The sequence below is a fragment of the Pan paniscus genome, chromosome 6 (assembly GCF_029289425.2).
Source record: "Pan paniscus chromosome 6, NHGRI_mPanPan1-v2.0_pri, whole genome shotgun sequence".
Lineage (NCBI taxonomy): Eukaryota > Metazoa > Chordata > Mammalia > Primates > Hominidae > Pan > Pan paniscus.
The window spans coordinates 180,591,350-180,663,438 of NC_073255.2; the positions used below are offsets into that span (position 1 = coordinate 180,591,350).

General features: G+C 37.7%; 3 protein-coding genes across 3 annotated transcripts; all 3 read left to right on the top strand.

Annotated features, from left to right (window-relative positions):
* Positions 1-2,025: 2,025 nt before the first annotated feature.
* On the top strand, positions 2,026-7,793 carry LOC100978817 (olfactory receptor 2F2). Its single transcript, XM_008973975.4, is given in 2 exon segments — positions 2,026-7,069; positions 7,072-7,793. Coding segments are annotated over 2 exon segments (951 nt in total). The 5' UTR covers positions 2,026-6,840.
* An 18,669-nt stretch (positions 7,794-26,462) lies between these two features.
* LOC100978493 (olfactory receptor 2F1) lies at positions 26,463-53,097 on the top strand. The gene is made up of 3 exons (XM_057302777.2): positions 26,463-26,722; positions 30,569-30,721; positions 31,561-53,097. Exon 3 carries the CDS (start codon positions 31,584-31,586, stop codon positions 32,535-32,537), a length of 954 nt encoding a protein of 317 aa, XP_057158760.1. The 5' UTR covers positions 26,463-26,722; positions 30,569-30,721; positions 31,561-31,583; the 3' UTR covers positions 32,538-53,097.
* Positions 53,098-53,798: 701 nt separating this feature from the next.
* LOC100974907 (olfactory receptor 2F1-like) lies at positions 53,799-58,681 on the top strand. The gene has a single exon (XM_063606405.1). The coding sequence runs from the start codon at positions 57,666-57,668 to the stop codon at positions 58,617-58,619; it is 954 nt and encodes a 317-aa protein (XP_063462475.1). The 5' UTR covers positions 53,799-57,665; the 3' UTR covers positions 58,620-58,681.
* The last annotated feature ends 13,408 nt before the right edge of the window (positions 58,682-72,089 follow it).

Sequence of the window (72,089 nt, forward strand, 5' to 3'; positions counted from 1 at the left end):
TAATTTAGGTATGAATATATTTTAGGATAATCAGTTTGGTTTACAGTGTAAGGTGGTTTGGAGTGGGCCCAGGGCAAATCAGTGAGATTCATAAACAGGTGGTTGTATTTCATCAGATGGGAAGTGATGAGGCATGTGGGCATGTGTTAAGGCATTAGCAGTGTGAATGAAAACTAAGGATAGATGGGAGGTATGTAACACAAGAATACAAGAAGCTGATATATTCCAAGGAGGGGCAAGAAAGAGAAAAATTAAACATGATACATTGGGAGAGTGGAAGAATTTTAGTTCCATTGATAGAAATAAGGGAGTCAGGTGCTTGTAGAGATGTGAGTTGAGTCTATGGTGAAATATTTAGAATACATTCATTAAGCTGTTGAAGGAGGCAACTGAACCTTTGGAGAGAAGTATAGGAGGTAAATATAGAATTGAGATTGGGCCATATAGAGTTGATAAGAATTATTATAGTTAAGATAAGTCCTTCAAAGAAAAGCTATAGAAAGGAGAGAGCAAGTTCTGAGCACAGAAACTTAGAAAATACTTACAGCGATGAAATAAGAAAAATTTGAAATAATTATCCAGGAATACAGAAAAAAAATAAGTTTGGAATAAAATCAGGACAGAAGAGTTTCACAGAGTTGAGAGTTTTAAGAAACAAGTAGTTAAATGTGTTAAAAGACAAACAATGAAGGTAGAATAAAAGTCTCTGGATATGATTTTTAGAAAGCTACAAGTGACCTCTAAGAGTGCAATTTCTATAGATTAGTGAAGGTGGAAATTAGATTTTCATGGCCTAAAGAATGAATGTTATGAGGAAATAAACCCAACAAGTGGATACCAATCCTTTGGGAATGCTGGATGTGAAAGAAAAGAGAGAATTAAAATGATAATTATGTAGCAAAAGGTCTTCTCCCCAAAAGAACTGTATAGTTTTTATAATGAGCAAGTGGGAGCTGATCAAGAGCAAGATAAACCAGAGGATGCTAGGAGGGGGAATAATGAAAGAATATGCTATGGAAGTTATCAAGGGCATGAAATGAAAGGTCAACCAATTATCATCAGTAAATGATGAGCACTAAAGTGATTCAGTCATTAGTGTAGCAACTTTAGATCTTCAGTGCATTAGATTTCACCAACATATCTTTCAATTAACCAATATTTATCCATATTTTACAGATGAAGAAATATGAAGTGCGTAAAGGCTAAGTAGCTTGTTCCAGGTCTCAAGAAGCAGAAAGGGATGTGGATTGTTTGGCTCTGAGGCTCATGCTTTTTCTAGGATGTGATGCTGTCAATCAGTCATAGTGAGACAAAGGCTGTAGTAGAGAGATGTGCAGAGTGGGTGAGAAGAGCATATGAGTCATGGGCTTGCATGTTCTCCAGGCAGCTGTCATAGTGCAGCAGAGGAACAAATTTTGTGATAACAATTTGTTCTGTGTCTTTTACTCCACTTGCCAGGTCAGCTCTTTGAGGACAGGGAAATGTCATATTCACCTTGAAATCTCAGCATCTAGTAAAAATGGCACTTCATAGTTGTTTGCCAAATTAATTGAAAATGAAATACCTGCTTTGGAGGCAGATCTGCTATATAGTCAACAAAGGTTTCCAGATGTGTTTTTTCTTTTATGCTAGAAAGCTTAAGCAGCCATTTTCCTACCATCTTTTTTCTGAGACCATATGCAAAGGCTTTCTTAGAAAAATAAAAAGAGTGAGTAGGAATAAACAGAACAATAGAAAAATAAAAATAACAAGATATATTTACCACTCCCCTTCCTCTTTTGCCAAAGATTGAAAGAGCCTAAATCCTCAGTAAGACCCAAAGTTCCCAGGAACTTCAAATAGTATAAGTTAACTCCAAGACTTTAAATATATTAACAGTTTTGCTTCCTTTTTCAAAAAGTCTGAACTTGAGGGGATGTAAGGGGAAAACTTGTTTGTTACTTTGTCTCCCCCAGAGTAGAGGTCATATTACCGCTAATACCTGTACTGCTAGAGTACTACTACCTAACATACCTTTCACCAACGTACCTTTCAATTAACCAAGATTCATCCATATTTTACAGATAAAGAAATATGAAGTGCATAAAGGCTAAGTAGCTTGTTCCAGGTCTCAAGAAGCAGAAAGGGTTGTGGATTGTTTGGCTCTGAGGCTCAGTTTATGAAGAGGTTTCTCCATGAGTTATCTATATTTGAGCTTATATATCCTAGTGAGTTATGTAATATTATCCCATTTTGAATATAAAAAATTAAGTTTATAACCCAAATCACACACCTGGTAAGTCATAAGAAACAAGATTCACATCCAGATTCTCTAATACTCTATCTTTCCGTTGTTACTATACATCTGTCTCTTCAGAATCTTTTTTGGTAATTTATTTATACATTTCATCATGTTTTATGTAGTAGATATATGCAGGGTAGATATATATGCAAGGTAGATATTTGAACCATGTTTATATTCATTGTTTATTATTTTACCTACCATCCTTCCTCACCTGGATACTGTACAGAAGGATGTTCAGTGCGCATTTGAAAAGAAGCTGTATTCTGCTGCTGTTGGATGGAATGCTCTGTATATGTTTGTTAGGTCTATTTGGTCTAAAGTGTTTTTCATGTCTAATGTTTCCTCATTAATTTTCTGTCTAAATGATTCTTCCATTGTTGAACATAGTGTATTGAAGTCCCCTACTGTTATTGTGTTGCCATCTATCTCTCACTTCAGATCCTTTAATATTTGTTTTATTTATTTAAGTGCTCCAATGTTGGGTGCATATATATTTATAATATTTATATCTTCTTGATGAATTGATCCTTTTATCATTATATAATGCTTTTCTTTGTCTTTTTTTTTTTTTTTTTTTTTTTTTGAGATGGAGTCTCGCGCTCTCACCAAGGCTGGAGTGCAATGGCGCAATCTGGGCTCACTGCAATCTCCGCCTCCCAGGCTCAAGTGATTTTCCTGCTTCAGCCTCCTGAGTAGCTGGGATTACAGGCACATGCCACTGTGCCCAGCTAATGTTTGTATTTTTAGTAGAGATGGGGTTTCACCATGTTGCCCAGGCTCGTCTTGAGCTCCTGATCTCAGGTGATCCACCCGCCTCGGCCTCCCAGAGTGCTGGGATTACAGGCGTGAGCCACCGCACCTGGCCTTCTTTTTTTTTATAGTTTTGACTTAAAATCTATTCTTCTGATATATGTATAGCTACCCTTGCTGTATTTTGTTTTCTATTTGTGTGGATTATCTTTTCTCATCTCTTCCCTTTCAGTCCATGTGTATCCTTAAAAGTGAGCAGAGTCTCTTGTAGGCAGCGTATAGTCGAGTCTTCTTTTTTTTTTAAATCCATTTAGCTACTCTATGTCTTTTTTATTGGAGAATTTAGTCCATTTTCATTTGAAGTAATTATTGATAGGTATGACTTACTACTACCATTTGTTAATTGTTTTCTGGTTTTTGTTTTTTTCTGATTCTACTTTTTTTTTTTTCTTCCTCTCTCTCTTGCTGTCTTCCTTTGTGGTTTGATGATTTTCTGCAGTGGTATGTTTTGAATCAATTCTATTTTTGTTTTGTGCTTTGACTAAATATTTTTGCTTTGTGGTTACCAAGATGCTTACATAAAATATCTTACAGTTAAAACAGCCTATTTCAAGCTGATAACAACTTAACTTTGATTGCATCCAAAAACTACACTTTTAGTCCCCCAGCCACATTTTATGTTTTTGATATTGAAATTTACCATTACTTTTTTTTTTTTTTTGATACCATGTTTTGCTCTTGTCATCCAGGCTGGAGTACAATGGTATGATCTCAGCTCACTGCAACCTCTGCCTCCTGGGTTCAAGCAATTCTCCTCCTGTGCCAGCCTTCCAAGTAGCTGGGTTTACAGGTGCCTGCCACCACGCCCAGCTAATTTTTGTATTTTTAGTAGAGACAGGGTTTCCCCATGTTGGCCAGGCTGGTCTCAAACTCCTGACCCTCAAATGATCCACATGCCTCGGCCTCCCAAAGTGTTGGGATTACAGACGTCAGCCACTATGCCCGGCCCAGAATTTACCATTGCTTTTAATGTGTATCTTTCAATAACTTATTTTAGCTGTAGTTGTTATTAGTAATTTTGTCTTTTAATACTTGTACTAGGGATATAATTGCTTTATACACCATCATTACAGTCCTAGAGTATTCTGAGTATGGCTCTGTTTTACTTATATTACTGAATTTTCTATTTTTGTAAGTTATATGTTATTAATTAGTAATATTTTGCTTCAGATTGAATAACTTTCTTTAATAATTCTTATAAGGCAGGCCTAGTGGTGATGAGCTCCCTTAGCCTTTGTTTGTCTGGGAAAGTTTTTATTTCTTTTTCATTTCTGAAATGCAGGTATTTCTGGGTAAAGTATTTTTGATTGGCAAGTTTTTTACTTTCAGCATTTTGACTATATCATCCCAATCTTTCCTGGCCTGCAGGATTTCTGCTGAGAAATCTGCTAAGAGTTGTATTGAAACTCCTTTGTATGTGATGTGTTTCTTATCTCTTGATCCTCTTAGAATCCTTTTTTTTTGTCTTTGAGTTTCGATAGTTTGATTATTATGTGTTTTGCTGAACTCCTTTTTGGGTTGAATTTGATTGGCGATCTTTGAACTTCTTGTGCCTGGATGTTGGTTTCTGTCTACAGATTAGGGAATTTTTCAGCCATTATTTCTTTAAATATGGTTTTTGCCCCTTTTTCTCCTTCTTCTCCTTCTGCAACTCCTATTATATAAAGGATTGGTCTCCCATAATTCCTCTGGGTTTTTTTCATTCTTTTTCATTCTTTTGTCTGTTTGCCCCTCTGACTGGATAATTTCAAATGTTCTTTCAGCTCACTGATATTTCTTCTGCTTGAGTCTGCCATTGAAACTTTTAATTGAATTTTTCAATCCAGTCTTTTTATTCTTCATCTCTAGGATTTCTATTTGGTTCTTTTTTATTGTTTCTATTTATTTGTAAAACTCCTCATCTTGTTTGTGTATTTTTTTTCCAAAATTTTTAAAATTTCTATTGGTACTTTTTTTTTAACTTAAGAGGATTATTCTGAATTTTTTGTCACCCCATAAATCTCCATTTCTTTAGGGTCCATTATTAGCACTTTATTAGTTTCTTTTGGAGGTGTCATAACTCCCCAGTGCTTTGTAATCCTTGTGTCTTTGCATTGTTATCTTTTCATTTGAAGAGATACCCCCTCCTTCTGGCCTTTACAGGTGTTCTTTGGCAGGGCTAGACCTATACTATTTAGTGTAGCCTGTAATTCTTCAAGGGCCAGCTAGTAATGGCCCTGGGCAAGCAAAGCTAACTGTGGATTTTCTACCTGCCTGGGATGCTGTCTTTGCTCTGATATTGGCTGGGGCTATTGACTGGGCCCTGCTGTCTGGCAAGACCACTGGCTGAGCTCTGTTATCACACAGAGCTACTGACTGGGTACTGCAATGGCTTCTGGTCAGACTAGTCACAGAATTTATTCCCTGGCTGGAAAATTATGCTTTCTGGGATTTGCGGTTGGGCAGGGCTGTAGGCTGAACTCCAAAGTTAGGAGAAGTTGCTGCTTAGAATGATTGAGGCCAGAGGCTACACTCAGAAAAACACAATTGATGGTTGCTTCCCTGTTAAGGTGGAGCTTCCTTGTAGGGTTTCTTCCCTTTAAGATGGGCTTTTGGCTGAATTGAGTTTGACTTCCCAAGTCAAACAGTTCTAGACCTCATGCTTCTCTGAAAGGCATGTAGATGTCCTTGATGGGGCCTTTTAGCTGAGTAGAGCCATGGATTGACTTCCTGGGTTAAGCAGGTCTACCTCATGTGTGTTTCTGAAATGGGTGGAGGTGTGTATCTCCTTGTCTTGGCAGAGGTCACTGGTGTGGGCTCTAAGACTGGACATGGGGACTAGCTATCTAAGGCCTCAAGCTAGGTTGTACTCCCCACCATGCTTCTGAAGATGACCAGCTTAGCTTTGTAAATGAACTATGAAGTTGACTAGTGTCTCAGATTGGGCACCACAGCTAGCAAGAACACAGAGGTAACGCCATGATCTGTGTGCTGGTCACTAAGACCTCTGCCTCCTTTCTTTGTTTCTACTTGACACCAGGTAGTCTAGCTATGCTGTTACCCCCAGTGTTCTCCATGAGATAAGCCCAGAGTGGGATTTCTGAGAAGCATCTTGGAAAACTAGAGATGCTGAATAACTGCCTCTAGTTTTCTTTTCCTCCTGTAAAAACCATGGGCCCAGGAAAATCCTCTTTGTCTGGTGTTGTGTTGACTTTGGCAGGAGGCAAGGTGGCAGGGTTGAAGTGAAACTATGCTTCTTAGCCTTCTAATTCAATTTTCATTCCACGTACCTTGTGGTTGTCTCACGTTAGTGTCCAAGTAGTGGAGTTTTAAAAGAGATATTCTGGTCTGGGGATAGTTGCTAGTTGAATGTTCTGTGGAGAAGAGTAGAGCCTGGGACTTTCTATTCTTCCTTTTTGCTGACATCATCAGAAAACAAACTCCCTGCCCTGGATACTGAGGTAAGCTAGTAAAGAGGTAAAGCTTCCAAAAGTTGCACTGCATTATCTACAGGCTTTAACTGGCTTATTTGAGTCCACATCATGTCCTTATGAAAGCACTACTGTCTCTCTAATGCAAAGTAAATATAGTGTATGTTGGAAACAAACCTGTCATCTTGGCCTTGTGAATTATCTAAAATATTTGGCCAAGGCTGGAATGTCGTATACAGTATGCATTCCTAAGAAGTTATTCTTATGATTCTTTGATTCAACAGCTTCTGTTTTTTTCTGACTCTTTCTGCAGATTAATATTCCTCACATTTTTAAATGGAAATAGATAACCAGACGTGGGTGAGAGAATTTATTCTCCTTGGCTTATCCAGTGACTGGTGCACTCAGATATCCCTGTTTTCCCTGTTCTTGGTCACATACCTCATGACAGTGCTGGGGAACTGTCTCATTGTCCTTCTGATCAGACTGGACAGCCGACTCCACACTCCCATGTATTTCTTTCTCACCAACCTCTCCCTTGTTGATGTCTCCTATGCCACAAGCATAGTCCCCAGCTGCTGGCACATTTTCTTGCAGAACATAAAGCCATCCCATTCCAGAGCTGTGCAGCCCAGTTATTTTTCTCCCTGGCCTTGGGTGGGATTGAGTTTGTTCTCCTGGCAGTGATGGCCTATGACCGCCATGTGGCTGTGTCTGACCACCTGCGATACTTGGCCATCATGCATGGAGGGCTGTGTGCTAGGTTGGCCATCACATCCTGGGTCAGTGGCTCCATCAACTCTCTTGTGCAGACTGCTATCACCTTTCAGCTGCCCATGTGCACTAACAAGTTTATTGATCACATATCCTGTGAACTCCTAGCTGTGGTCAGGCTGGCTTGTGTGGACACCTCCTCCAGTGAGGCTGCCATCATGGTGTCTAGCATTGTTCTTCTGATGACACCTTTCTGCCTGGTTCTTTTGTCCTACATCTGGATCATCTCCACCATCCTAAAGATCCAGTCCAGAGAAGGAAGAAAGAAAGCCTTCCACACGTGTGCCTCTCACCTCACGGTGGTTGCCCTGTGCTATGGCACAACGATTTTCACTTACATCCAGCCCCACTCTGGTCCCTCAGTCCTTCAAGAGAAGCTGATCTCTGTCTTCTATGCCATTGTTATGCCTCTGCTGAACCCTGTGATTTATAGTCTAAGGAATAAAGAGGTGAAGGGGGCCTGGCATAAACTATTAGAGTAATTCTCTGGGTTAACATCCAAGCTGGGAACTTGACTCATGAACATTACTTTGCGAAGAAGCTTTGCCTCATTTTTCTCCACCCAGCTCAGATATGGCAGGGATAAACTATGTTGCTCTGGCAACCGGGAAGGAGATGATGTAACATGTACTGGGGATGTTATGTAGGAGGCTGAGTGGTTGAGTTGGATGGGGTGTGGGATGTGGGGATAATTTTATATCCCAGCAGTATGATTAGTGGAGTTAGCTACTGCTGTAACAGAACCTTCCACAATTTCTCAATCTCCACTCTTATGTTCTGATAAAAACTGAAAAAAAGTACTACTTACTGTTTTGGTTTGTCACATTATTTATAACCGTAGACCTATTCATACATCTTACCTTGGACCAGTGGTTCTTATTTATTGACATTTTGTAAAGGTTGTAGTGTTTGCATTGAAAACAAAATGCATTTTCACATTTGAAGACTCACTGAAAATAATTGGTTGTTTATGTAGCCACATACAGTAATTATGAGTCAACATTCCGAGAAGGATGTTGTTTGTCAAGGCTTATTAAAATGATTTTGTGCAGGACCTTCTAAATGTGAACAAAATGTCTTTCTCTGAGTGCTGGAGGTAATTCAGTGAAGAAATATCAACGAAAGTTCTTATTTTGCCCTGATAGGGTTAAAAAATGGTTGTTTGTAATGAAGACTATTATTAGCCAAGGAAAATTTAAGTTTCAGGCACTACTTCACAGCACTCAGTTTGAGAGAAATTTTACTGTATAAGAGGTATCATTTAACATATTAAAATTGTCCAATCTCAGGAAAATTCACAAACTCCATTTTTTAATGTTTAGAAACAAAATAAGCAATAAATTATGAGATAATTTATAAAACATCAAAGACATAGTTAATCTAAGAAATGACACTCTTCAGCCAATACCAATGAAAGAGAAGACAATTTTAACATGAATTTTGAGGAGTCAGGATAGATGCCTCACCTGTGCAAATGTTACCTTCAAGCTTCCATATTAAGGACTTTTCTTATTTCTTCTCACACATACAGTAGGGCACTAGTCAACTTTCTAAACCTAGTCATCTGAGCTCGAGAGTGGGCCTCACTGCTGCTAAAATTTATAAATAATACAAAAGAAGAACAAACAAATATATAAGGTAAAGAAGGGGAAAGAGGAGAAAAATTATGATAGTAGCTGATCATCTCACTTGCTTGAAGTAACCTAAGTCGTTTCTCTTGTTTCAGTAAGTTAATTTTCTGTTCTTCCATTGGTGACCACGTTGTCACAGATCCTCAGGTGTTTATGAAGGTTCATATAATCCAAAGCCCTTTTGAAATATCAGTTTTACCTTAATTACTATTCTATCTTAAATTTTGCAAGGTAGGCAAGCATCCCCAAAAATGTCAATGGCAGCAAACTAAAATTTCTATTGGTGTTAACTTAAGCATTATCAATGGAGTGTCTAGTACGTGTCAGTGACAATGAATGGTTCTGGAGACTCTGTAGTGAATATGATACAATTCTGGGTTGCATAGCAGGGATGATGGATAATGAAGCAATTATAAAGTAATGTTGTAAATATTACAGATAGAGTAAGCCTATCAGGGGTGTCACAGAAGTCTTCCTGTTAAAAGAAAACAACATAAAATGTCTAGATTGAGACCAGGAAAGTGAGAGCAAGTTATCCAGATGAAAAGGAACTGGAGGAAATGAAAAACCTGAGCCAAAGTGCAGAGGGCGAGACTTGAGTATCCAGAAATATCTGGAAGCTGCACTTGTAGGGCAGAGAAGAGTGAGGAAGTAGTGAGAAGTAGTGAGGATGAAGTGGATGGGTAGGTATGCATTGGTTCATGGCGGGCACTGAATGCCACATTATCTTTCAACTATATCCTAATAGCAATGGGAAGTCAGTAATGATTTTTTTTTTTTGACAGACTTTTGCTGTGTCTCCCAGGCTAGAGTGTAGTGGCGCGATCTCGGCTCACTGGAACCTCCGCCTCCTAGGTTCACGCCATTCTCCTGCCTCAGCCTCCCTAGTAGCTGGGACTGCAGTTGCCTGCCACCACGCCAAGCTAATTTTTTGTATTTTTAGTAGAGATGGGATTTCACAGTGTTAGCCAGGATGGTCTCGATCTCCTGACCTCGTGATCCACCTGCCTAGGCCTCCCAAAGTGCTGGGATTACAGGCGTGAGCCACTGCGCCCGGCCAGAAGTCAGTAATGATTTTTAAGCAGAAGAATGGCTTGATAAATTTTACATTTCTGAAATATCACTGGCAAATGAGATAGAGGAATAAAAAATTGGAAGCAAGAAGTCAATCTAGTGGGCTGCTCCATTAATGCCATTTAGACACTAGAGGAATCTGAACTAAGGGTGTGACAGTGGTCTTAGGCCTGCAGGGCTGAGCTCAGCAGGCTGGGTGAGCATAGACAGGTCAGCTCATGGTAAATATCAAATGGAAAAATGTGGAGATCACTGAGTTTTGAAGCATAGGTGCAGATAAAAGGGGAAATTGCATCATTATCATTATAGTAAAAATTTCAAGGCTGGTTACCCAGACATTAGGCCTTGATGACCTAGTTCACTAATTAGAAAAGTTATTGCTGTATACAGTGTAATGTTGAAGATACTGACATGAATGACTCACTCTGTGTGGGCTTCAAGGATCATTGACTTATGATGAGCTTTAATGAAATACAACGTGTCCCCTGCCTATATTTCAACCTATTCTTTGCACTACTTGTTTCTTGGATCAAGAGCAAACCAAGTTAGAAGGAAACTGGATCTCCAATCTGGATCAGATTCTGTGGTCTGGTCTGTTGAGGCTTAAGACCATGTGCTCCTGCTGAGTCCTCATAAGATGACTCCTGTAGACAGGGAGTTAAGAAGTGTGAAGTGTATGGTGTCAAGATGGAACAGACACTACCCAGGCCTTATCCCTCCCTGTGCAGGGAAGTAGGTTGGGTTCCACAGACTTTCCTGAGAGATGGACTGGTCTGGGGCCTCCATGGCTGGGCTGGAAGGCTGGGTGGGTCACCATAGTGTCTGCCTCTCGGTCCTTTTCTTCTGAGTTATGAAATGAATAAAGATATAGCCAAAAAACCTTCAAGAAGGGAATGGATCCCTTCTGCTCTAGTGATCAAGAAAGCATAGATGTGTCTAGAAGAACTGGTTAGATAATTTTATATAAGGAGATACAGGAGGGAAGAATTTTATAAGTGGCAGAATGAGTATCAGTCAAATCTTAATAGTGAGAAATCATAGGTGTATGTAAGGGTGTAAATTTTCTAAAACTAAGGTTATGCAGAGAATTGAATTATCAGGCTAAATGTTTCCAAATGCGTATTCATTAGCCTGAATCCTAGACTTCTTACTATTCTGGGCTTTCCTCTAAGGGGCTTGAAAATTCTAAATACGCCTCTTAAATTGTAGAGGTCTGAAATAAACACATGACTTCAAGTGTGACCTGATCTGATCAGTGTCTAATTCTGTGGCAGGGACTGGCTAGTTGCTAATTGGACTCATTGTTTTCTTCTCCTTGGTACAGAATTAGACTAAATATGAGCCTATTTCCGAAGGCAGCTATGGCCACGGGACAAAGTTTTTTTTTTTTTTTTTGAGACGGAGTCTCACTCTGTCGCCCAGACTGGAGTGCAGTGGCGCGATCTCGGCTCACTGCAAGCTCCGCCTCCCGGGTTCACGCCATTCTCCTGCCTCAGCCTCCTGAGTAGCTGGGACTACAGGCGCCCGCCACGCGCCTGGCTAATTTTTTTTTTTTTTTTTTTGTATTTTTAGTAGAGACGGGGTTTCACCGTGGTCTCGATCTCCTGACCTCGTGATCCACCCACCTCGGCCTCCCAAAGTGCTGGGATTACAGGCGCGAACCACCGCGCCCGGCCCACGGGACCAAGTTCTAACCACTGGAGCATGCATACACAGAAAATATGCCACCTCCAGGCCTGGCCGGTTGAAACCTCCTGAGCGCCAGCCTCTGGTGCTTATTGTCTTGCTCTGAAATCATCTCAATCTCGGGAATCTAGAACAGGGTGGGCCTGGGCAGTAGAAGAGTCACTGGTGGAGAAGGTGTGGGTCCCGAGTCACTGACAGGACGAGAGTTTCCCAAAAGAACCACTTCACCAGAGTCACCTACATAAAAATGTTGTGTAAATGAGAAAGAAAGTTTTATTGTGCTAATTGATGGTTATTTTGGAATTGCTTATTTCAGCAATTAGCCTACTGAAGAACACACAAAGATTTTTCTTAATATAATCATTTCAGAAATATCCTTAGGATATCTATTTAGCACTGTACTTCTTATAAATTACAAATGCTTTTTGTCTTAGAGTAACTCACAATGTTATCTATTTCTTATAACCTGGACTTTGTAAGTACTATAAATGTGTTTAGATGGCTTTAGATTTTCAACTTTTAAAGTGAATAACCAGTACCAAGAATGCTCAATCAAAAAGCTTCAAGTCTTTATGGTATAAACTGATGTTGAACCAACACTGCAAAGTCCGTAATTTGCATTTGACTTTTTTGAGCCTAAATGCTATGCTACTATTAATAAATAATAAGGAATACTTTTTTATATTGTATTCTTTATTAAGGTATAATTTATATACTGTGAAATTCACCCTTTTTTATTCTCAGTTCTGTAAGTTTTGAAAAATGCATGTAATTGCATAAACACCACCACAATCAGGATATATGAGTTTCATTTCCCCAAACATACCTTTGTGTTCCTTTGTGCTCAATTTATTTTCTTGGACATCACCCACTGGTGATCACTAATTAGATTTCTGTCTTTATATGCTTGCCTATGCAAAATATCATATACATGAAATAGTATAGCATGTAGCTTCTTTACTCTGACTTTTTTCCTTGCATAATGCATTAAGTTGCACTCATGATGTTACAAGTTACAGTAGATCATTCTTTTTTATTGCTGACTAATATTCTATTGTATGCATGCACAATATGTCAATTTGCTATTTTGAAGTACATTTGCATTGTTTCTACATTTTATAATTGTGACCAAAACTATTGTAAACATTCGAGTACAGATTTTTAGGTAAACATACGTGTTTATTTCAATTGGGTAAGATGAAATCTCCCATAGGAGTTGTATGGCTAGGCTATATGCCAAGAGCATGTCTATGTTCATAAGAAAGTGCTGAACTATTTTTAAATGTGATTGTACCCTTTGCATTTGCATCCATACTATCATATATTAGTTATTCCACATCATTTTCCACATTTACTATTGGTAGTTATTTATTATATTATTTTATTTCTAATTGACAATACTTGCATATATTTATGAGGTACAATGTGATGTTTTGATATATGCATATATTGTGAAGTAATTAGATCAAGGTAATTAACATATCCGTCCCCTCATACACTTATTTTTTGTGATGATAACACTTAAAATTTATGCTCTTAGCAATTTTGAAATATGCAACACATCATTATTAATTATAGTAATTATGCTGTGCAATAGATCTCAAAATGTATTCCTTCTGTCCATTGAAAACTTTTTACCCTTTCACCAATATCTCCTTGTTTCCCTCTGTACCCTACCCCCACCACAACCTCTGGTAACCATCATTATACTCTCTACTTCTATGAGTTCAACTTTTTAAAGATTTTTTTCAAAACTTTTATTTTAGGTTTGGTGGTACATGTGAAAGTTTGTTACATAGGTAAACACATGTCACGGGGATTTGTTGTACATATTATTTCATCACCCAGGTATTAAGCCCCAGTACCCAATAGTTATCTTTTCTGCTCCTCTTCCTCCTCCCGTCCTCTCCTCTCAAGGAGACCCCAGTGTCTGTTGTTTCCTTCTTTGTGTTCGTAAGTTCTTATCATTTAGCTCCCACTTATAAGTGAGAGTGTGCAGTATTTGCTTTTCTGTTCCTGAGTTAGTTTGCTAAGGATAATAGCCTCTAGCTCCATCCATGTTCCTGAAAAAGACATGATCTCATTCTTTTTTATGGCTGCATAGATGTCAAACTATCCCTGCAGACAACATGATTCTATATCCAGGAAACCACACAGTCTGGGACCCAAAGCTCCTCCAGCTGATAAACTACTTTAGCAAAGTTGCAGGATACAAAATCAATGTACAAAAATCACCAGCATTCCTATACACCAACAACAGCCAAACTGAAAGCCAAATTAAATTGCCACAAAAAGAATAAAGTACCTAGGAATACAGCTAATCAGGGAGGTGAAAGATCTCTACAATGAGAATTACAAAACCATGCTCAAGGAAATCAGAGAAGACACAAACAAATGGAAAAATATCCCAGGCTCATAGATAGGAAGGATCAATATCAAAATGGCTATGCTGCCCAAAGCAATTTACAGATTCAATGCTATTCCTATCAAACTACCAATAACATTCCTCACAAAACTAGAAAACACTATTTTAAAATTCATATGGAGCCAAAAAAGAGACTGAATAGCCAAGGCAATCCTAAGCAAAAGAACAAAGCTGGGGGCATGAAGCTACCCAACTTCAAATTATACTACAGGCAACATGTTGGTGAGGGCATAGAGATAAAAGACCCTTGTACACTCTTGTTAGGAATGAAATTTAATACAATTTTTGAAGTTAGACATTCTAATAGATTCATAGTAACATCTCATTGTGGTTTTAATTTGAATTTTTTTAAAGGACTAGTGATCATTGCACTTCAGCCTGATCGACAAGAACAAGACTCCGTCTCAAGGAAAAAAAGAAAAACAAAACAGTAATCCCATCATGAGGGCTCCACCCTCTGACCTAATTAACTCCCAATGGTCTCACCTCCCAATACCATCACACTGTGGCATCAACATACGAATTTTGGGTGAACACCAATATTCAGTTCATAACAAGCATGGTTAGTTTTGTAAGAAACTGCCAAAGTGTCCTTCAAAATGGTAACATTTTTCATTCGCACCAGCACTGAATGAGACTTCCCTTGAACTACATCTTTATCAGCATTTGATATTGTCAGTGTTCTGGATTTTGACCATTCTAATAGGTGCGTAGTGATATCTTGTGGTTGTTTTAATTTGCATTTCCCTTATGATATATAATGTGGAACTTCTTTTCATATGCTTATTTGCCACCTGTATCTCTCCTTTGGTAAGTCAACTGTTAAGGTCTTTGGCCCATTATGTAATCAAGTTGTTTATTTTCTTATTTTTGAGTTTTGAGAGTTCTTTGTAGATTTTGGATTACAGTCCTATATCAGATATGTCTTTTGCAAATATTTTCTTTTTTTCACAATTTATGAATTAAGTATATTTTGTCTATATACAAATGAGGACATTAACATGAATTACAACATAAATGCACACATATTTTCAGGTATGCTCATATTATGTTTCACATATTTTGTAATAACACAAGGCAGTAAAAAAAAGTTCAGATAATTTATTTCTTGGGTACTTTCTTTAGGTTAGTTAAAACCTAACTTCACAGTCTGTAACTGAGTCAGATACACAGAAAATAGCAGACCTGGGGAAAAAATGTTATTATTTTATTCAGTATAAGAACTTCAAAGTATGAACACATTATTTTCCAAACTAAATAAAAGTATTTGAAAAATTAATATAGGCTGTATAAGCTTATATGACTTAGTCTTAATCATAAGGACCTTAACTTTTTACTCTGTAGGTACATTATATAAAAAACTAAGAGTAAATTTCATGAGTTTTATAATTTTATTACATATTCTGTCTTAGAAAGGAACTAGATTTCCTTTCCTTTTTTATCCAATATAAGAGCAGAAACTAATCAGTTTTCTTGAGTGTTAAAGTAATAATTAGGGTCTATTTTAGGTATGGATTTTCTAGACATTTGCACATTTTTTATTGTTCTTAGTTATTTTATAGTAGAAATAACTATTATTATGCATGAGAAAGAGAGTGTTTTTCACTCAAGTGTCTCATTCTACAACTGCAGTTAATTTTACAAGGAAATAATTTGTCGTTTTCTAAAATGACCCTTTAAATGCTGCTGGCAAATATTTTCTCCCAGTCTGTGTCTTGTCTTGTCATTCTCTTGACAGCTTATTTCACAGAAGACAACATTTTAATTTTATTAAGTCCAGCTTATTAGTTATGTCTTTCATGGATCATTCCTTTGGCTTTCGTCTTGTATCTAAAAAGTCATTGCCAAACTCAAGGTTGTCTAGAATTTTTCCTATGTTATCTGCCAGAAGTTTTATATTTTTGTTTTGTTTCACATTTAGGACTATGATTCATTTTGAGTTAATTATTGTAAAGAGTGTAAGCTCTTTGCATGGATTCCTTTTTTTTTTTTTTTTTTGGCATGTGGGTGTCCAGTTCTTCCAGCACCACTTGTTGAAAACACTGCCTTTTCTCCACCGTATTCCCTTTATTCCTTTGTCAAAGATCAGTTGACTATATGCATGTGGGTCAATTTTTGGACTCTCAGTTCTAGTCTATTGACCTATTTGTCTATTCTTTCATCAATACTGTTATTTTCTGATTACTGTAGCTTTATAGTAAATCCATACCAGGCAGTGTCGGCCTTCCAACTTTATTATTCTTCCTCAATATTGTTTTGGCTCTTCCGGGTCTTTTACCGCTCCATAAAAACTTTGGAATTAGTTTGTCAATATTCACAAATTAGCTTGCTGGGAATTGTTTGCAATTATATTAAATCTATGGGTCAATTTGAGAAGAACTAATATCTTGACAATATTGAGTCTTCCTATCCATAAGCATGGAATTTCTCTCCATTTATTTAATTCTTCTTTGGTTTCTTTCATCAGAGTTTTGTTTTCTTCAAATATATCATATACATATTTTGTTAGATTTGTACATATTTCTTTTTTAGGTGTAAATGTAATAAAATTGTGTTTTTAATTGCCATTCCACTTGAACATTGCTGATCTATAGAAAAGAAATTGATTTTGTATATTAGCCTTTAGTCACTTAGTTCTTGGAGTTGTTTTTTATTCTTTCAGATTTTCTGCATAGATAAGTATGTCATTTGTGAGTGCAGACAATTTTATTTCTTCATTCTCAATCTGTATACATTTTGTTTCCTTTTATTGTCTTATTGCATGCGTTGACCAGGATTTTTGGTATGATGTTAAAAAGCAGTGGTGAGAGGGGACTTCCTTGTCTCATACCTAATCTTCATGAGAAAGCTTCCATTTTCTCACCATTGAATATGATGTTACTTGTAGGTTTTGGTAGATATTCTTTTCAAATCTAGGGAATCTTTGTAGTAAATCCATATCAGGCAATGTCAGTCTTCCAACTTTATTCTTCTTCTTCAATATTGTGTTGGCTCTTGTGGATCTTTTACCTCCGCATAAAACGTATGGTTCCCTTCTATTCCTAGTTTACTGAGAGTTTTTTAAAATCATGAATAGGTGTTGAATTTTGTCAGTTTTTATTCTGCATCTATTTGTATGATGATGTAATGTTTTTTAAGCCTGCAGATGTGATAGATTGGATTCGCTGATTTTTAAATGTTGAGCCAGCCTTGCATACTGGGATAAATCCTACTTGGTCATATTGTATAATTCTTTTTATACATAGCTGGATTCAGTTCGTTAATATTTTGTTGAGGATTTTTGCATCAATGTTCATAAGAGATATTGTTCTCCAGTTTTCTTATAATGCCTTTGTCTCTTTTTGTCTTTGTATTTGGGTAATGCTAGCCTTATAGAATGAGTTAAGAGGAGTCCCTGTGCTTGTATCTTCTGAAAGCAAATTGTAGAGAATTGGTATATTTTCTTCCTTAAATGTTTGGTAGTATTCACCAGCAAACCCAGCTAGGCATGGTGCTTTCTGTTTTAAAAGATCATTGATTACTGATTCAATTTATTAATAGATATAGGCCTATTCATATTTTATTTCTTCTTCTGTGAGTTTTAGCAGATTCTGTCTTTTAAGAAATTCATTGATCTAGGTTATCAAATATGTGGGCATAGAGTTGCTTATGATAGTATTCCTTGACTATCCTTTTAATGTCCCTGTCTTCCTTTTCATCCCTGGTATTAGCAGTTTTTGTCCTCTCTTTTTTTTTCTTAATTAGCCTGGCTAAACACTTAGCAAAATTATTGATATTTTTAAAGACTGGCTTTTGGTTTTATTCTAGTTTTATTTTGATTTGCTATTTTCAATTTCATTGATTTCTGCTCAAATTTTAATTATTTGTTTTCCTCTGCTGAGTTTGAATTTAATTTGCTCTTTTCCTAATTTTCTAGGGTGGAGCCTAGATAATTGATTTGGAACCTTTCTTCTTTTCTAATGTATGCATTCCATGCTGTAAATTCCTCTTGAGCACTACTTTCACTGCATTTCACAAATTTTAACAAGTTGTGTTTTCATTTTCATTTAGTTAAATGTATTTTTAATTTCTTTCAAAATTTCTTCTTCGATCCATATGTGATTTAGGATCATGTTGTTTCATTTTCCCCATTTCACTTTTTCTTCCTGTCTCACTAGATTTTCATATCAAGTGCACATTGTTTATTGTTCCATTTTATCATTGCTATTAGCTTATCTTTATACCATTCACGTTTTTTAGTGGTTACTATATAGCTTACAATATACACTTTAATTAATTTGAATATAACTTAAATGATATGATATCCTTTCATGGGTAGCACATAACCTTCAAATAGTATACTACTACTTGCTGCCTTACATTTGTATGCTATTATTGTCATATATTTTACATTTACATTAAGCAATGAACACAAAGTACATTGCTATCATTTTGCATCAGACAATTATCTTGTAGTGTGCTAAACATTTTCAAAATAAATTTTATGCTAATCTTCAATTTTATCATTTCCAGGGTTCTGTGTGTGTGTGTGTGTGTGTGTGTGTTTACATATCCAACTTTCTGTCTGCTATAATATTTCTTTTGCATAGAGACCTGTCATTTAAAACTTCTTCTCATTTAGGTCTGCTGGAAATGTATTTATTCAGTTTTTGTTTGTTTGTAGATGAATTTATTTCCCCTTTGTTTTCAAAAATGTTTTTTTTTTCTACATACAGAACTATTAGGTGATAGATTTCTTCTTCCTGCCTCAGGGTTTGAAAAATGTAACTCTATTGTCCTCTGGCCAGCATAGTTTCTAACAAGAAGTCAGCTTTGATTTGAATGTTTGTTCTTCTAGATATGATGTGTCTTTTTTTCTCAGCCTGCATTCAGAGTATCCACTTTATTTTTTGATTTTTGGCAGTTTGACTGTTATGTATCTAGGTGTTGGTTTATTTGTTTTTAGTTTTAATTTTTGAGCTTCTTGAAGTTGTGCTTCAATTTCTTTACTCATTTTTCTTAGCCATTATCTCTTTAAATATTAAAAAAAATTTTTTCTAGGACTTTTCAGTTGCTTCCATGTTAGATTGTTTGATGTTGTCACAAAGTCCTCACCTGCTCTCTTCTCTTTCTATTTTTGTTGTTTTTTTCTCTTTGTGCTTCTGTTTTGCCAATTTTTATTAATGCATCTTTAGACTCATTGGTTGTTTCTCAGCTCTGTTGAGTCTCATAAGCATTCTTCATTTCTGTTACTGTGTTCTTCATGTATAGCATTTTCATTTGATTCTTTTGAATAGTGTTTAATTATTTGCTGAAATTCCTCCTGCCTTTATGCAGAGTGTTTGTCTTTTCCACTAGATCCTTCAATTTATTAATGAGAGTTATTTTAAACCTCTGTGTATAGTTCCTTTTTAAAAGTCTGTGTCTGATTCTGTTTCTGACCATTGCTTTTTCCAGTAACAGTGTTTTGTTTTGTTTTTCCATTTCTCAGATATTTATTTTGGTTGAAACTGCAACATTGTGTGTGTAGGACAGTAGACTCTGAGACAGATAGTATAATGTTTTGCAATGGGCATGTCTTTTCTGTTTATTCTGTAGTGCTGTGTGTGTGGGGTGTGGGCATCAATGCAGTCATGAGTTAAGCAGGGTTTGAGTTTTGTTGCATGGTTATCCTCAGTGAGTGCACCAACAAATCTAAATTTTTGTAACAAATTTTACCTAGGGTGGGATATTCAATTATCAAGAGATTTTCCAACATTGCTGTTCCACCCTCAGTTTTAAGCTCTGCCTATGAGACTACATATCAGAGAGTATGTCCTTCCACACGCTGCCTCTCTCCCCATAATACACTTCTGTTATTTGTTCTTTGATTTTTACTAGCCTGGTGATGGAAGGGGAGGGTTTATTCTCCATTTTTCTCATTCTATCTGAATCTTAGAAACAACTTTTGTCCTTGTGCGATAGAGTTAAGGCTTTCTCAGTGATCTTGTCTCACCTTCAGCCTTAGGAGACAGCTCATGCTCTGAACCTAGAATGGTTTTCTGCCCCACAGAAACTCCAGGGCTAGCAACTTTTTTCAGTTTTCTTCCCTCAGCAATGAGTCTTCATCTTTCTCTAGGAAAGAACAGAGTTTTATGCTCTTTCTCCAGTGGCTCAGTGTTTTGTTCACCAAGGAAGGCAGACTTGGTAGGAGGGAGGGTGTTTTCTGCCTCCTATAGTAGATGTTGCTGTCTTTCCCTAGACCTGCATGATGAAGGAAGCTTTTTCTAGTTTTCCACCCTCCTCCAAACATTCTTGTTAAGACTGTTTAAAGTCTGAGGAGAAAATCTTGAGTATAAGTATGAACTCCTGTTCTATTTGTGGTTCCTCCCTCTCTATACTCATAGTACTCCTCACTTAGCCTTTAGCATTTTAGCAAAGCAGTTCTTCCTGGTTTGTATGTTGGCCTCACTTTTCTCCCATGCTCTGGCCTAGATAAGGCAGAGCTCATTTCCTGTGTCTCTTTGGAGGTATCTATCTTTCCTGAGTTTTCATGCTTGTAGGTTTCCCTGCAACTTTAGCTCTCTAATGAGTTCAGAAATAGTTATGATTTTGTAGATTATCTGGCTTCTTCCTATTTAGAATGGAAGCAATGTTCTTTCTAGCTTTCTATAATCCATATAGACTCTAGACTAGAAGAAACTCAGTTATTTTTAAGGTCTGTTTTAACAGATTAAGCATAAGTGGGTAAATGTGTGCTAATTTTCAGCTAAATTCTTACAGCCATAGAATTTTTCCAGTATGACTCAAAGAAAATGTACTATCAACCATTTCAATTCTATGTGGGTATTTAGAAACTGGGGAGAAGGATGAGAAGAGTATTTACTTTTTCTCTTTATTGCCTGGAATATTACAGAACCTTTGTCAAAGTCATCCAGTGCTATAATATCAGAAGCTATGATAGTCTGATGGAATGAAGTAGTAATGTTACAGTGGGTAAGTATAGAAGATTTAGTAACTAAGTAAAGGATATCAGGGAAATAGATGAGTTGGCACGTGGATGATAGAATTCATCAACACGCAGGGGAGTAGTTAAGCAAAAGCATGAGTGAGTTTTGAGGTGATGATAGTTGTACAATGAGTGGACAGGTAGATGGTGGTGCTGAGGAATTCCCAGGCATTTGACTGGGTAGCTGAATGATTAATGTATTAATAATTCACTTAAAAGGTGCTTGAAGGCCAGGCACAGTGGCTCACACCTGTAATCCCAGCACTTTGGGAGACCTAGGCAGGTGGATTGCTGAGCTTAGGAGTTCAAAACAAGCCTGGGAAACATGGCAAAACACCATCTGTATGAAAAATACAAAAATTGGCTGGATTTGGTGGTGCATGCCTGTAGTTCTAGCTATTTGGGAGGCTGAGGTGGGAGAATCACCTGAGCCTGGGAGATTGAGGCTGTGGTGAGCTGTGATCACACCACTGTACTCCAGCCTGGGCGACAGAGTGAGACTCTGTCTAAAAAAAAAAAAAAAAAAAAAAAAAAAAAAAAAAAAAAAAACACTCATTTAAACAAACCCAGTAAAAAAAAGGGGGGGGGGTGTGCTTGAGGCATAAACAATATGTCAAAATGGTAACATGACCCTGTTCTCTCAAAATTGCATCAAACCTCTTCCTAGGTATTAAAAATTTAAAGAGATATATAAAGTTAACCATTCCATGTTAAGGATTGTATTAGGCTGTTCTCGCATTGCTACAAAGAAACACCTGAGAGAGGGTAATTTATAGAGAAAATAGGTTTAATTGGCTCATGGTTCTGCAGGCTGTGCAAGCATGGCACCAGCATCTATTCAGCTTCCGGGGAATCCCCAGGGAGCTTTTACTCATGGTAGAAGGCAAAGTGGGAGAAGGCACATCGCATGGAAAAAGGAGAAGCAAGAGAGAGAGATTGCGGGTGGGGAGGTGCCCACAGTTTTTTTTTTTTTTTTTTTTTTTTTTTTTGGAGAGACGGAGTCTCGCTCTGTCGCCCAGGCTAGAGTGCAGTGGCGCGATCTCAGCTCACTGCAACCTCCGCCTCCCAGGTTCAAGCAATTCTCCGGCCTCAGCCTCCCGAGTAGCTGGGATTACAGGTGCACGCTGCCACGCCCAGCTAATTCCTTTTGTATTTTAGCAGAGACAGGGTTTCACCGTGTTGCCCAGTCTGGTCCCGAACTCCTGAGGTCAGGCAATCTGCCCGCCTCCGCCTGGCCTCCCAAAGTGCTAGGATTACAGGCGTGAGCCACTGCGCCCGGCCCCCACACTTTTATCTTATTTTATTTATATTTATTTATTTTTTTGAGACGGAGTCTCTCTCTGTTGCCCAGGCTGGAGTGCAGGGGCGCGATCTCAGCTCACTGCAAGCTCCACCTCCCGTGTTCACGCCATTCTCCTGCCTCAGCCTCTGAGTAGCTGAGACTACAGGCGCCCGCCACCACGCCCGGCTAATTTTTTGTATTTTTAGTAGAGACGAGGTTTCACTGTGTTATCCAGGATGGTCTGGATCTCCTGACCTCGTGTTCGCCCTGCCTCGGCCTCCCCAAAGTACTGGGATTATAGGCGTGAGCCACCATGCCCGGCCCGCCCCCACACTTTTAAATGACCAGATCCTGTGTGAACTCAGAGAGAGACCTCACTTAACACCAAGGGGGATGACTCAAGCCATTGATGAGGGATCCACTCGCATGATCCAAACGCCTCCCACAAGGCCTCACCTCCAAAATTAGGGATGACAAGTCAACATGAGAATTGGCGGGGACATACATTCAAACTATACCAAGGATTTTGGATAAACTTTTGCTTTCTTTTTTTTCACCCTGTAGATCGTAAGACTTTCTTTATGTAGGTCTTATTGATAGTCTTAGCTCTTAATTAAAATCGTAAAATAATGCGATGCTGTTAGTATTGGAACTTAACACCATGAAAATATACTTAGTTTTCTATCCACACTTGCAATGGTCAGGGAAACTCTTTGCACAAAACTCTGGGGGTTGAAGCACGATTCTCTTATCTATAGACAGAGGTAAGGGCATCCTAGTGCCAAATATAAAAATTGGCTTGGTTCACCAGGTATGGATGGAGACCCATAACTGCTCATTGGAATAGGGGCTTTGAGGGCTAAAACTCAAGTTCAAGCTACAGGAGAACATCTTAAATCTCACAAAGCTGGCTTCTGTGACTTTTTAGAGTGACCTAAGGCTTCAGTGGAGTTTTTGAGGGGAGAGGGATGGAGGAGCGCAGCTTTCCATAGGGACAGGAAAGGCCGCATGGAGGCTCTGCTCTGGAGAACTGGGAGTGGTGACAATTAGCACTCTAATGCATGAAGCTCCTGAGGGAACTCTCTCAGCCCTTCTGTGCAAAGTCAGCCACTAACACACTTCCGTAGGTCTGCGGATCAGCCAATTTGAGGGCGTCTATGAACTTCCTCCCAGTAGTTTTTCTCTCAATCTAAACTAGACTCAGGTGATTTCTGAGTCCCTGAGTCCGAGGAGTCTGGGATCCTTAAACTCCATCATCCATCATTTTGTTGGAGGAGAGCATTCTTTACCAAACAACTTAAACGTTTACTGAAATAGGTAAGTCCACTTTTTCAGGCTCTGATGAATATTTTAGACCTCTTAATAGAAATTTCAACAGAGGGTGAGTGTCAAGAGAAGTTTATAGAGAGGTAGAAGTCATTCTTACGTGCAATTTTAGGAAGTTTGGATCAGAAATATGAACCACGAATGATGAAATCGTCTCACCCTAAGTATTGAAACAAATGTAATAAAATAATTTTGTTTTCCAGAAGCTGGAGAACTAACTACATTTTCATTTTATGGGTTTCTCAATTTCAATCTTTATTACTAGTAGAAAAGAAGAGAGAGTGAAAACAGAGGTTGGGGAAGAAAATAATTATTAATTTTTAAATAGAGATACCATGGATGAATTCTACATTATTTTTGGGAAAGACACTTAGAGGAGAAACTCATAGCTATAAAACTTTTACTTAGATGTTGATTGATATTCATGAACATGTGGCAGGAATATATTACCTTTCCAAATATGTATATTATATTTCCAGATAAATTGTCAATTGTTTTAATGTCTTTTCTCTCAATTATTTCCCTAAGAGTATTTTGATTTTAATTTTCCTTTCTATGATGGAAATTTTAAATGTAAGATGATGAAATAAATTGATAGACGTCTACAGCTCTCAGAATATGAACTGGTACTACAGTTGATGCTCCTGACTCAGGCTTCGTTAATCTAGAGTGTGTTGTAGAGTTGAGACTGTTGATAGTCACTGTTGAGACTATCCAGACTAAGGAAATTATGTGCAAAAGAATACCCTAGACTTAGATATAGAAGAGAGGAGATATAAAGAAGATGAGCATTTACAGAATGAAACCATGATAAAACATATCGGCAAAGGCGAATTTTAGGATTGCACCATATTTGAGACACTGGGTCTAATAATTGGACTCAGATTATATGAAAAGTCAACCAAATCAAGACAGGAAATAGACAACAAGGTCTCAAAGAAGAAAGACTAATTGTCTTCTCAGGATATCTAAAACCATCTTTGAGATCTCACCCACCCAGTGGCACTTGGGTTCTGGGTGTCCAAATGTTAGGATGATGGAAATACTTCTGCCCATGATGGATGCATTCAGCGTATACAACCAAGTGCTCAACTGCAGGTCAGATGCACCTTCCTCTAAATGAAATGAACATTTCTAATGACAGCCCAAGTCTGTAAAGGAAGGTGTCTGGTTTATTTAGAGCAGCATGAAAGAAAAACGTATGTTTTCTTGTGGGACTTAACCTTCATGTGCTCTATTGAATACAGAGTATTCAGAGCTCTATTTGCCTCAGCTAAGATTGTAGAGGACTCCAATAAGAAGGGCAAATAGGATTAAAACTCAGTGGAGTATTAGAATCATGGTGTACTCATTTTCTGGAGAGAAAGTTTTTGGCTTTTTAGTCCTTAGCTTTAGGGAATTATCACTATAATGAATAAGAGAATATTGGTAATATGCCCCGAAGCCTCAGTATGTCTCAGAATAAATTTACAAGGCTCTTACAAGGTTTTATTTAACCATGCACTCTTTGAATTGATGTAAATATTGGAAAGGATTATATTCAGAAATATATTTTTGGAATGTGAGACATTGAGGAATGCTTTTCTGGCGTGCATACCTCCTGAGTCTTTCCAAGTCAACACTTCCCTCTTCCTAATATGGAGGAAAAGGGAGAAGTTAATGTTTTAAGCCAGCCAGTCAATAGAGGTAGAAAATTATGTTAGATACTTTAAAATGTATAATACACTGACTGGGGTAGGATAGCAAATCATGGAACTCAATGTTGCGAATGGAAAATATACCTAGGTGTCAAGCCCTGGACATTTGATTCCTTGCAAGAAAAAATTGAATATATTTCAGTCTTGGTCCACAGAGTAGCAATGGAATTTAAATGCAATTAAAAATAGTAAAACAAAAATGTGAACAGCAGCACGTGAAGAAATTTCCAGAGCCCCACAAATTATGATCCTGTCTGCGTGGCACCAACACAGTGATAAGTTCTGTCAATGCCTGATTGATCTTTAACTATGGGTCTGGCTTCTCATCTTTTACTTGATGAACAGTGGCTCATGGTTCCTCCAACATCTTCTCATTTCATTAAAGCAGCAATAGGGGGAGGATGTGGCAAAAGGCTGAAAAGGAACTTTAGATGAGAAGTCATTGTTGCTTGGGGCTGTACCCTTTCTTCTCAGCATTCTGCAGAGCTGTAGGGAGCTGGGCATGGATGGCACCCCCATCTCGGAGATCAACTCTTCAGGGTTAAATAAAATTCTAACAGACTAGTTGGCGGAATGATTGCATAATTTCAAAATACCAGATGTTTACAACAAATATTAACATATATCACTGCCTAAGAATTTACTATGAGTAAGATGTTTAACTTCACTTAAGATCTTGCCTTTCCCTGTGTTCTTTTTAAGAAGGGGAGAGGAAAAGGCAATTTTAGAACAGGGGCCACATCTGCTGGAAGGCAGGCCTGAATATAGAGAGATACAGAGACTTGCATGGAGCTTTTTGGCTCATAGATGAGGGGTTAGAATATACATTCAGAGAAAGGAAGGCAGGAACGTCTACATAGCCCAATTTTATCTACCCCATCCAGATAAAGGCTAGTCCAGGTTTGAACATCTGCTAACATGGTTCTGTGAATTTTTCACTCTTCATCTTCTTCAGGTGACATATATTTTCAGTCAAAGATATTATAAGATGGTAGTCGATTGAAACAATAAGAAAAAGAGTAATGGGTGAATTTACTGAGGTAGGATAGGTTGAAAAAGAACATTTAATTTGTTGCAATTTAGATTTAATTTTTATAATAAAGAAAATAGATTCCATGGAATCAATGAATTGATTTGCTTTACTAAAGAGAGATCTTGACTGATTGAAATTTAACTGTTAAATTAGGGTTTTTTTGTTATGTAAAATGAACTGTGTGAGGAATCTAAACACTTATTTTTTTGGTCTTTCTTTGTCGTTGATAGAAGAACATTTCAGTCCTGATATTTGCTGTAACTAATAATTACTGGATAAACAGAGAAGACACATGGAGGATCTTTTACCTGGGTCCAACAAAAGTAATTTTGTTTTATTTATTTGTTTGACAAATAAAAATTGTATATATTTATGATAGATTTTAAGAAATCTTGTTACAAAAATAATATGTATGTGATGTGATGCGTATATTAATTAGCTTAACTTAGCCATTCCAATAAAGGTAATATTTATCTAGAAAATTTTGAGCTTTGCTATTCATACCTCTTCTCTGATTTTTTTCCTGTAATTTTCAGGTTATTTACATCTAAAACTCCAGCTTTTACTATTATGTGATGTAAAGGATCAGTGTAAGCTGTTATACCAGTTGATAATGTTTAGGTACTTTATATTATAAAAGTTTCATTTAGCATTATTGCATTTTTAAACATTTCACAAAAAAGGACAATGTGCAACATAAATGTAATACATTTCAGGCATTAGAGACAGGGCTTTTAAAAAGATAATCATTCACAGAATATTTCAATAGCACCTGTCTTACTATATCACACATTGTTTTCTATTTCTTATGGTCACAGTGATTATCCTACGTTCACCCCAATTCATAAAACACAGGAAACAGGAATTCCTTTTTTCATTGTGATCCTGTTTATGGAGGTGAACCACAGGGTATGCCATTTTTCAGTACTGTGTTCTGAGCAGGCAGCGTGAATTGGTTATTTTCAACGGTCAAAAGAAAGCTCAGAACACATATAGAAAAAATTGATTTGATGTTTGTTGAGTATGAAGATGATATAACTCTAAGAATGTAAAATAGAATTTTATTGCTTACTAAAGCAACATTAGATGCCTGGCAAAAAGGTAATGTTGTTGGTGTTGGACAAGTACTGTGAAGAGCACAAAAGTCACACTTGTACACCACAAAGAGCTAAATAGGAGTATTAGCTGTGTTCATTGTCCAATACTGGTTTTGTAACTTGGCTGCATGCTTGTATTAAGAGGTTTTGGTAGTTGTGTTTGTACAGACAAATTGAAGAAATATTCTCACATTTTTTCCTTAGTTAGTTGACCTCAATGAATGTCACTGGTGTAGGGAAAGTATAGATTCCACAGATTAGAGCAGTAAAGATCAAGCTCTGGCTTCCTATAGAAGTGGTTGGATATGAAGCATGTTACCTGACACCTAGTCCATTCACCTTGATATAAGAATAGAAAGCCAGTTATATTTAGCTGGAAGGTGAGCCCAGAATAATATGGAGATGGTTTTAACTGAAGGTGCATTAAAATCATCTGGCTCATACATATTTCCTCCTTCAACTGGCTTTCCAAATGCAGATGATATTTACATTTTCTTTGTCTAACATCAGTCCATAAACATTCGAAACAAGATATATTTTTTGAATATTAATTATTTTGAAACCCACAATAGCCATGGAAAAACACAGCATACTTGATGGGTTAACATATCAGTGAAAGATATTTAAGTATTAGCAGCCTATTTTAATAAAAGACTGCTGGAAAACACAAGGCATGATAATAAATGCTACAGTTAATAAAATAAAGTTACTCATAGAAGAAGAGCAGATTATGGATTGGATGAAAAGTATTCTGCCCAGGATAAACTTAAATCTTTACACAATTAGACATTATAGATGTTTTTGTGCTTAAAAAGGACATAAAAATTTGTATTTTATATAATTAACTTGGAGGTAGAGTGTAGGATTTTTTGAGTGAATGGAAGTTACATTAGGGAAATTTACAAGTAAGGTCTGGCAACTCTAGCAGATGGGAATAAAGAGGGAAGAGGTAAGTGTGGCTGAGAGTAAGGAGGAGATGGGGGAGATATATAATAAAGGAAGAGAATGTATTCTGTGGCATACAGAAGAAGAGGGAAAAATAAAAGATGATTCATTGAGAGAGTAGGAGAAATCTAATTCTGCCGATAGTAAAAAAGAACTCAGGAGGGAATTTCATTCGTGGATAGAGGAGCACAGGCATCGGTGAGATATTTAGGAAACATTCATTCAGCTTTTCTGGAATACACTTGGAGCTTTGAAGAGAAATCTAGAAGGTAAATGTAAAATTGAGAGTGAGCCATATAGAGTTGATAGTAATTATTATAGCTAGAAATAAAAAGACTTCCAAGAAAAACTGTAGAAGTTGAGTACAAGTTCTGAGCACAGAACTTTAGCAAATGCTCATACAGCAGAGCAGGAGAAGGAGGAAGGTTAAGAATGATGACAAGGCAAATTCGATTGGAGGAAAATCAGGACAGAAGTCCATGACAGAGTTGAGAGTTTGAAGGAACAAATAGGTAACATTGTTAAAAGCTAAGTAAAGAATGCAAATAGAATAAAAAAATCTCTGGAACTGATGATGGCAGGTTATCAGTAACCTTTAAGTTTTCAAATTCTATAGATTAGTGAGGGTAGAAATGTTTACAGTCTCAGGAATAAATATTAGGAAATAAATCCAGAGAATGGATTCCAATCATTAGAGATGTGAAATGAAGGGGTATTTAGAATGCTATATACACAGTAAAGCTTCCTAAATTGAGATGCCTGTATATTTTCTTTTATAATGAGGGAGAAGGAGTTGCTCAGGAACAAGAGGAACCTGAGGATAGTAGAGAGGGAGAGTAAATGAAGAAAGAATATTCTGAAAGAGAGCATGAAGTGAAGACTAAGGATCATCAGTAAACAATGGACACCTGCCTGTTTCGGCACTTCTGTAGCTTTAGTCCTTCAATTCCTTTAATTTCATCAAGGACCCTTCAGCTGGCCAATATCAGGCACATTTCACACATGAAGAAAATAAGGCTTAGAGAAGCTAAGTATCTTGCTCCAAGTCTCAGGAAGCAGAACAAACACATGTGTATCTAAAACAGGAGCTGTTAGACTCTGAAGTTCACACTTTCTCTGAGATGAGACACTGTCACTCATTTGTAATGTGACAAGGACTTAGTGGAGAGACATCTTGGGTGGCTGAGAGGAGCACAGTGAGTCATGGGCTTGCAGGGTCTCCAGTGCGGCAGAGGAGCAAATGATACGGTGAAGATCACTGTGTCTTTTCCCTCATGATAGGTCAGCTCTCCGTGAAAATTAAGGGTAATATTCACCCTAAAAATCCATCATCTAACAACGATGACACTTTGTAGGTGTTTGCCAAGTTAATGGAAAAATGTCTAATTCAGATGCAAATCTGGAATCTAGTCAACAATAGTTGACAGGTTTTCTTTTAGTGAAATGTTTTTGAGGTTTTAGAATTTGAATTTGAATGTCTCTTTGAGGAAAGCAAATGTATTCTCAGCCTCATTATGATTTTAGAAAAGCACCCTGAGGGGTGCTGGTGGGAGCATCAGGACAGAGCAGTAAAGGAGGAAATGTTGGAGAAGGAAGGTCTTGAGGAGGACATTAGGGAGAGTTTAGAAAAAATGGTTGTGAACTATGAAAGGGATGAGTATTTCTGGAACTACATGTTTTGCTTAATCCTTTATCACATAAGAGAGTTGAAGTATTGACAGTCTTTCCCTTGCGGTAAGAGACCCTAGTCTGTCTGGACCTGTTTCTGCCCTTAATGCCTCCTGCCTCATTTGTTTCTTACTTTCCCTTATTGTGAACACTGCAATAAAAAGAACGCTTATGAAGAGGCAGACATGGAATAAGAAGGAATTGGTTCTATTTTTTTTTTTACAATGTAATTTGTTTTTATTTATGTTCAAAATTGATGCTATAACATTAGTTTTACTGACAAAGCACTTGCTGAGCAAAAGTAAGAAGGGAATCTCCATTCCAATGTACATTCAAGTGAATTCATATCTCCTTCTCTGTCTTGGACAATGAAGAAGGGTACTTAGACATCTGCTTTCTCTTCCTCCCTTGTATCTAAAAAGCCTAAGCATTCATATCCATGTTTATTTTCTTTGGCAGCCATAGCAACAGCAGCAAGTTGAAAAGAGCAAAAAAAAAAGAGAGAGACGGAAGTACAATTACAATCCCATCCCACAAAAAGGTCAAGGGCTACCTGAAAGACCGGTGGGCCCCAGGGTCCTCAAAGCATCCAAGCCATCCCTATACTCTCAGGTATGTTACAGATTGTCTCCAATTTTATTTGTATCTGAATTTGTGGAGAGGATGCAGGGAAAATCGTGTTTGTTGGCTTACCTGTCCCAACACAGAGATCATGTTACTACTAAAATCCATGATTCTAGAGTTGTACTACCAGTAACAGTTCAAAAAGTACTTTCCCCATGTGTTATTGATAGTAATTATTATAGCTAGAAATAAAAAGACTTCCAAGAAAAACTGATGTTAAATGAACATCAGTTCAAAGAAACTTTGATGTTAAATATACTCGTGAGTTATGTAATAATGTCCTCTTGTATATATAATGTTTATCAATAAACCAACATCATGAATCTGCCTAATAATATAAGGTTTAAACGTAGGTTTCCAGTTCCAGATTTTTCCTCCAGGCCTTGCTTCTTCCAAATCTTTCCTTTTGTAGTAGATTTACACATTTCATCAAGATGAGTCTAGTTGATATGTTTAAGGTAATTTGTTAACTTTCCAACCATATTCTTCTTCACTGCTTATCATTTTACCGCTGGTTGTCATTTGCAATTTTCTCCTTGCCCTGGAATCTGAAGTAAGTCGGTGAAGATGCAGAATTCCTAATGTTGCAATGCATTATTTCCAGGATTTAACTGGCTTCCCTGATATCAAATTGTGTCTTGTAAAGGCCATAGTTTGTCTCTCTGATGCAAAGTAAATATAATGCATGTTGGGTCAAGACTGTCATTTTGGCCAATAAATGATCTAAAGTACCTGCCTAGGGCTGGCTGGCATGTACAGAATGCATTCAAACAAGTAATTCTTATAGTTATTCAACGGCTTCTGTTTTTTTCTGACTCCCTTCACAGATTAATAATCCTTGAATATTTTAATGGGAACAGATAACCAGACTTGGGTGAGTGAATTTATTCTCCTCGGCCTGTCCAGTGACTGGGACACTCAGGTCTCCCTCTTTGTCCTGTTCTTGGTCATGTATGTGGTGACCGTGCTGGGGAACTGTCTCATTGTCCTTCTGATCAGACTGGACAGCCGACTCCACACTCCCATGTATTTCTTTCTCACCAACCTCTCCCTTGTCGATGTCTCCTATGCCACAAGTGTAGTCCCTCAGCTGCTGGCACATTTTCTTGCAGAACATAAAGCCATCCCATTCCAGAGCTGTGCAGCCCAGTTATTTTTCTCCCTGGCCTTGGGTGGGATTGAGTTTGTTCTCCTGGCGGTGATGGCCTATGACCGCTATGTGGCTGTGTGTGATGCCCTGCGATACTCGGCCATCATGCATGGAGGGCTGCGTGCTAGGTTGGCCATCACATCCTGGGTCAGTGGCTTCATCAACTCTCTTGTGCAGACTGCTATCACCTTTCAGCTGCCCATGTGCAGAAACAAGTTTATTGATCACATATCCTGTGAACTCCTAGCTGTGGTCAGGCTGGCTTGTGTGGACACCTCCTCCAATGAGGTCACCATCATGGTGTCTAGCATTGTTCTTCTGATGACACCCTTCTGCCTGGTTCTTTTGTCCTACATCCAGATCATCTCCACCATCCTAAAGATCCAGTCCAGAGAAGGAAGAAAGAAAGCTTTCCACACGTGTGCCTCTCACCTCACGGTGGTTGCCCTGTGCTATGGTGTGGCCATTTTCACTTACATCCAGCCCCACTCCAGTCCCTCTGTCCTTCAGGAGAAGTTGTTCTCTGTCTTTTATGCCATTTTAACACCAATGCTGAACCCCATGATTTACAGCCTAAGGAATAAAGAGGTGAAGGGGGCCTGGCAGAAACTATTATGGAAATTCTCTGGGTTAACATCAAAGATGGCAACTTGACTCATGAGTATGACTTAGAGAAAACAGCTTTGCCTCAGTGTTCTCCATCCAGCTGAGATCTGACAGGTGTAAACTACATTGCCCTGGCAACCAGGAAGGAGATGACGTAGCATGTACTGTGGATGTTATGGAGGAGGGTGAGTGGTTCAGTTGGATGGGGTGTGGGACGTGGGGTTATATTTATGAACAGTGGAGTTAGATACTGCTGTTATAAAACTTCCCACACTTCTTCCACCTCCACTCTTACAGCCTGACAATCGTTGAAAAAAATTACTACTTACTGTTTTGATTTGTCACATCGTTTGTAATGATAGACCTACTCATGGATCTTACCTTGGACCACTGGTACTTACACATCCACATTTTATAAAAGGTTATGGGGCTTCCATTGAAAACAAAATGCATTTTTACATTTGAAGACTCACTTTAAATAATTTGTAGTGTATGTCATCACATGCAGTAATTGTGTGAGTCAACATTCTAGAAAAGTGTTATTGTCAAGGCTGACTAAAATGTTTTTGTGCAGGACCTACAAAAGGTGAACATAATGTCTTCTCCTGAGTGCTGGAGCTAATTCAGTGAAAAAATATCAACTCAAGGTCTTGTTTCACCTCAATAGGGTGACAGTCAATGGTTGTTTGTACTGAAGACTATTATTGACCAAGAAAAGTTAAGCTTCAGGTGCTTCTTGACAGTATTCAAACAGTTTGAGAAGGATTTTACTGCATATATAGGCATATCGTTGAAAATATTAAAAATGATCAATCTCTGAAAAATCTGTAAGCTTTTTCTCAGAATCTTCAGAAACACACAAAAAAGCACACAAATTATGAGATACTGTGAAAAATGTCAAAGACATAGTTAATTTAAGGAAAAACTCTTCAGCCAAAGTCAATGAAGGGTAAGATAATTTAATATGAAGTTTGGAACATCAAGGAAGGTCAGCCAACTATGCAAATGTTACCCTCAAGTCTTCACATTGAGAACTTCTCTTGCCACCTCCATCTTCCTCACCTTCACACACACAACAGAGCCATAGGTGAATTTTTGTAAATCTTGTAACCTGGGCTTGTCTGAGAATGGACTTCCCTTTGAAAAGGAGCATAACTGATGTAAAAGGAGAAGACATAATTGAAAAAGGGGAAAGAAAAGAAAGAATATGATCATAGCTGCTCTTCCTACTCCCTTGAAGGAGTCAAAGTCTTTTTTTCCTTTTGCGTCTTCAAGTCAGTTGATTGGCAGTTCTTACATTTGTCAACACATCATCATAGAATCTAAGAGTTCTTACAGTGTTGAAGGCATATAACCCAAAGCCCATTTGACATCTGAATTTTATATTAATAGTAATGCAATCTTAAATTTTGCAAGATAGGCAGGCATCCTAAAAGATGACAATGCTGGCAAATTAAATTTTTATTTTAAGTATTATCAGTGGAGTATCTATTCTGTGTCAGTGTCAATAAATGGCTGTTGCACTCAATAGTCAATATGATACCATCCTGACAAGGATAATCTCACATAGTAGGGAGGACAGATGATGAAACAATGATAATGCATTGTGGTAAGTGTTACAGTGAAGGGGAGCCCACTGGAAATGATTGCAGAAGGCTTCCTATAAAAGGACCCTTGGATTGAGACCAGAAATGTAAGAACAAGTTATCCAGAAGACAAGAAACCCAAACAAGAAACAACCTGTACAAAGTTGTAGAGATGTTAGCAAGCATGAAAGTTCAAAAAATGTTGGAAGTTCAATTTCAGGGCAGAGAAGAGTGAGAGAGTAGTGAGGACGAAGCAGACGGGTTAGACACAGACAGACCCTGAAAGGTGTCGAATGTCTAAGTATCTTTTAACTTTATTCTAATAGAAAACAATAGTCCGTCAAAAATTTTTAGAAGGAGTATAGATTGAAAACAATTACATTTTAAAAGTATCACTCTGGCAAATGAGATAGTGGAAGAAAAGATTAGAGGCAAGATGACCAGCCTGTCTGCTGGGTCTGCTTCAGTAATACTCTTGAGACATTCGAGACATCTGAATTAAGTTAGATGCAATTGGAAGGAGACAAGTAAAGTGGTGTCATTTAAAAGTGATGTCAGCTAAAACACTTCATCTCCCAGATTGGAAATGCCATCTGAATATCATTCCTCTTCTAAAATGTGAGGATGCTGTCTGAACATTCTGTAAATTGTGTAGTAAACTGGAAAATTCACCATCGTGAACATGCTCTATATGAAATGGTATGGGAAAGAGATAAGAAGAAAGTAATCAAAAATACAAATATACACATAATACATCAAGGAGGAAAATACGTGAAGATGCTATATCTTCATTTCTGCCAGTGGTTGTGTGGTCACGGTGTTCATGACATTTCTCCATCAACCATCACACAATCCTTTGCCTTCAAACAACTCCTAAGCATGTTGGGGTTCTTCCTGGAAGGGTTATCCAAGTCTTGATATCTCAGGAAGCAGAAATGCTGAGAGTGGGCATTAGGTATGTAGAAATAGACTACTATAGTCTCATATTCTGTATTAGTCAGGTTTCTTTAGAGAGACAAGACTAATAGGATAGATGAATATATGAAAAGGAGTTTATTAAGGAGTATTGACTCACATGATCAAAAGGTAAAGTCCCACAATAGGCCTTCTGTAACCTGAGGAGCACGGAAGCCAGTTGGAGTTCCAAAACCTCAAAAGTAGGGAAGCCAACAGTGCAGCCCTCAGTCTGTGGCCAAAGGCCCGAGAGCCCCTGGTCAACCACTGGTGTAGGTCCAAGAGTCCAAAAGCTGAAGAAATTGGAGTGGAGTCTGATGTTTAAGGTCAGGAAGCATCCAGCACAGGAGAAAGATAGAGGCCAGAAGACTCAGGCAATCTAGTCCTTCCATGTTCCTCTGCCTGCTTTTATCCTAGCCATGCTGGCAGCTGATTAGATGATGCCTACCCAGATTGAGGGTGGGCCTGCCTCTCCTAGACCACTGACTCAAATGTTAATCTCCTTTGGCAACACCTCCATAGACACACCCAGGAACAATACTTTGTAACCTTCAATCCAATCAAGTTGATGGTCAATATTAACCATCATATATTCCATCTATTAAATTTCAATTTTTATCTTTTTTATTTGATAGAGTTTTTAATTTCAAGGCTGCACTTTCTCGGTAACTTTAATCTTCATAAATTAAATTAGTTGGATCACCTTAAGACTACACACACTTCTAATTCATAGCTGCTTGTGAAGGACATTCCCAATAGAAGGCATGAACATTGTCTTGATACAGGAATACAAAATAAGATGCTATTCTAAACTTTATTGTTTATTTAGCCATTAAATAGAAAAAATTTAAAAAGACACTGAAAAGTATTTGAAAATAAAATATTTTTCATTAGTTAATAACCATAAAAACACCACTGAAGGTTTCCTTAAAAATCTAATACATATAAAAATTACAGTTTGTTCAAATAAGAATCTAAATAAGACCCATATATTCCAATTGTCTACTATGCCTCTGAGAATTCTTTTACTCTATCAATTAATAAATTTATAGTAATTTAGTAACCTATAAATTCTACTTTTTTACTGTTGGAATTATTTTTTAAATAAAACTGTATCATTTGTTCCTGTTGGATTTCTCATACAGTCTAGATTTTTTGATGACATCCCTATAGTGTAATTTTACATGTTATTTTATTTCTCTATCTCCTGTTTAATCCAGAGGTTTCATCAGGTTTATTTTTTTTTTATGACAATGGTATTTCATAGATGGTCACATGTACTTCTAGCAAGAAGCACACAATGTTCGTAGCAAGAAACACAATGTTCCTTTTTTTCTGGGGATTATTACAACTATTATATTGCATAGGTCAGGAGTTTTCAAAAGTGCCAAATATCTATTGACATTTTGGGCTGAATAATTATTTGTTATGGGGGCTATTTTGTGCATGGTCAACATTCCTAACATCTACCTACTAGATGGCCCTAGTACTCCCTCCCAACTAGGAAATGCCAATATTGCCCTTGATAGAGAAGTACTGACCTAGCTCTATTAATTTTTTAGGGGTTTCAAGGTGGTGAGAGTCTATCATCCTTTTCTCTTTATTATCTAAGATACGTTTCTAGAGAGAAACTTCCACCTCATACTCTTTCATCCTCCTGAGGTATAGTTGGTATGAGAAAGGCAGAATAAATTTTTTAATTTTTCCCCTTTCTTTGCCACTTTTTAATACAACAAATGAGGTGAGGTTTTTTCATTATAGTTATGAACTCACTGATGTGCATTTATTCGATGTGTCTTAATCCACAGCAGTTATTGTCTTTATGGATGTTCAAACTGTCCCATATTTGGTGAACGTGAGCCTATTTTAGTTTCTTCTTCCTGTTGTAAAAGTAGGAATTCCACAAGTTCCACCTTATCTTACAAAGTCCCACAAACTTTGTGACTCAAAACATTACAAAATTATTATCTTAACATTACAAAGGTCAGAGTCTGATATGGGTTCTACTACGGCAAAATCAAGCTGTTGACAGAGCTGCGTTTCTCCCTGGGGACTCTGGGGAAGATTCCATTTCTTGCTTTCTGCTTTCTGAGGTGACTTCCACTCCTTGGTTCCTGGCTCCTCCTTCCACAAGGCCAACAGCACAGCAAACCTTTCTGTGACTCTGATCCTCCACTCCATTCTGTCCTCCATATGATGACAGAGAAATGATCCTCTGTCATCACATATCTTTCTTCTGACCCTGATCCTCTTGCCTTGTTCTTTACAAGAAACTTGTGATTACATTGGGGCCACCCAGATGGTCCAGGACAATACCCCCATTTAAAAATCCTTCATTTAAATGCATCTGCAAGGCCCTTTTGTCATGTACAATAGCATATTCACAGGATATTCCATATTCACACAGGAACCTTAGTGTGCTACTATTTGCTACCCCTCATTTTTGTACTTTTATTTTCAAAGATTTTACATTAACATAAGCTATGAATACAAATAATTGCTATGCTGTTTCAGCTTTTGCTGTGCAGAAGCTCTTTAGTTTAATTAGGTCAATTATCCTGTAGTCTGTTAAATATTTAAAAGTGAATTTTTTTGACTTTGTTATTCTTTTTTTATTATTATTATACTTTAAGTTTTAGGGTACATGTGCACAATGTACAGGTTAGTTACATATGTATACATGTGCCATGCTGGTGTGCTGCACCCATTAACTCATCATTTAGCATTAGGTATATCTCCTAATGCTATTCCTCCCCCCTCCCCCCACCCCACAACAGGCCCCAGAGTGTGATGTTCCCCTTCCTGTGTCCATGTGTTCTCATTGTTCAATTCCCATCTATGAGTGAGAACATGCGGTGTTTGGTTTTTTGTCCTTGCGATAGTTTACTGAGAATGATGATTTCCAATTTCATCCATGTCCCTACAAAGGACATGAACTCATCATTTTTTATGACTGCATAGTATTCCATGGTGTATATGTGTCACATTTTCTTAATCCAGTCTATCATTGTTGGACATTTGGGTTGGTTCCAAGTCTTTGCTATTGTGAATAGTGCCGCAATAAACATACGTGTGCATGTGTCTTTATAGCAGCATGATTTATAGTCCTTTGGGTATATACCAGGTAATGGGATGGCTGGGTCAAATGGTATTTCTAGTTCTAGATCCCTGAGGAATCACCACACTGACTTCCACAATGGTTGAACTAGTTTACAGTCCCACCAACAGTGTAAAAGTGTTCCTATTTCTCCACATCCTCTCCAGAACCTGTTGTTTCCTGACTTTTTAATGATCACCATTCTAACTGGTGTGAGATGGTATCTCATTGTGGTTTTGATTTGCATTTCTCTGATGGCCAGTGATGGTGAGCATTTTTTCATGTGTCTTTTGGCCACATAAATGTCTTCTTTTGAGAAGTGTCTGTTCATATCCTTTGCCCACTTTTGATGGGGTTGTTTGTTTTTTTCTTGTAAGTTTGTTTGAGTTCATTGTAGATTCTGGATATTAGCCCTTTGTCAGATGAGTAGGTTGCAAAAATTTTCTCCCATTTTATAGGTTGCCTGTTCACTCTGATGGTAGTTTCTTTTGCTGTGCAGAAGCTCTTTAGTTTAATTAGATCCCATTTGCCAATTTTGGCTTTTGTTGCCATTGCTTTTGGTGTTTTAGACATGAAGTCCTTGCCCATGCCTATGTCCTGAATGGTAATGCCTAGGTTTCCTTCTAGGGTTTTTATGGTTTAAAAGTAAATTTTATGTTAACCTTAAATCTTACCATTTCCAGGATGACCTACCATCCTTTCTTTTCTTTTGTTTCTTTTCTTTTTTTTCTTTTCTTTTCTTGCATAGATCCAATTTTCTGTCTGGTATTCTATTCCTGAAAAATTTCTATTAACACTTCTTCTGGTCTAAGTCTGCTGGAAATATATTCAGGTTTTTTCTGAAAAAGAATTTATTTTTCTCTAATTTTCAAAAACATATTTTCTCTGCATATAAAATTCTTAGTTGATAGTTTCCCCCATCTCACAGTTCTAAAGATGTAACACCATTTTCTTCTGGCTAGCATAGTTTCCGACAAGATATCTGCATTGATTTGGTTTTTTGTTTTTCTGTGTATGATGTCTCTTTTTTTCCCTCGGGCTGTCTTCAAGGTTTTCACTTTTTTTTTTTTTTTTTTTAGCTTTTTGACAGTTTGAATACCATGAATGTAGACTTTTCTTTGCTTATTTTCAGTTATGCTATTTGGCTGAGCTTCTTGGATTTGGGCTCCAATTTCTTTTATTATTTTTCTCAGCCATTATCTCTTCAAATACTTCTCCTTTTCCTCTGTTTTGATTTCTCTTCTGGAATCTTCAAATTTTATGTATGTTAGATTGTTTGATATTGTACCACAGTCCTTGGATACTCTCTTCTATTTTATCATTATTATTATTTTCTCTTTGTGCTTCAGTCTTGCTAATCTCTATTGATTTGTCTTTATCTTCACTGATTGTTTCTTGGCTCTCTTGAACCCCCTCATCAGCATTCTTCATCTGTTATTATGTTCTTCATGTCTAGCATTTCCATTTGATTCTTCCATACAGTTTTCAATTTACAGTTCAAAGTCCTCATACATTTACAGAGGCTGACTATCTTTTCCACAGGATCTGTTTACTTATTAATGAGAGTTACTTTAAGCCCCTGTGTGATAGTTCCTATATTCAGGCCATATTTGATTCTGGTTATGTTAATTTCTTTGCTCAGTGACATCTTTTTCCAGCTTTTTCCTCTGATCTTTAATTTTGGTTAGATCCAAACATTGTGTGTGTGGGATAATAGACTCTGAGAAAAAATAGTAGTATGACTTGAAATGGGCATGCCTCTTTTGCTTGTCCTGCAGTATTTTTTTCTTTTTCAACTTTTATTTTAGGATCAGGAAGTACATGTGAAAGTTTGTTGCAAAGGTATATTGCATGATGCTGAGGTTTAGGGTATGACTGAACCCATCACTCAGATAGTGAGCATAGTACCCAACAGCTATTTTTTTTAGCCCTTTCCCTCCTCTCTTTCTCCCCTTTATACTAGTCCCCACACTATATTGTTCTCTTTTTTATGTCCATGTGTACACAATGTTTAGCTGCCACTTATAAATGAGAACATGGGTATTCTGTTTCTATGCTAGTTTGCATAAGGTAATGGCCTTCAGCTCTATCCATGTTGCCACATGGGACATGATTTTATTTTTCTTTATGGCTTCATAGTATTCCATGGTATATATGTATCATGTTTTCTTTATCCAATTTATCACTAATGGACACCTAGGTTGATTCCAAGACTTTGCTATTGTGAATAGCACTGTGATGAACATACAGGTGCGTGCGTCCTTTTAGTAGAATGGTTTACTTTCCTTCGGGTATATACCCAGTAATAGGATTGTTAGGTTGGATGGTAGTTCAACTCTCAGTTGTTCGAGAAATCTCCAAATTGCTCTCCATGGTGGCTGGACTAGTTTACCCTTCCACAGAGAGTGTATAAATGTCCACTTTTCTCCAATGCCTTGCCAACATCTGTTTTTTTAAATTTAATTTAATTTTTATTTTTTAGCTATTCTGGCTGGTGTGAGATGTATCACTGTTGTTTTGATTTGCATTTCTCTGATGATTAGTAATGATGAGCATTTTTTCATATGTTTGTTGGCCGCTTGTATGTCTTCTTTTGAGATGTATCTCTTCATGTCCTTTGTTCACTTTTTAAAGAGGTTATTTGCTTTCAGTTTGTTGATTTAAGTTTCTTATAGATTCTGGATATTAGACCTTTGTTGGATGCATGCTTTCCAATTTTCCCATTCTGTGTGTTGTCTGTTTACTCTGTTGATACTTTCTTTTGCTGTGCAGAAGCTCTTTAATTTAATTAGGTCCTACGTGTCCATTTTTGTTGTTGCTGCAATTGCTTTTGAAAACTTAGCCATACATTCTTTGCTAAGGCCAATTTCAAGAAGGTTATTTTCTAGGTTTTATTCTGGAATTCTTACAGTTTGAGGTCTTACTTTTAAGTATCTAATCCACCTTCAGTTACTTTTTGTATATGGAGATAAGTGGTCATCCAGTTTCATTGTTTTGCATATGGATAGCCAGTTATCCCAGCACCATTTATTGAATTGGGAGTCTTTTCCCAATTGCTTATTTTTGTCAAGTTTATTGATTACCAGATGACTGTAGATGTGCAGCTTTATTTTTGGTTCTCTATTCTGTTCCTTGCTTTGTGTGTCAGTTTTTAAACCAGTATTATACTTTTTTTTGGTTACTATAGCAGCATATTATGAAATAAGGTAATGTGATGCCTCCAGCTTTGGTTTTTTGTTGTTGTTGTTTGTTTGTTTTTTCTTAGGATTACTTTGGCTATTTGGGCTCTTTTTGTTTTCCCTATGAATTTTAGAATAGTTTTTTCTGATTTGAAAAATGATATGGGTAGTTTGACAGGAATAGCATTGAATCTGTACATTGCTTTGAGTAGTATGACCATTTAAATGATATTGATTCTTCCAATCCATGAGCATGGAATGTTTTTCCATTTATTTATGTTGTCTCCAATTTCTTTGAGCAGTGAATGAAGTTGAGACACAAAAATCCATACAAGAGATAAATGATTCCAAAAGTTGATTTTTTTAAAAAAATAAATAAGATCAATAGACCACTAGCTAGATTAACAAAAAAAAAAGTAGAGAAGATCTAAATAAGCACAGTCAGGAATGACAACTATGACGTTACAACTGATCCCATATAAATACAAAAGAACCACAGAGACTCTCATGAACACTTCTATGCACATGAATTACAAAACCTGGAGAACCTGGATAAATTCCTGGAAACACACAACCTCCCAAGATTTAACCAGGAAGAAACTGAAAGTCTGAAAAGACCAATAATGAGTTCTGAAATTCAATCAGTAATAAAAAAAACCTGTCAACCAAAATAAATAAATAAACAAATAAATAAAAACTATGGAACAGACGGATTAATAGCCAAATTCTACCCTATGTAAAAAGAAGAACTGATACTGAAGAAGGGACTTCTCTCTAACTCGTTCTACAAAACCAGCATCATCTTGATACCAAAACCTGTTAGAAACACAAGAAAAAGATAAGTTTGGTCCAATATCACTGATGGATGATGCAGAAATCCTCAAAAAACATGAGCAAATCAAATCCAGCAGCCTATCAAAAAGTTAATTCATCATGATCAAGTAGGCTTTATTCCTGGGATGCAAGGTTGGTTCAACATACACAAATCAATAAATATGATTCACCACATAAACAGAATTAAAAACAAAAACCATATGGTCATCTCAATAGATGCAGAAAAATCTTTTTATAAAATCCAACTTTTTTTTCATGAAAAGAACACCTTCCACAAACTAGGTAAAAGGGACATACCTCAAAATCATAAGAGCTTTTACGACAAACCCATGGCTAACATCATACTGAATGGGCAAAAATTGGAGCCAGTCCCATTGAGAACTGGAACTAGACAAGAATGCCCAATATCACCACCCCTCTTCAATATGGTACTGGCAGTCCTAGCCAGAACAATCAGGCAAGAGAAAGAAACATAAGGCATCTGAATAGGAAAATAAGAAGTCAAATTATCTCTCTTCAGTGACAATATGATTCTAAACCTAGAAAACCCAAAAGACTTATTGTGGGATCTGGCCAGCAGTCCGCAATGCAACAGGGCTCTCTCTTTGTTCCCAGGCAGATAGGCAGATTGGCAGGTTGAGAAATAATAGACACACACAAGATAGTGAAAGCTGGGTCCGGGGGGTCACCACCTTCTGGTCCTGTGGTGCCAACAATGCACTGGATATACCAGCATTTATTATTAAGTTTAGTGAGGGTGGGGTTAGGTTAGTGAGGGATTTAGGGTCATTTGATTATGAGGTGAGATGGTCACATGGGGATGAAGTAATTCTTTAACATAACATTTATATGCAGAAGTACAGTATACAGAGATAAGAATTTACAATATAGTGTGTGCATCAGTAATTTCTAACAGAGCCTTAAAACAGAAACACAGTCTTTCCATAACCTATGATTAGCAAGATTTTAATCAACAGTAACAGTTGCAGCAAAAGCTGGTTACAAACAATCCATAGAAACAGGACGTGAAGCTAGGAAACAGGTTAGACCAAAAATTCTCAGAAGGGAGTATGCCTTAACCCTAAGGAGGCCTAGAAGAGCTGTGGCAAGATGAGGGTGTTTATAGCCCTATCTTATCCATATGGACAGGCGCCCCTCATGCATCCGTTTATAGGCTCTCCACAAGGGTCGCATTCCATTCCCAGAGCTATGAACATCTGCTTTTCTGGGATAGGAATCTTGGTGATGTGAAACCTCCCTGACTGCATGTCCGTTCATAGGCTCTCTGCAGGTGGAAGCACATCACGCGCTGTTGGCTCATTTTGGCAGTCCAACCTGGCATTGTCTTTACACAATCCTGCATGCAATTTGTATTTACAATAATCAGGAGCATTTCATCTTTTATTCCATAGCAATAGTTTCAGGAGGTCTCCCTACAAAGACTGGCAAAAGGTTCCTGGAACTGATATACAACTTCAGTAAAGTTTAAGAATACGAAAATCAGTATAGTTTCTATATACCAATAGCATTCTAACTCAGAGCCAAATCAAATGCACAAGCCCATTTGCAGTAGCCACACGCTCAAAATAAGATATCAAGGAATACAGCTAACAAGGGGGTAAACAATCTCTACAAGAAAAACCACAAAACACTGTTGTCCTGTAGTTTTGTGTTGTGCATGTGTGTGTGTGGGTCCAGGGGATGTGGGAATCAATGGCATCAGGGGTTGACCTGGGTTTGAGTTTTGTTGTTGATTATCCTCAGTGTACCAATAAATCTAAATTTCTGTAGCATTGAGCATTGCTTGTGCTTGGGGTGAAGAGTTAATTGTTGGAGGGTTTTCTCAAACATTGCTGTTCCACCTCAGTTTTAAGCTCTTACTGTGAGACTCCACAACAGACTGTGTCTTTCCACATGCTACATTTTGTCTATGATAAACTTAAGCTACAATACCTGCTCTTCAATTCTTGCTGTCCTGGTGACAGAGAATGGGGATTATGCTTTGCTATTCCAGTTCTATCTCAGTCTTAGGCACATCATTTGTCCTTGTCCCTGGGTCACAGTGATCCAGCCTCTTTCCCAGCCTTAGGACAGGGCTCATGGTCTGGACTCAGGGCTAGAAAGTATTTGTTTTTGTTTGTTTGCTTTTTCCTTCCCTCAGCAATGAGTCTTCCTCTGCCTGTGGGAGAAAAGGGTTCCTGCCTTTCCTCCAGTGAGTGGTTCCGGGTTTTGTCCCACGCAGGAGAAAGACTTGGTAAGAGTGAGTGGGCTTCCTGTCTTCCTGCAGCCACTATTGCTGCCCTCACCTCAACCTGCATCATAAAAGAGGCTCTCTGTGGTGTTTCACCCCCCCACCCTCAAGCATTCTCATCAGGACTATTCCAAGTCTGAGGATAAAATATTGAGAAAAGATGTAAACTTTTCATTTATCTCCGGATACTCACAGTACCTCACACTTAGCCTTCAGCAATTTGGCAAAGCAGTTCTTACTAGCACCTAGGGTGGCCCCATTTTCCTCTCATGCTCTGGCCCAGGTAACACAGAGTTCATGCCCCATGTCTTTCTGGGGTTACCTGTATTTCCTCAGATTTCATGCTAGTTAGTTTCCCTGCCACCTCAGCTCTCTTATCAATTCAAGAATAGTTATGATTGTGTAGGTTATCAAACCTGTCCTTGTTTTAGGATGGAAGCAACGCTCTTTCCAGATTTTTACAACCAAAGTGAAAGCTAGAACAAGCTCAATTATTATTTTTCCTTTTTAAATAGACTTTGTTTTAGAGCAGTTTTACATTCATAGAAACATTTAACAGAAAGTACAGAGGGTTCACAAATCTCCTCTCCCCACCACCCCACACTACCATGCAGTCTCCTCTGTTACCAACATCCATCTCCAGAATGACACATTTTCAATTACTTTTTTTTTTTTTTTTGAAACAGAGTCTTGCTCTGTCACCCAGGCTGGAGTGCAGTGGCGCCATCTCAGCTCACTGCAACCTCTGCTTCCCGGGCTCAAGTGATTGTCCTGCCTCAGCCTCCCTAGTAGCTGGGACTACAGTGGCATGCCACCACGCCCAACTAATTTTTTGTATTTTTAGTAGAGACGGGGTTTCACCGTGTTAGCCAGGTTGGTCTCGATCTCCTGACCTCGTGATCCGCCCGCCTCAGCCTCCCAAAGTGCTGGGATTACAGACGTGAGCCACTGTGCCTGGCCTCAATTATTTTTAATGTCAGTTTTAACAGTGTAAGTGAGAAAATGTGTGCTAAGCTTAAGCTAAGTAAACTGTAACAATGGCAAATAATGCTTTTTAGGCCAAGGAATTGCGAACCAAACAGCTTCTCTGGAAGTAGCTTACTCTAATTATATGCATAATTTCTAGCAGGAAGTAATTTGTTATATTCATGTTTATTTTTTGCAATACCAAAGGTATGAATTTACAGTAAATATTAGCGTGCCTTTATGAATGCTTGTTGAAGGAACTCATTCAATTTCTAGATAGACAACTATGAAACAATCTTTAAAAATGAAATAGATAGGTAGATGGTGGTGCCGAGGAATTACCGGTATTTGACTTGGTAGATGAATAAATAAATAGAGAAATGACTCACTTAAGGGTGCATAATGGATAAAGGATGTATCAGACAATGATACTATGCTTGCATTATCTCAAAATTGTATGAAATCTCTTCATATACATTAAAAATTTGAAGTGGTACGCAAAGTTAATCTGTTGTATTATTTTGGATAACCTTCTCCCTTTCTTTTTTTCCCAGTAGATCATAAGATTCACTTTTTCTACATCTTATTTGAAGTCTTAAATCTTTTTATACAATGCTATTATTTTTGCAACTTAAATAGTACCATGAGACATGCACTGGATATCCATGGACTCTGGTAAAGTTCACAGCGGCCCATTATATTCTTTGCATATATCTCAGAAGAACAAAGCAGAACTCTCTTGTCTCCAGAAGGAGAAATAAGAGAATTCTGGAGCCAAGGGAGAGGATTTTTTTGTTTTTTATTTTTCTCTTTAACCTGGTATGAATATAGGCCTATTCACTGCTCACTGGAATAGGTGCTTTGAAGGATAAAAGCTAGATTTGGGTTATAGGGGAATATCCTAAAACCCTACTAAGCAAGCTTCTGTGAATATTTTTTTAGAGTGACCTAAGGCTTCAGTGGGGTTCTGGGGAAAACAGGGGTAGAGAAGAACAGTCTTCCACAGGAAAAATAAGAGTGGCATGGAGGCCCTGCCCTTGAGAATTGGGAGTGGTGACAGCAATTAGCACTCTAATGCATGAAGCTCCTGAGGGGAATCTATCAGCTCTGCGTTGCCAATGCAGCCACTCCCACACTCCATTACTTCTGTGTGTATGAGCCAATTTGGGACTACCTGTAACCTTCCTCCGTAGTTTCCCTCAAATGTATGCTAGTTCTGGGTAATTTCCCAAGAGGTCTGGGACACTTAGTCTTTATGGTCCACCACTTTGTTGGAGGGGAGCCTTGCTTAGAAAACAGCTTAATCCTAGACTGAGGTAGACATGCCCATTGCAGGCACTGATTAACATTTGAGAGCTCATAACAGAGCTGTCATCAGAGAGTGGGTACAAACAGAGGCTTAAAGAGGGGCAGAAATAGTACAATATGATTTTGTTAGGAAGTTTCAATCAGAAATACAAACCATGAATGTGAAATCTTCTCATATTTATTTATTTATTTTTGAGACAGAGTCTCACTCTTTCGCCCAGGCTGGAGTGTAGTGGTGCAATCTTGGCTCACTGCAGCCTCCGCCTCCGAGGTTCAAGCAATTCTCCCTGCCTCAGCCTCCCTAGTAGCTGGGATTACAGGCATCCGCCATAACACCCGGCTAATTTTTGTATTTTTTAGTAGAGATGGGGTTTCACCATGTTGGCCAGGCTGGTCTTGAATTCCTGACCTCAGGTGATCTGCCCACCTCAGCCTCCCAAAGTGCTGGGATTACAGGTGTGAGCCACCACGCCTAGCCTGAAACCTGCTCATCTTAAGTGTTGTAACAAATGTAGAAAAATAATTTTGCTTTCTGAAAGCCAGAGGCTTAGGCACATTTTTGTTGTATGTTTAGTCAATTCCAGACTTTAGTATTAGCAGAGAAAGAAAGAAAGGGTGAAAACTGAGGCTGGAGAAGAGAATGATTATTAACTAAAAAATAGAGATACCATGGATGAATTCTGTATTATTTTTGGGGAAGATGCTTAGGTGAGAAGGCTAGATTAATAAAACATTGCATGAGCATGTAGTAGGGGTATATTACCTTTCCAGAAAGGAAAAGTTGTCAATTGTTTTAAAGTCTCTCATCTCAATTATTTTCCTAAGAGTGTGTATACTAAATGTTTTGACTTTCTTTTCTTTCTTTCTTCTTCTTATTTTTTAAAAGACAGAGTCTCTCTCTGTTGCCCAGGCTGGAAAGCAATAACACAATCATAGCTAACTTAACTTTGAGCTCCTGGGCTCAAGCAATCCTCCAGCTTCAGCCTCCTGAGTGGCTAGGACTACAGGTATGTGCCACTATGGCCAGCTAATTAAAAAACTTTTTTGTAGAGATGGGGTCTCACTATGTTGCCTAGACTGTTTTTGAACACTTGGCCTCAAGCAATCCTCCAGCCTCAGCCTCTCACAGTGCTGGGATTACAAGCATGAACCACCATGCCCAGCCTGATTTTCTTTTCAATAAAAAAAAAATGAAATGTAAGATGATTAAATGAATTGTTCAAAGTTAAAAGGCTCTCAGAATGCAAACTGGGCCCACAGTTGAGGTCTCCTGACTCTCATTCAGCATCTCTCAAATGAGCTTAGCGATTGCACTGTGGAAACTTGCTAGAGTGAGGAAACTACACTGGAAAAGAATATTCTGAGATATGAAGGGCAAGAGATCTAGAGAAGGTGTAGCATAAACAGAATGAGACCATGATAAATTGTATCTCTAAAGGCGACCTTCAGAATTGCACATTTGGGAAACTAGGTCTCAGTAATTGGATTCAGATTATGTGAAAAGTCAGACAACCAAATCAAGACAGGAAGTAGATAACAATACCCTAAAGAAGAAAAGCAAATTTTCTTCTCAGGATGTAAAACCATCTTGGAGACACTGTCTACCCAGTGGCACTGGGTTTCTCCATTCCCAAATACTAGGATGGTGAAAACACTCCTCTCCAGGATGGATGCATTTCATGTATATCAAAACCAAGTGTTCAACCACAGGTCAGATGAATCTTTCGCTAAACAAAAATGCCATTTCCACTGAGAGCTCCACTGTGTAAAGGTATGCTTCTTGTTTGTTTAGACCAGCATGAAAGAGAAATAGCTGTTAAGTTGTGCACCTTATCTTCATGTGCTCTGCTTCTGTGTTCAGAACTCTGCCTCAGCTGAGGTTGTAGAGAACTCCAAAAGGAGGCCACATACGACAAAGACTCAAAAAAGTTTCACAAAAGCTGATGCACAAACAAATTTTCCCAGGAGAAAATATTTTGGTTTTTTATTCCTTAGCAGTGGGGCATCATATACGTAATGATGTACAGCACCATCTCTATTACATGGGTAAGCCTCACTATGCCTAACTATGTTTGAGATTGGATTCAAGGCTTATCCAAGATTGTATCTGACTCACACCCTCTTTGAATTGACAAGGAGAGTGGAAAGGATTATGATTCTGCATTATCTTATTATCTTATTTCTGGAGAATGAGACACTGAGGAGTCCTCTTACAGTGTGTATACCTCCTGAGTCATTCCAAATCAGTATTTTGATCTTTCTATTGTGGGGGTAAAGAAAGAATATGCCATACTGAAGCAGTCAGCCTTCAAAGTGAAACATTATCTTAGGTAGTTTAGAGTGTATAATATACTCCCTGGGTGGGATAGGATAATCAAATGTGCACTGCCTGCTACAAATGGAAAAGGTACCTAAGGGTCAAGTCCTGGATACTTCTTTGTAAAAGTAAATCGAGCATTTTTGAGTGTTAGTCCGTAAAGCAGCAATGGGATTTCAATGCAACTAAAAATGAAAAAAAAAAAAAAAAAGTGAAAAGCAGCACGTGAAGACATTTCCAAAAAGACAAATTATGATCATATCTGTGTGACACCAACATAATGAAAAGTTCTGCCAATGTCTGGTTGATTTTGACTATGGGTCCAGTGTCTCATCTTTTTCTTGAACAGATGCTCAAAGTTCCTCCATCTTATCATTTCTATTAGAGCAGTAATAGGGGGAGGATGTGGCAAAAGGCTGAAAGGGAACTTTAGGTGAGAAGTCATTGTTGCCTGGGGCTTTACCCTTTCTTGTCAGCATTCTGCAGAGCTGTACAGAGCTGGGCATGGATGGCTCCCCCATCTCGGAGATCAACTCTTCAGGGTTAAAGAAAATTCTAACAGACTAGTTGGCAGAATGATTCCATAATTTCAAAATACCAGATATTTACAGCAAATATTAACATACATCACTGCCTAAGAATTTACTATGAGTAACATGTTTAACTTCACTTAAGATCTTGCCTTTCCTGATGTTCCTTTTTAGAAGAAGAGAGGAAAAGGCAATTTTAGAACAGGGGCCACATCTGCTGGAAGGCAGGCCTGAATATAGAGAGCTACAGAGACTGGCATGGAGCTTTTTGGCTCATAGATGAGGGGTTAGAATATACATTCAGAGAAAGGAAGGCAGGAACGTCTAAAGCCCAACTTTATCTACCTATCCAGGTAAAGGCTAGTCCAGGTTTGAACATCTGCTAGCATAGTTCTGTGAATTTTTCACTCATAGTCTTGTTTGAATGACACATATTTTCAAGTAAAGATGCTATAAGGTAGTAGTCGATTAAAACAACACGAAAAAGAGTAGTGGGTGAATTTATTAAGATAGAGTAGGTTGAAAAATAACCTTTGTTATAATTTAGACTCAACTTTCATAATAAAGAAAATATAGCAGTTTCATGAAATCAATAAATAGGTTTGCCTTATTTTTTAAAAAGAGATTGATTAAAATTTTTTAAAATTAGATATATTGTGTCATGTAAAGAGTTATGTAAGGAATTGGAACACCTACTTTTTGTCTTCATTTCTTTTTCGTAGACAGAAAAACATTCCAGTTCTGATACTGGCTGTAGCTAATACTTGCTGGATCAAGGGAGAGGGTTCATGGAGGTACTTAAAACTGGGGCCTCACAAAGGTAATATTTTAAGTAAGTAATTTGATCTTTGCTGTCAGTTAAAGTACACTACTCTTTTCTTTTTCAACTTTCACTATAGGTCTGAGGGTACCTGTGCAGATTTGTTACATGGGTAAATTGTGTGTCACTAAGGTTTGGTGTACAATTGATGTCATCACCCATATAGTGAGCATAGTACCTGCCAGGTAGTTTTTTGACCCTCACTGCTCTCCACCCTCCTCCTCCCACTCTCCACCCTCAAGTAGGCACTCCCACTTATAAGTAAAGAACATGTGGTATTTGGTTTTCTGTTCCCGTATTAATTTGCTTAGGTTAATAGCCTCCGGCTGCGTCCATGTTGTTGCAGAGAACATGATTTCATTCTTTTTTTTATAGCTGCATAGTTTTCCATGATGTATATGAGAACCACATTTTCTTTTTCCAGTTCACCATTGATGGGTATGTAGGTTGACTTCACATCTTTGTTGTTGGGAATAGTGCTGTGATGAATATATATGTGCTTGTGACTCCGATCTGAAAGGAACAATTCAGATTCCTTTGCATATATATCCAGTAATAGGATTGCTGGCTCAAATGGTAGTTCTGTTTCCTTTCAGAAATCTCTGACCTACTTTCCACAGTGACTGAACTAATTTGCCTGAACCTTGACTTGTCTTGCAATTTCAGTATCATTCATAGCTTCAGCTCTAGTTTCTACTCGTATATGATATATCGTAAAGGATCAGTGCAGCTCGAGATACTAGTTCACTCTTCGTATTATAAACCTTTAATTTTGTATTATTTCATCCCTAGACATGTCACAAAGAGGGCAGTGCTTTACATAATGTAATAACTTTCAGACGTTAGTGACAGACATTGCTTTAAGGACATAATTTTAGTGGAATATTTCAATTACACATATGATATTATATCATATATTGTGTTCTAATTATTATGGGCACAGTAATTACCCTTACTTCCCCACCATTCCTAAAAGACAGGCAAGAGGAAGTCCTTCCTTCATGGTGCTCATGTCTAAGAAGATGAATCACAGGGTATGTTACTCTTCAATATCATGTTCTGAGCAGGTAGCATGGATTGTTTGTTTCTCAATAGACAAAGAAAGCTCAAAACATATATATAGAGAGGTGTAGCTTTAGGTTTGTTGAGTATGAGGATGGCATAACCCAAAGAAGATAAAATAGGATTTCATTGTTTATTAAAGGAGCATTAGGTACTAGCAAATAGGTAAAGTAATTGGAGTTGGACAAATACTGAGAAGACAGCACAGGTCACCCTTGTACATGAGGAAAAGCTAAATAGGACTGCTAGCTGTGCTCATTGTTCAACACTGCTTTTGAATAGCAGCTGCATGCCTAAACCTGTAGAAAGAGGTTTTTGTTGTCTTATTTGTATAGACAAATGGAGCAAATATTCTCAAAATTGTCCCTAGGTTATTTGACTTCAATGAAAAACACAGGATTAGGGAGAGCTATAGAACTACAAATTATTTAGGGCTGAAAAGGCCAATACCTGCTTTGTGACATGTGTGGTTATACACAGAGCACTTATCTGGTACCTAGTGTACTCTTCACCTTGAAGGGAGAATATAGATCCAGTTCCATTTATCTGGAAGCTGAGATCAAAGCAATATGAAAATGGTATTAACTACAAATGTGGTAAAATGATCTGAACAACACATTTTCCTCCTTAATTTGGTTTTCAAATGCACATGATATTTCTTTTTTCTTTATCTATCATGAATTCCTAGAGGAACTCCATAAGTATAGACAAAAGATATACTTAAATATTACTTTTTAAAACCAAGGCAATAGCCTTGGAAAGAAATAGTCACCTTAATATGTTAAGAGTATTCAGTTAATACAACAATAAAAATTATTCAAGTATTAGCAGTCTATTTTAATACAACACCTCACTAGATGCCACAATTAATAAAATGAAAGCTAGATGTAGGACAGGACTGCATTATGGATGGGATGCAAACATTTCAGCCAAGGAATTAATTTGTTTTACACAGCCAAATTAATTTTTTAAACACAGACATCATAGAAATGTTTGTACATGAAAGTGAAGTAATAAATTTGTACTTTGCATGATTAATTTGGGAGTAGAAAGTAGAATGCTTGGCGTGAGTGGAGATTACATCATAGGAATTTGCAAGAAAGGTCTTATACTCTATAAGATGGGAATGATGAGGGCAAAGGTGAATGTAGATGAAGATTAAGAAGATGAAAAATAAGCAATAGAAGATAAAAAGGAAGAGGATTTATTCATGGTGAGGAGGAGGGAAAAATAAAAGATGGTTCATTGGAAGAGTGGGACAAATCTAATTCTGTTGATAGAAATAAAGAGGACAGGGTCGGATTTCATTTGTGGATAGAGGAGGCATTCGTGAGACATTTAGGAAACATTCATTCAGCTTTTGCAGAATGCATTTGGAGTTTTGGAGGGAAATCTAGAAAGTAAATGTGAAATTGAGAGTGAGCCATATAGAGTTGATAATAATTATTATAGCTAGAAATTATTGTGGGATCCGGCCAGCAGCCCGCAATGCAACGGGGCTCTTTCTTTGTTCCCAGGTGGATCGGCAGGTTGAGAAATAATAGATACACACAAGATAGTGAAAGCTGGGTCCAGGGGGGTCACCACCTTCTGGTTCTGTGGTGCCAACAATGCACTGGATATACCAGCATTTATTATTAAGTTTAGTGAGAGCAGGGGTAGGTTAGTGAGGGATTTAGGGTCATTTGATTATAAGGTGAGATGGTCACATGGGGATGAAGTAATTCTTTAACATAACATCTGTGTGCAGAAGTACAGTATACAGAGATAAGAATTTACAATATAGTGTGTGCATCAGTAATTTCTAACAGAGCCTTAAAACAGAAACACAGTCTATCCATAAGCTATGATTAGCAAGATTTTAATCAACAGTAACAGTTGCAGCAAAAGCTGGTTACAAACAATCCATAGAAACAGGACGTGAAGCTAGGAAACAGGTTAGACCAAAAATTCTCAGAAGGGAGTATGCCTTAACCCTAAGGAGGCCTAGAAGAGCCGTGGCAAGATGAAGGCGTTTATAGCCCTATCTTATCCATATGGACAGGCGCCCCTGCCCATGCATCCATTTATAGGCTCTCCACAAGGGTCGCGTTCCATTCCCAGAGCTATGAACATCTGCTTTTCTGGGATAGGAATCTTGGTGATGTGAAACCTCCCTGACTGCACGTCCGTTCATAAGCTCTCTGCAGGTGGAAGCACATCACGCGCTGTTGGCTCATTTTGGCAGTCCAACCTGGCGTTGTCTTTACACAATCCTGCATGCAACTTTGTATTTACAATAACCAGGAGCATTTCATCTTTTCTTCCATAGCAATAGTTTCAGGGGGTCTCCCTACAAGAAATAACAAGCCTTCCAAGAAAAACTTTAGAAGTAGAGTGCAACTTCTGAGCACAGAAGCTTAGCAAATGCTCATAGAACAGAGAAGGAGAACTAAGAAGGTTAAGAATGCTCACAAGGCAAATTGATTGGAGGAAGATCAGGACAGGAGTGCATGACAGAGTTGTGACTTTGAAGGAACAAATAGGTAACATTGTTAAAAGCTAAATAAAGAATGCAAATAGAATGAAATTCTCTGGAATTGCTGATGACAGGTTATCAGTAACCTTTAAGTTTTCAAATTCGGCTGGGCATGGTGGCTCACGCCTGTAATCCCAGCACTTTGGGAGGCCAAGGCAGGCAGATCACCTGAGGTCAGGGGTTCGAGACCAGCCTGGCCAACATGGTGAAACTCCGTCTCTACTAAAAATACCAAAAATTAGCCGGGCATAGTGGTCGGTGCCTGTAATCCCAGCTACTCAGGAGACTGAGACAGGAGAATTGCTTGAACCCGGGAGGCAGAGGTTGCGGTGAGCTGAGATTGCACTATTGCACTCCAGCCTGGGTAACAAGAGCAAAACTCTGTCTCAAAAAAAAAAAATCAAATTCTATAGATTAGTGAGGGTAGAAATTTCCACTGGCTAAGGGATGAATATCAGGAAATAAATCCAGAAAATAGATTTCAGTCATTAGGGATGTGAAATGAAAGGGGATTTAGAATGCTTGCTGTCTATACACTAAAGCTTCCTAAATTGAGATGCCTGTATATTTCCTTTTATAATGAGGGAGAAGGAGTTGCTCAGGAGCAAGAGAAACCTGAGGGTGGTAGAGAGGGGAAGTAAATGGATAAAGAAGATTCTGAAAGAGAGAGCATGAAATCAAGACTAAGGATCATCAGTAAATAATGGACACCTGCCTGTTCCAGCACTCCTGTAGGAACTTTAGTCCTTCAACTCCTTTAATTTCACCCAGGACCCTTCAGCTGGCCCATATTAGGCACATTTCACACATGAAGAATAGGAGGCTCAGAGAAGCTAAGTATTTTGCTCCAAGTCTCAGGAAGCAGAACAAACAGATGTGGGTCCACAACAGGAGCTGTTAGACTCTGAAGTTCACATTTTCTCTGAGATGAGACACTGTCACTCATTTGTAATGTGACAAGGACTGTAGTGGAGAGACATGTGGGGTGGCTGAGAGGAGCACAGTGAGTCACGGGCTTGCAGGGCCTCCCGTTCAGCAGAGGAGCAAATGATCTGGTGACGATCACTGTGTCTGTGTCTTTTCCCCACTGATGAGCAAACCCTTGGAGAACAGAGAAGGGTGATATTCACCCTGAAATCAGCATCTAGCAAAGATGGCACTGCATAGATATTTGCCTAATTAGTGGAAAAAATGTCTACTTCTGATGCACATCTTCTATCTATTCAACAAGAGTTGGCAGTTTTTTTTTTAAAGTAAAATATATACTTGAGATTGTAGAATTTAAATTAGAATGTCTTCTTTGAGGCAATCAGATGTATTCTCAGGCAGGTCAGGATTGAAGAAAAGCACCCTGAGGGGTGCTGGTGGAAGCATCAGGACAGAGCAGTAAAGGAGGAAGTGTTGGGGGAGGAAGAAGGTTTTGAGGAGAACATTAGGGGAGAGTTTAGAAAAAATAAATGTGACTCTGAACCATGAAGGAGACGAGCATTTCTGGAACTACATGTTTTGTTTAATCCTTTATCGGGTAAGAGACTTACAGCATTGACAGTCTTTCTCTTGTAGCTAAGACACTCTAGTTTGCCCTGCTTTTGCCCTCAATTCCCCTGCCTCCTTTCTCTCCTAGTTTCCCTTACTGTGTACACTGCAATAAAAGAAAACTTAGTGAATAGGTGGACATGAAATAAGAAGGAGTCAATTCTAAAACTTTTTCGAATGTAACCTGCTTCTGTTTAAGGTTCACAATTGATGATACAGCACATTAGTTTTACTGAAAAAGCATTTGAAAAGAAAACATCAGGGAATCTCCATTCCAAAACACATCTTCCCTGTTGAAGACAGGGAAGAAGGGTCTTCAAACACCTGCTTTGGCTTCATCCCTTGTGTCTAAAATGTCTAAGTATTGATATGTTTGTTTGCTTTCCTTTAAATCCATATTTAAAGGATAGATTCTTAACAGTAGCAAGTTGAAAAGAGAAAAATACAAATAGCAAGATGCCATCACAATGTCCTCCCTTATCCCACCACTGATTGAAGAAACCAAAGCCTATCAAAAAGACTAGTGAATCCCCAAAGCATCCAAGCCCTTAGATCTATTAGAGGTTGCTACCAATTTATATTTTATTTTGTGGAGGGGATGTGAGAACAAACACATTTGCTACTTTCTCTACCCCAAGGCAGAAGTCATCTTACTGCTAACACCCATAGTACTACAGTAGTACTACCAATTAGTGTACACCAAGTACTTCCCTATAACCTATCTAAGTTTGACCTTAAACATAACTATGAGTCATTTAATAGTAATCTGTCTTAGGTATGAAACTTGTCACTGAACAAAAATCACCTACCTGCTAGATAAAACCTAGGTTCTCTGATTCCAGGCTCTTTCCACAAGACCCTTGTCTCTTCCCAATGTTTTCTTTTGTAAATGATACATATATTTCATCAAGTTGAGTCTGTCCGCATATTTGAGATATTTCCAATTGTCTGTCTTCACTGTTTATCATTTTTGAGACAATTGCCAATTATCATGGTTTTGTTGCACTGGAATCAAGGTAAGATGGTGAAAATGTAGAATTCCTAAAACTGCACTACATTATCTCCAGGCTTTAGCTGACCTCCCTGAGACAAATCATGTCCTTATTTAGGGACTGGCCTGACTCTCTGAAGCAGAGTAGATATAATGCAGTTAGAATCCAGGTTGTTAGCTTAGCCTCATGAATAATCTAAAGACAGAGGCTAGCACTGGTGGGTCATATACATATGTATTCTTAAAAAGTTATTCTTGATGGGGTTTTTTTTCTTGTAAACGTGTTTAAGTTCTTTGTAGATTCTGGATATTAGCCCTTGGTCAGATGGATAGATTGCAAAAGTTTTCTCCCATTCTGTAGATTGCCTGTTTACTCTGATGGCAGATTCTTTTGCTGTGCAGAAGCTCTTTAGTTTAATTAGATCCCATTTGTCAGTTTTGGCTTTTGTTGCCATTGCTTTCGGTGTTTTAGTCATGAAGTTTTTGCCCATGCCTATGTCCTGAATGGTATTGTCTAGGTTTTCTTCTAGGGTGTTTATGGTTTTAGGTCTTATGTTTAAGTCTTTAATCCATCGTGAGTTAATTCCTCAAGGATCTAGAGCCAGAAATACCATTTGACCCAACAATCACATTACTGGGTATATACCCAAAGGATTAGAAATCATTCTACTATAAAGACACATGCACACATATGTTTATTGCCACACTATTCACAATAGCAAAGACTTGGAACCAACCCAAATGCCCATCCATGATTGACTGGATAAAGAAAATATGGCACATATACACCATGGAATACTATTCAGCCATAAAATAAATGACTTCATGTTCTTTGCAGGGACATGGATGAAGCTGGAAACCATCATTCTCAGCAAACTAACACAGGAACATAAAACCAAACACCACATGTTCTCACTCATAAGTGGGAGTTGGACAATGAGAACACATGGACACAGGGAGGGGAACATCACACACCAGGGCCTATCAAGGGGTGAGGGGCTAGGGGAGGGATAGCATTAGGAGAAATAGCGAATGTAGATGACGGGTTGATGGGTGCAGCAAACCACCATGGCATGTGTATACCTATGTAACAAACTTGCACGTTCTGCACATGTACCCAAGAACTTAAAGTATAATAAAAAAAGAAAAAAAGTTATTATTACGGTTACTCAACAGCTTCTGTTTTTTCTGACTCTCTCCACAGATTAATAATCCTTGAATATTTTAATGGGAACAGATAACCAGACTTGGGTGAGTGAATTTATTCTCCTCGGCCTGTCCAGTGACTGGGACACTCAGGTCTCCCTCTTTGTCCTGTTCTTGGTCATGTACGTGGTGACCGTGCTGGGGAACTGTCTCATTGTCCTTCTGATCAGACTGGACAGCCGACTCCACACTCCCATGTATTTCTTTCTCACCAACCTCTCCCTTGTCGATGTCTCCTATGCCACAAGTGTAGTCCCTCAGCTGCTGGCACATTTTCTTGCAGAACATAAAGCCATCCCATTCCAGAGCTGTGCAGCCCAGTTATTTTTCTCCCTGGCCTTGGGTGGGATTGAGTTTGTTCTCCTGGCGGTGATGGCCTATGACCGCTATGTGGCTGTGTGTGACCCCCTGCGATACTCGGCCATCATGCATGCAGCGCTGTGTGCTAGGTTGGCTGTCACATCCTGGGCCACTGGATCCATTAACTCTCTCGTGCATACCACCATCACCTTTCAGCTGCCCACATGCACAAACAAGTTTATTGATCATATATCCTGTGAAATTCTAGCTGTGATCAGGCTGGCTTGTGTGGACACCTCCTCCAACGAGGTCACCATCATGGTGTCTAGCATTGTTCTTCTGATGACACCCTTCTGCCTGGTTCTTTTGTCCTACATCCAGATCATCTCCACCATCCTAAAGATCCAGTCCAGAGAAGGAAGGAGGAAAGCCTTCCAAACATGTGCATCTCACCTCACAGTGGTTGCCCTGTGTTATGGCGTGGCCATTTTCACTTACATCCAGCCCCACTCCAGTCCCTCTGTCCTTCAGGAGAAGTTGATCTCTCTCTTTTATGCCATTTTGACACCAATGCTGAACCCTATGATTTACAGTCTAAGAAATAAAGAGGTGAAGGGGGCCTGGAAGAAACTATTTTGGAAATTCTCTGGGTTAACATCAAAGCTGGCAATTTGACTCGTCAAGATGACTTAGAGAAAACAGCTTTGCCTCAGTGTTCTCCACCCAACTTAGATCTGACAGGCATAAACTATGTTTATGTTGCCATGGCAACCAGGAAGGAGATGACATAGCAGGTACTGTGGACGTTATGTAGGAGGGTGAGTGGTTGAGTTGGGGAGTGAGATGGGGGGTATTTTTATGTCATAGCAGCATGATTAGTGGAGTATGGCACTGCCCCCTTAGACCTGCCACATTTATTTAGTCTCCATTTCTTTGTCTTGATAGTAATTGGAAGAAACTGTACCATATTATTGTACAGTTATTATTGTATTATTGTATTACTGGGTTTGTTACATTGTTTGTAATCATGGACTTATTCCTAGATCTTACACTGAATAACTGGTTATTTTTCCATATTTCAGAAAGGTTATATTTTGGGTCACATGCATTTTCACAATTGAAAGTTTGCTCACAATAACACATGATGTAAATAGCCACATGCATTACATTTGTGATTCATGGAGAAACGTCAATTAAATATCTTGTTTCACCCTGATCACAATATAACCAAGGGTTGCTTGTACACAATGACAGTATTGGCTAAGGAAAAGCTGAGACTCATTAACTGCTAAATAGTGAATGCAAAATTTTGCAAGAAAATTATTGCATATGCATGTGATCTCATTTAAAAGCCTAAAGCAGTCTAATCTCTGAAAAGTCAAGAAACACTTTATCTGAAATTTTGGAAAGAAAATAAATAAAGAAACAATCAGATAGATGTATAAAATACCAATAGATGTAGTTAATATAAATAGATGTAGTTAATTTCAGAAAAACAGATTCCTTGGACAAGCCAATGAATAACAATATGGCTTTAATATGAATTTTTGAAAATTAGGATCAGCCAGTCTGCTGTGTAGAAGTCACCCTTATGTCCTTTTTAAGAGCCTTCTCCTACCCCAACTCACACACATGCAATAAGGCCCTATTCAACCTTTGTAAATCTAGTGAGCTGGGATTTCTGAGAGTGTAACTCACCTTTGGTGAAAAACCTAAATGTGGTAAAAAAAGAAAAAAAAAGTGGGAAAAAATACTTGAACAGAGGACAGGAAAGAAGAAGAAAGAGAAAAATATATAATGATAATGGGTCTCTTTACTTGCTTAAAGAGTCTCAAAAGGGGGACCCTCCTTGCCTTTGTGTCTTTGTTAGCTCATTTGATTTGCAGTTTTTTCATTTATGAACACATCACACAATCTCAGAGTCAAAACAAAATTGAAGGCTCATACGTTCCAAAATCCATTTGACATGTCAATTTTACTATAAGATTGAACTATTTCTAAATTTTGTGAGATAGGCAGATATCCTAAAAGGAGTCAATGATACTGGACAGAATTTTTGTTGGTATTAATTCAATAAATATTAATGGAGTTTCTTTTAATGTGTGACAATGAATGATTGTGACACTACACTCAGTAAGATACAGTTCTTGCAATCAAGGATATGACCACATAGTAGGAAATACAGACAATGAAGCAATTATAATGCAGTGAGATAGATGTTACAATGGGAGTAAGCCCAAGGGCTTGTAGGAGTCAACTGGCATGATTTCGGAGGACTTGGTATATGATGGAAGCCTTGGACTAAGATCTGAAAGCTGAGAACATGTTATCCAGATGACAAACAACCTGACCAAAGAATAACCTATGCAAAAAGCTAGGAGAAAGCATGGAACTACAAGAATGTCTGGAAGCTGCAATTTTGGGCAGAGGAGAGGGACAGACATGAGGTTGACCCAGCAATCCCATTGCTAAGATGTTTCCAAAGGAAGTCATTATATGAAAAAGACACTTGCACACGAATGTTTATAGCAGCACAGTTCACAATTGCAAAGATGTGGAGCCAACCTAAGTACCCATTGACTAATGAGTGGATGAAGAAAATGTGGTATATAAACACCATGGAATATTACTCAGCCATTAAAAGGAATGAAATAATGTCTTTTGCAGCAAATTGGATAGAGCTGGAAGCCATTTTTCTAAGTGAAGTAACAGGAGTTGAAAATGAAAAACTGCATGTTCTGGCTTGGAAGTGGGAGCTAAGCTATGAGTACACAAAGGCAAACAGAATGACATCATGGACTTTAGAGACTCAGAAAGAGGAGGGTGGAAAGTGGTCTAGGGATAAAAAACTGCACATTAGGTACAATGTACATTACTAGAATGTACAGTACAGAATTCACTACTACGTAATTCATCCATGTAACAAAAAAAAACCTGTACCTCAAAAGCCCAAAAGCTATTGAAATTATTTATTTATTTATTTATTTATTTATTTATTTATTTATTTATTTTTGAGACAGAGTCTCACTCAGTCACCCAGGCTGGAGTGCAGTGGTGTGATCTCGGCTCACTGCAAGCTCTGCCTCCTGGGTTCATGCCATTCTCCTGCCTCAGCCTCCCGAGTAGCTGGGATTACAGGCGCCCGTCACCACGCCCAGCTAATTTTTTGTATTTTGAGGAGAGACGGGACTTCACTGTGTTAACCAGGATGGTCTCGATCTCCTGACATGATCCCCCTGCCTCAGCCTCCCAAAGTGCTGGGATTACAGGCATGAGCCACTGCGCCTGGCCGAAATAAAAAAAAAAAATTTAAGAAAAATTGTAGGCAAGGATTAAATCATGTAGGGATTTGAAAGTGAAATTGTGTTCGAATTTTTTCCTGATAGCAAAAAGGATATATTAAGGGATTTTAAGCAGGTAAATTGCTTGATATACTATTATTTTTGAAAGATCACTAGCAAATTAATAAGAGAAGAAAAGAGTAGAGGCAAGGAGGTCAGCCAGGGAGTCATTCCAGTAATGCTAATTATATAACAAATGAATCTGAACTAAAGTAGTGGCAGTGGGGAAAGAGAAAAGTAAATAAAGACATGTACAATATGACAATGTTACTGGAGATTAAGCCCTACCTAGGATGATTGCTTTCTGAGGCTTAGCACCAGGGTCCAGTAGCACTAATTACTTTATTGAATAAATACAATATCAAACAAAAATGCTTTCTAAAAGATCAATTTTAAAGGCCTTTCTACTCAGGCTAATGACAAATACAAAAAAGGCAGATATGCTAGTTTAACATATTTGGCTGATTTTATACAGCACTTATATATTTTATTCCACAAGTATATTATTAAATGATAGAGAATATCTAATACAACCATTTCTACAGAACTGGGAAATGAATTTCTAGGAAGGGAGGATTTTATAGACCCCATCTTTTATACCCACCCCAACAATCTAACTCTAAAGACGATAAAGCCAATGACTTTCCTCACAAGGATATGCTAATATTTTGTTAAAGATTTTTGAGTCTATAATTGTAAAGAATATTGATCTTGGGTTTTTTTCTTGTGATGTCTTTGTGTGGTTTTGGTATCAGATCAAGACTAACTTCATAAGATAAATTGGATAGTTTTCCCTCCTCTTCAATTTTTTGAAAGAGTTTGGAATAATTTGATGGAAATTCTTCTTTAAACATTTAGTACAATTTATTTATGAGGGCATCTAGTTCTTCATTTTTCTTTGTTCAAGGTTATTTGATTATTCAATTTCTTTACTTGTTATAGATCTATTTATATTTTCTGTTTCTTCATAAGTCAGTTTTAATAGTTTCTGTCTTTCTAGGAATTTTTCAATTTTATTTAGGTTATTAAATTTGTTGGATATAATTGTTTACATTATTATCATATAATCCTTTTTATTTATTTGAGTTCAGTCATGATATTACCTCATTCCTGCTTTCAGTAATTTGAATTTATTTTTTTCTTGTTAGTTCAGCTAAACTTTTAAAAAAATTTGATGTTTTCAAAAAACCAACTCTTAATTTTGTTGATTTTTCTAGTTTTTCTTTCTTCAATTTCATTTATTTCTGTTGTAATCTTCATCATTCCCCTTTTTCTGTTTGATTTGAGTTTAGTTGCTCTTTTTTTCTAGTTTCTTAACATTGATGTTTAAGATGTTGATTTGGATCTTTTGTAGATAGCATTATTTTGATTATGTTTTTAAATAATTCTGTCTTTTGCTTGAAGTGTTTAGTTCATTTACCTTTAATGTAATTACTGATAAGTTAGGATTAATGTCTGCTATTTTTCTATTTGTTTTCTGTGTCTTATATTTTTTCCGTTTTTCTATTCCTGTACTACTGCCTTCTTTTGCATTAAATAGATATATTCTAGTATTCCCTTTAATTTATTTGTTTTTTTCTTTTACTATATATTTGTTAGGTTTTTTGTTTTGTTTTTTGCTTTTACTAGTTGCCCTGGAAATTAAACTTTAAAAAAAATCTTGTTTGGATCAAAACCAATTTTATTTTAATAGCATACACAAACTTTGTCCTGAAATCTCTCTATTCCCTCATCCCTCCTTTGTACTATTATTGTCATATAAATTACATCTTTATGCATTATAATCACATTAGCACAGTTTTATAATTATTTCTTTATGCAATTGTCTTTTAAATCAGATAGAAGAAATAACCTTATACTGTATTTTATATTTACCTATGTATTTCTCTTTACTGGTAATCTTTACACTTTCATATAGATTTAAGTTGCTATCTAGTGTCATTTTGTTTGTTTGTTTGTTTTTGTTTGAGATGGAGTCTCACTCTGTCACCCAGTCTGGAGTGCAATGGTGTGATCTCAGCTCACTGCAACCTCTGCCTCCCGGGTTTAAGCAATTCTCCTGCCTCAGCCTCCCGAGTAGCTGGGATTGCAGATGCCCACCACCATGCCCGGCTAACTTTTATATTCTTAGTAGAGACGGGGTTTCACCATGTTGGCCAGGCTGGTCTCAAACTCCTGACCTCAAGTGATCCACCCACCTCAGCCTCCCAAAGTGCTGGGATTACAGGCATGAGCCACCACGCCTAGCCGTGTCATTTTATTTCAACAATAAACTTTGTTTTTAATATTATTTATAGGGAATGTTTCTAGTGTCAAATTCTCTGGGTTTTTTTTTAATATGTAAAGTACTTCATGCTTTCCAGATTTGTTTTCAGATTCTCATTTTTCAAGGATAGTTTTGCTGAATATAGTGTCATTAAGTAGTCAGGGAAGACCTCTCTGATTAAGTGACATGTGAGTTTAGCCTTTAAGGATTGAGTCTGTTAGAGTTTGCAAGGAAGAAGAAAGTCTGTTTAAAAACACTATTAACTGAAACGTATTTTAAGTTAATATTTAAAATGGGATTCAGCAAGTTGAAAAGTTAAAGGAAGTACAGTGAGTTGGAGGCAAAGGGGCTAAGTGGAGCCAGCTCATGTTAGGCTTTGTTGGCCAATTGAAGGATTTGAAGCTTTTAGGTGCAATGGGAAGACTTAGACAGATTTTAAACAAGTAATGTAATATTATATACCTTTTAAAAATGTCATCCTAGCTGTTCCTTAGAATGTAGAAGAAGAGGAAAATAAATCAGGAAAAGGGGACAGACACACCTATACTTACGTTAATGGCTATGCAGTGCTAGACCCAATCTACCAAATTCCAGTATTTCATTAGACATGTGAAAATTGAAAAGATGGACAACTCCCCAGTGTACACACAGAGTGAGACCAAATAAGAGTGATGCTGGTGTTTCACCTCTGCAGCATACTCCCAGGTAAGTAGGTAAGGTGAATGGAGTCTCAGTCAGCTGGGGGTCTGTTGGAAATGTCTGCCTCTACCCTGAATAGAAGTCCAGTGCAGGATTTCCAAAAGGCTCCAACAACAACTTCTCTTTCAGAGCTCTTGAATAAACTACAGATTTAGCACGTAAGCAGAATTGGAGAAGTATGAAAAGAGGCTACGGGGGCCTAGCACACCACTCCCTAGAGGGGAAGAGAAAGGCTAGAAAGCTCTGACAAGTTAAATGACCAGCATAAATTCCCAAGGGCAGAGACAGAGAAAAGAGCAAAGATAGGAAGGAGATGCTTTGGGTAAAAAATAGATGGTATGAATAGGCATTGGTTGGTTAACCTGCCTCACAATGAATTTAGTTCATTTGTGGATTTTTATTATCTATTTTTTAAATTTTCTTTGGTTTAAAAGAATGAAGAATGCAAATTAATCTCTGTGTGATATTTTATCCACTCTGCTTATTCTTCCTTCAAATCCAGCTGTGCAGGAGATGAAAGAATTTCAGTTGACTACCTGTGAAACAGCAAGTTTGTGAAAAACATGTTCCCAAAGTTGAAAGTGAAACACATTTACGTTCATTCAGAGGATTACTGATTTCAACAACTTTCTATGTTACATCCATGCCCTGAAAAAAAAGTGTTTGCTATAGTTTAATGAAAACAAGCAAAATACAACTTTCATAGTCTTTAAAGATAGAACAGAGAAAGTTTAAGATGTAATATGTAAAGCGTTCACAGTTATAAGTTTGCACTTCAGTAGAGGTTTTGAAAATCAGAGAGAGAAAGAGTGGGAGGAGAGAAAAGGAAGAGAGAGAGAGAACTGAAATCTAATGAAAAATACTAAACTAATAATGTTGCCTAATGAACAAGAAAGTTACAATAAGGATTTCAGAAACTGATCTATCACGACATCAACTGAGAGAACCAGCTTTTGTAGCTAATTGAAAGCTTTCACTCAAACATTTGCTAAGTTTCAACCTTTTCTGTTTACCCATTGATTTAAAAGAAGCTATGGGAATGTATGAAGAGATGATTTCTAGCAATATGGTTTCATTTCTCCTTGATTTTGTTTCTCTATTAGGGTGCATTGCATTCTATATCAAGTATAATTAGATGATGACTTACTGAGATGTTATTAAAAATTTTTAATATGGGTGGTTGAACTAGAAGGTCTGATAGCCCTCTTCTAACCCCAACTGTCTGGAAACTGTGATCCTTACACCTCCTTTTGGACTTTGTAGCTGCAAGGGTATGGATGCTGTTGCTGTTGAGGGAGTTCATACTGTTATGGAACCTTAGTCTCTAGAGACTCTTCTCTCTGTTATGTTTCTGGCCATGTGCCTGGTGGCAGTCCGGGGGATTTTTTTATCAAGCCCCTCTCAGCACTGTAGGCACATGATGGCATATTCTATATGTTTCGTATTTAATGACAATGTTTTGTAGGATTCTATAAGAAAAATAGATGTTTTTTCACTTTTTAAGAGCCAAGATATGTCTAGGAAATTTTAAGAAGGGCTTTAGGGGATTTCCCTAAGATTCAGAAAAATCTGAAAATACAGAGTGAGTTTAGCTAGTATTTGGAGTTACACATTTCAAACTTTAGAGGCTTCTTAAATCCTATAACTTTGTATCCATTATTTTCCTCAAAATATAGATATGATTATACATATTGTGCAAATAAATAGAGTTTAAAATAGATGTAACTTATTAAACTCTGGCAGCTGGTATTCTATACTTAGAGCCCAGATTCAGTTCAGTCTGACTTGTCTGATTCCAAAGGCATCATAAACCTCAACAGAGATGCCCCTCTCAAAATACATCAGTGTGCTTTGACACTATTTAAGTTTTTATGTGTGTGGATCAATGTTTAGCTGAAGTTTGAAAAACCCACAGAGCTGTTATGATACCATTGTACTTAGTCAATTTTCAGTTGCAAGTGACAAAACTCAAAACAAACTGGCATAAACAAAATTAATGCCTAAATACATTAAATATGTCACTGTGGAATATAGCAATAAAGTGGTATCATAAGTAAGTGAATCCAGAGCCCAAAAATATTTTATCAGGTATGTCTATTCTATATATTTTTCTTTGCTTTTCTCTCTCTGTGGGACTTATTCTACTCTATTGTTCATACATTTCTTCCATGAGAGGGGAAAATTAACATTGGAGGTGTTGTCATGATAAGAGATGGATGTCATAATAAGAGAGACAAAGTCTTGAATTGCCTGCTAGTTCCAACAGAAAAGTCTCAGGATGGCTCCAAATTGGCTCAGACTGGGTCATATGGCCCTCCCTCAACTAAGCCCTCCATTAGAGGTTTGAGGCACTTTAACTAGACATTAACATTTTTTGTTGACTTGAATAATTTTAATATATGAAGACTTGTTTTATAGCTCATCATATACTCTATTTTGGTGAATGTTCCACTCACATGTGAAAAAAATGCATTTTATGTTGTTGATTGGAGTACAGCCATTCACTGCCTAACAATGTTTCAGTCAATGACAGACAACATAAATAACAGAGGTCTCCTAAAATTATAAAATTGCCAAAAAACTCCTATTGCCTGGTGAACATCGAACTAGTTGTAACATCCTAGGGCAAAACATTACTCACAGGTTTATGGTGATGCTGGTGTAAGCAAATATGTGTTACCTGTTGTATAAAAATATATCATTCACTTATGTACAGTACATGTAAGGACAATGGCTGTGCTTCAGTCAGGAGTAGGCTGAGGCAGACATCCAGTACATCATGACACAGCAGGTGTGGAGCACAGGTCCACAATCCTGTGCACTATGTAATCATATTTATGTAGCTATTTAATGTAACCTGTTTGTGTGAGCTCATATCTGGCTTTGAGCCACTGTTGTCTGTGAGAAATATAACTGCGCTGCTGACTCTGTAGGAGGGGGAGAGAACAAAGCCATGTCCCAACTGCGTATGGTCCATCAAGTGTTCTTTCAGCTACCTACCACCAGTCCACCAGCTCCCCTTGGACCCCAGCACAGGTTGGAACCTGACAGTACAGTACATAATACTTGATAATAAACAACTGTTACTCATTTATGTATTTGCTATACTATACTTCTTATCATTATTTTAGAATATACTCTTACTTACAAAAAATTACTTATAAAATATCCTCAGGCAGGTTCTTCAGGAGCTACTCCAGAAATAGGTATTGTTATCATAGAAAACGACTGCTCCCTGCATGTTATTACCTCTGAAGACATTCTAGTGGGACAACATGTGGAGGTGGAAGGCAGTGATTTGATGAACCTGACCCTGTGTAGGCCTAGGAAAATTTAAGTGCTTGCGTCAGTTTTTAATTAAAAATTTTAAAAAGTAAAAAAAATAGTAACAATTTTAATAACAGAAAAAATATTTTTGTGTAGCTGTACATGTTTGTGTTTCAAGCTGTTATTACCAAGGAATAAAAACGTTAAAAATAAAAAGTTTATAAACTAAAAAGTTTATAGTAAACTAAGATTAGTTTATTGTCGAGGAAAGAAATATTTTGTAGAAAATTCAGCATAAGATTAATGTATGGTGTTTATAAAGTCTATAGTAGTGTACAGTAGTGAGTACAGTCACTCACCATTCACTCACTGACTCACCCAGAACAACTTCCAGTACTGAAAGCTCCATTCATGATAAGTGCCCTATATAGGTATACCATTCTAAAAATCTTTTTATTTTTTTATTTTTATTTTTTATTATACTTTAAGTTTTAGGGTACATGTGCACAACATGCAGGTTAGTTACATATGTATACATGTGCCATGCTGGTGCGCTGCACCCAGTAACTCGTCATTTAACATTAGGTATAACTCCAAATGCTATCCCTCCCGCCTCCCCCCACCCCACAACAGGCCCCGGTGTGTGATATTCCCCTTCCTGTGTCGAAGCGTTCTCATTGTTCAATTCCCACCTATGAGTGAGAACCTGCAGTGTTTGGTTTTTTGTCCTTGCGATAGCTTGCTGAGAATGATGGTTTCCAGCTTCATCCATGTCCCTACAAAAGACATGAACTCATCCTTTTTTATGGCTGCATAGTATTCCATGGTGTATATGTGCCACATTTTCTTAATCCAGTCTATCATTGTTGGACATTTGGGTTGGTTCCAAGTCTTTGCTATTGTGAATAGTGCCGCAATAAACATAAGTGTGTGTGTGTCTTTATAGCAGCATGATTTATAATCCTTTGGGTATATACCCAGTAATGGGATGGCTGGGTCAAATGGTATTTCTAGTTCTAGATCCCTGAGGAATCACCACACTGACTTCCACAATGGTTGAACTAGTTTACAGTCCCACCAACAGTGTAAAAGTGTTCCTATTTCTCCACATCTTCTCCAGCACCTGTTTTTTCCTGACTTTTTAATGATTGCCATTCTAACTGGTCTGAGATGGTATCTCACTGTGGTTTTGATTTGCATTTCTCTGATGGCCAGTGATAATGAGCATTTTTTCATGTGTTTTTTGGCTGCATAAATGTCTTCTTTTGAGAAGTGTCTGTTCATATCCTTTGCCCACTTGTTGATGGGGTTGTTTGTTTTTTTCTTGTAAATTTGTTGGAGCTCTTTGTAGCTTCTGGATATTAGCCCTTTGTCAGATGAGTAGGTTACAAAAATTTTCTCCCATTCTGAAGGTTGCCTGTTCACTCTGATGGTAGTTTCTTTTGCTGTGCAGAAGCTCTTTAGTTTAATTAGATCCCATTTGTCAATTTTGGCTTTTGTTGCCATTGCTTTTGGTGTTTTAGACATGAAGTCCTTGCCCATGCCTATGTCCTGAATGGTATTGCCTAGGATTTCTTCTAGAGTTTTTATGGTTTTAGGTCTAACATTTAAGTCTTTAATCCATCTTGAATTAATTTTTGTATAAGGTGTAAGGAAGGGATCCAGTTTCAGCTTTCTACATATGGCTAGCCAGTTTTCCCAGCACCATTTATTAAATAGGGAAATGTTTCCCCATTTCTTGTTTCTGTCAGGTTTGTCAAAAATCAGATGGTTGTAGACATGCGGCATTATTTCTGAGGGTTCTGTTCTGTTCCACTGGTCTATATCTCTGTTTTGGTACCAGTAGCATGCTGTTTTGGTTAATGTAGCCTTGTATAGTTTGAAGTCAGGTAGCATGATGCCTCCAGCTTTGTTCTTTTGGCTTAGGATTGACTTGGCAATGCGGGCTCTTTTTTGGTTCCATATGAACTTTAAAGTAGTTTTTTCCAGTTCTGTGCAGAAAGTCATTGGTAGCTTGATGGGGATGGCATTGAATCTATAAATTACCTTGGGCAGTATGGCCATTTTCACACTATTGATTCTTCCTATCCATGAGCATGGAATATTCTCCCATTTGTTTGTATCCTCTCTTATTTCATTGAGCAGTGGTTTGTAGTTCTCCTTGAAGAGGTCCTTCACGTCCCTTGTAAGTTGGATTCCTAGGTATTTTATTCTCTTTGAAGCAATTGTGAATGTGAGTTCACTCATGATTTGGCTGTCTGTCTGTTATTGGTGTATAAGAATGCTTGTGATTTTTGCACATTGATTTTGTATCCTGGGACTTTGCTGAAGTTGCCTATCAGCTTAAGGAGATTTTGGGCTGAGACAATGGGGTTTTCTAGATATACAATCATGTCATCTGCAAACAGGTACAATTTCACTTCCTCTTTTCCTAATTGAATACCCTTTATTTCCTTCTCCTACCTGATTGCCCTGGCCAGAACTTCCAACACTACGTTGAATAGGAGTGGTGAGAGAGGGCATCCCTGTCTTGTGCCAGTTTTCAAAGGGAATGTTTCCAGGTTTTGCCCATTCAGTATGATATTGGCTGTGGGTTTGTTATAGATAGCTCTTATTATTTTGAGATACGCCCCATCAATACCTAATTTATTGAGAGTTTTTAGCATGAAGCATTGTTGAATTTTGTCAAAGGCCTTTTCTGCATCTATTGAGATAATCATATGGTTTTTGTCATTGTTTCTGTTTATATGCTGGATTATGTTTATTGATTTGTGTATGTTGAACCATCCTTGCATCCCAGGGATGAAGCCCACTTGATCATGGTGGATAAGCTTTTTGATGTGCTGCTGGATTCGGTTTCCCAGTATTTTATTGAGGATTTTTGCATTGTTGTTCATCAGGGATATTGGTCTAAAATTCTCTTTTTTTACTGTTTCTCTGCCAGGCTTTGGTATCAGGATGATGCTGGCCTCATAAAATGAGTTAGGGAGGATTCCCTCTTTTTCTACTGATTGGAATAGTTTCAGAAGGAATGGTACCAGCTCCTCCTTGTACCTCTGGTAGAATTCTGCTGTGAATCCATCTGGTCCTGGACTTTTTTTGGTTGATAAGCTATTAATTATTGCCTCAATTTCAGAGCCTGTTATTGGTCTATTCAGAGATTCAGCTTCTTCCTGGTTTAGTCTTGGGAGGGTATATGTGTCGAGGAATTTATCCATGTCTTCTAGATTTTCTAGTTTATTTGCATAGAGGTGTTTACAGTATTCTCTGATGGTAGTTTGTATTTCTGTGGGATCGGTGGTGATATCCCCTTTATCATTTTTTATTGTGTCTATTTGATTCTTCTCTCTTTTCTTCTTTATTAGTCTTGCTAGTGGTCTATCAATTTTGTTGATCTTTATAAAAAACCAGGTCCTGGATTCATTGATTTTTTGAAGGGTTTTTTGTGTCTCTATTTCCTTCAGTTCTGCTCTGATCTTAGTTATTTCTTGCCTTCTGCTAGCTTTTGAGTGTGTTTGCTCTTGCTTCTCTAATTCTTTTAAATGTGATGTTAGGGTGTCAATTTTAGATCTTTCCTGCTTTCTCTTGTGGGCATTTAGTGCTATAAATTTCCCTCTACACACTGCTTTGAATGTGTCCCAGAGATTCTGGTATGTTGTGTCTTTGTTCTTGTTGGTTTCAAAGAACATCTTTATTTCTGCCTCTATTTCATTATGTACCCAGTAGTCATTCAGGAGCAGGTTGTTCAGTTTCCATGTAGTTGAGCAGTTTTGAGTGAGTTTCTTAATCCTGAGTTCTAGTTTGATTGCACTGTGGTCTGAGAGACAGTTTGTTATTATTTCTGTTCTTTTACATTTGCTGAGGAGTGCTTTATTTCCAACTATGTGGTCAATTTTGGAATAAGTGTGGTGTGGTGCTGAGAAGAATGTATATTCTGTTGATTTGGGATGGAGAGTTCTGTAGATGTCTATTAGGTCCACAAAAACATGCCAAATTGTAAAGACCATTGAGGCTAGGAAGAAACTGCATCAACTAACGAGCAAAATAACCAGGTAACATCATAATGACCGGATCAAATTCACACATAACAATATTAACTTTAAATGTAAATGGGCTAAATGCTCCAACTAAAAGACACAGACTGGCAAATTGGATAGAGAGTCAAGACCCATCAGTGTGCTGTATTCAGGAAACCCATCTCACGTGCACACATAGGCTCAAAATAAAGGGATGGAGGAAGATCTACCAAGCAAATGGAAAACAAAAAAAGGCAGGGGTTGCAATCCTAGTCTCTGATAGAACAGACTTTAAACCAACAAAGATCAAAAGAGACAAAGAAGGCCATTACATAATGGTAAAGGGATCAATTCAACAAGAAGAGCTAATTATCCTAAATATATATGCACCCAATACAGGAGCACCCAGATTCATAAAGCAAGTCCTTAGAGACCTAGAAAGAGACTTAGACTCCCACACAATAATAATGGGAGATTTTAACACCCCACTGTCGACATTAGACAGATCAACGAGACAGAAAGTTAACCAGGATATCCAGGAATAGAATTCAGCTCT

Coding starts and splice junctions, on each gene's coding strand:
- LOC100978493 (XM_057302777.2), top strand. CDS start 31,584: ATGGGAACAGATAACCAGACTTGGGTGAGTGAATTTATTCTCCTCGGC.
- LOC100974907 (XM_063606405.1), top strand. CDS start 57,666: ATGGGAACAGATAACCAGACTTGGGTGAGTGAATTTATTCTCCTCGGC.